Source organism: Botryllus schlosseri, chromosome 16 (assembly GCF_051294905.1).
Source record: "Botryllus schlosseri isolate E-star chromosome 16, Bs_hap1, whole genome shotgun sequence".
In the NCBI taxonomy this organism is placed as follows: domain Eukaryota; kingdom Metazoa; phylum Chordata; class Ascidiacea; order Stolidobranchia; family Styelidae; genus Botryllus; species Botryllus schlosseri.
The window spans coordinates 18,761,465-18,833,553 of record NC_137251.1 but is presented as its reverse complement, the minus strand read 5'-3'; the positions used below and the strand labels follow the sequence as shown (position 1 = coordinate 18,833,553).

The following is a 72,089-nucleotide window of genomic DNA, read 5'->3' as shown; positions in this document are numbered from 1 at the left end:
AATAAGCCGAACCTCTTCAATTATACAATTGTTCATAGCCTATAGGCTACTTATCAACTTGTTTAATTTGTTACAGCTAGTTTGCTTCTGCTCGACATGGTTACTAGCAAGCAACATTATTGAAAATTCTGTCGCAATATAGGATACCATTTTCATATTATCATGCAAAATATCCATATTTCTTCGTATAAGTTAACCACGTAGGCTACTTCTTTTTATATTTACAGCTATCTTCATTCTGATCGCTATGGTTACTTTTCATCGACAATATCGGAATTCGAACGAACTGGCATACAGTTATTTCATCGGTTGGAGTGCTTTCGCTGTATCTTCTTGCGTAGGATTTATGATTGGGGTGCGGAATGGCGCCAGGATCATCTATGCAGAAATATGTGAATGAAGATATATCTCTAATTGTTTCTAATAATTGAATCCCCGTGTTTGCTATAGTGTTCCCGAAGACATTATGTGTACAAATTATTCTGCAATACTATGAATAGGATTGAGGTCGGTTCGCAAGAGCTGGAATGCTCTTTCAATCAAACACCAACTCGGCCCACGCATCAATAAAATATACTAATATTTAAAGATGAGGCATACATTCTGAGTAAAAAGTAACAAAAGAAAAACTAAAGTAGGATGAGCAATGATATGAAGTGGGATGTGTTGGTTTAGTATCTTGTGACTGATTTGTCTAGAAGGAAGTATGTTATACTGAGCTTTGTTAGTTAAGATCTTTTTCCAACAGGCTGGTTCGATGGTGCTGACGTGAATTTTCGTTCATGTTTCGTCTTGAATAGGTCAACATTAAGAGCCTATGTCTTTGTCATTTCGAGTTATTCTAAATGCACAATTTCTAGTATCTGACAAAATTGTATAGAATTCTGTGAAGTCGTTCTGTGAAACGTTATGCCTTAGGAAACCTCAACTAATAAGTAGACCGATTTTGATGCTTAAAATGGTGACCCCAAAACTTGTTGCGCGGGAGTTTTTTGTGCCCGCGAAAGGAGCCGGCCTGTTTATGAAATATGGCAATCTGCTTCTACAATTAGAAAATGAGTGTGCAAGGTATTTGACGAGAAAACAGTGATGCCACAGAAAGCGCAGAATTATCAACAAAAAACTCAAATAATTCCGCTTCTACCTGTTAGAATTGAGTCAAATTTGTTTTGCATCGTTTTTGAAGGCCACTCGACAATTTGATGGGGTTGACAGAAAAATCTGATTTTTTTTTCAATTTTCTCAATGAATTATAAATTTAAATTGGGTCTGCGGCGGTTTATACTAGTTAGATTTGAACCAAATTTGGTGTGCAAGTTTTTGGGGTAACCTGACAATTTAATCAGTGAATTGCTTGAATCCGGAAAAAAGCTATTTTAACAACCCTAATGTTCACGGAGAGTTGAAAATAATGATCATAAATCGCTAATATTCCTGTTAAGTTAATATATTACAATATTATGAACTACAGCAGTACCGTATCCCAGCTTTGTAACCAAGTCACAAGGCTCCGGGTCACAGTCAATTTCACTTTTATAGTTTTGACTTGAGTCAAGTCGAGTAATTTTTAATTCATCTACGAGTCAAGTCAGAGTCGAAGTTAGCGAGTCGAGTCCGAGTCATGGTAAGTCATTGTGTTGACTGCTCAGTTTCCAGTTAAAGTCTTGTTTAACCCACTTATTAATACGCTGTTTGGTGATATCGAATGGTTCGCAGTCCTAATATACTCATTTTCCTCACTTTTAGCAGCTTCTGGTCGTAATTTCAAGTACCAGTACCAATAGACGAAATCCTAATAGTGTGGTTACTTTACTATTCTTCGAAATTACAATGAAATGTCGGTCTTAACCGTCTGAGTCTCGAGTCATATGACTTGGTTCGAGTCATGCGCAATGACTCAAGTTCAAGTCGAGTCAATACACAGATTGACTCGAGTCAAGTCGAGTCATTTCCGAATTTTGCGAAAATGATTCGAGTCAAGTCGAGTCATGACTTGAGTCATTACAACCCTGCCGTATACCTACCTACATACAATATACTTTGGTCCGATTCTCCGGATTCTCTTTGTAATGACACATGACATATAACTCCGGTTAAATATTAGCTTACTAGGTTTTTTCAACTACATGCTAAAAATTCTATATCAGAGAAGATTCAATCTGAACTATATTATGTACAATTGAATTGAACATTCATATTGAAATGATATAATGTTATTGATATTTGAAATATTCGTTCACTCATTTCGATATGAATGTACTTTATACTACTCAATTGCATGTTTCCTACCTCCAAGAAGCTCTTCAACTATAGTATAGATAGTATAAACATACAATTGTGAGATTTTGTTGCAAACTTGGGCACTCCCGTTCCGACGTCAATGAGCTGGTAAGCCATTATAAGTCTGTTAATCATTGCATTGTAAGTGGAACTATAAATTTATTTCACATTATGCCAATAAGAGATATTGATATTACAAATGGGTTTGCTTAAACATTATGGTGCACCGAAGGTATGCTATGACTTCAGGCATTTACCATCGACGAGTTCAGTCTTATATAGCAGTGGTTCTCGGTCCGCGACGACATTCCTGCCGGTCTGCGAGGTATATTACAATATTATACTTCAATTTCAAGATGTAATGTTGAAGGTTTGTCCATTGATAGAATAAATAAAACACCAAATTTTAAAATAATTCAGACGTTCGTGAGGTAACATTAGGGCGTGAAACATGTTCGATTTGACTTAAAGTTCAAGGCGTGTTATTTGACGAGCAGCAAGTATAGAACAGGTACGAGCCGACTAATCGTTAAACAGCGCAGTTCGCGCGATCATTCGTTTTTGATTCATTCATTTTGTGTCGGACCGTAACTGGGGAACCCAAAACCGACCGATTGGAGAAGGGTCGAGCTTGAAAAGTGCACAAAATTATTTCGCAAATGAACCTAAATCATAGCGTATTTTTCTGAAACTTTTTCCAATATTTTTCAATTTCTTTTCGCGCTTTGCGCGATTTAGTGTCACTTATTAGTTTATTAGCTTATTAGGACCCCTTCTCCGAGATATGCGCATGATTTATAGAAATAGGCATTTCGGCGTCAACCACACCCAGCCACGACGTACCAACCCCTAATGAGGTATAGGCTAACATGGAATTCCGAAGGGTGTACCAAAAATTCGGCAGCGAGAAAACCGATTCAGTCATGAATGATCGATAATATTCGGTGTTGCCGCGATTAAGCTACATAAACTTTCCGCTTACACCGAGTAGAATGAAAGTGCTCACAAGTAGCCTATACATTTGAAAACATCCACCGAACTGTAGGGTCTGGGGGTGATTACCCCGGAAGTTTGGCTTATCTCCCTGTGGGGAACCAACACCAATGTTTTTGGGAGTGGTCTAACGAAGTGCTTTTGTGGCCTGGATTTCCGGATGACGGGTATAGTTGCTGCAAGGTGTTTTCCTGCGGCACACATTGTATTCGTAGTTGCCAGAGTAGCGTATGCGTCTGTGGAAGTGGGCAATGAGCAAGGTAGCACGGCTAGGTGCGCGATTCGACTTGGTGCTTGGTTCGACCTGGTTCGAGTTAGCGTGGTCGGTTAAACCCACGGCCCTCGGCGCGAAAGACTGTAAACGACTCTCGGCGGTAGCACGTTTATCTGGATAAGTCAATTTTACCTCGAGTCAGCAGACTGACTACCATAAAATCACATGGATGCCATCATGAAGATATTACGATCAAAACCCGTTAAATGTCACTCTCTAGCACCATATATTTGAAAAAAACGGTTGCATACTTTACATTTTGGCTTCATTTGAATTACCGGTCCGAGAGGTGAAAAAGGTTGAGAACCACTGTTATATAGCCAATTAGACACGGATATCACATGCTCATCTGTGATTTTCTTGCACAATCTATAAAAAGTTGATCTATGAGTAGGAATGATCTCTGAATATGGAATGGATTCATCAATTGGCTGAAAACGTCATTTATGATATTCTCTATACGACGTGTCGTTGCGATCCAAATAGTTCACGTAGTCGATGAGTGCTTTTGGTGACTTGAAGTCTTCGGCGTGGACGAAAGAATGTACGGGCGCGATTTTTGCCACGTCTTCTTTCGTCGGACCCCATACTATCGGTACTGCGCCTGATCGCAGACCATTCCTCCAGAACTTTTCTGATACGTAATCTGGACAGTGGATGGAGTTTTCAAACGATATGTAAAATTTACGTCATTGGAGCTCTTTCACTAAATCCGAGCCTTTGAATCTGTTGTTGAAACAAGAACCATATTTAGTCACTTTTAGTCCGCTTTTATTCAATCGCCTTGCGTATTTCATTCTTTCCTATGCACCGTGGGTATTGTTACAATTGCTGACAGCCCAGATGGCCAGCCTATAATTTTACTCGACATCATTTTATCGTACCAGTTATTATGTCTCTGCTTTTCCCGAAAAAAAATTGTAATTCATTTCCGAAGTGGTCCACAATGTCCGAGTCCAGTCTGAAATTCATGGTTAAGTTGAATATGGAATCGAAACGACGGCCCTTCAAAACATCTCCAAAGTGGTAGGTTTTTGCGAGGGTTTCCCGCGACCAGAAAACGTAGAACTGATTCGGGTTTCTGAAAAGATATATTCATGTTCAAATTTATACGCACATGAATAGTTGATTATGATTATAATCAGGCATATTTATTAATTTTGTACGTTAATATTGCAAGCGTGTAAATCTGCCACAATGATTAAAATCCGCTACAGGTTCCAAAATCCCTACAAGATCCTGCATAACATTAAGTGGCAGTTGGTACCATGGAAAGGCTAGCAGTATTCGTAGTACAACCGTCTAGGGCAGTGGTTCGTAACCAGTTCATAGCCAACCAGTTCTCGCACCCCCATATATCACGATGTACCGGTATGCTGTAGGCCTATCTATACTAGGGTTACCATACGTTCTCTTTTAAGAGGATTTGTCCTCTTTTAAGTGTTGTCTTTTTAGATTTCCAAATTTTGGTAACAATAATAATCTATACCTATGTCATACATAAAGGACTATTGTTTTCCTTTATAATGCCTGTGTAAAGGAGACAGGATAATCCCGTTTCGCACATCGGTAATCACTGGAGTAGTCGCAGGCAACAGTGTAGCGATGGTCTATTTAGTTCAGTGGTGGCCAACCATTTTGGCCAAAGGCTCACATGCGGTTTTACAAACCCTTGCGCAGGCCATTTGAGTATTGATGACCTTTGGTTTGGAGAGCTGGACGAGGTATAGCGGTGAACGCAAGACTTATCTCACTATGCACCAAAATCGCAGACATTTATGTCATGATGAATCAATTTGCATTTATGATCCAGCCGCGCGAATCACGAAAATATTTTTAAGTGATAGAATAAATTTGCCTAATAATATCGGTACTTGAATATATTGTATGCATTGCCTGTCAAATTTGTTCCTATAGAGGCTCAGATTGCAATGACGGGAGTATTCGGGGCATGGACAGGTTTCGGCCAACACGCGTCGTTCATTTTGGGTCAAAATTTCATCGCCGACTTTTAATTTTTCGGCGTGGTTACTAAAAACAAGAAATCTAGATGCAAATATTCGTGCGAAGCGCGAAAAATAAATAAAGGTAAATCAATCTGCTGCGAAATACTCTACTTTATGTCAATTTACAGAGATTTAGGAATATGTGTGGGGTGTTCCCTTTCGCTGCCCCTGTAGCTACGCCAATACGCCGAGATGGTTACATTTTAGTCATCAACATTCCATAGTTTCCGGTCATGCTAATCAGAGTTATAGTTTATCTTACAAGGTCACAATTAGTGCAATCAGTGTAGGTGTAATCAGTGCACATAATTTTTGACTAGGTAATTAATTTCGAACATTATCACTCGGGCCACTGAAATTCTTCTCGTTGGCCACGGGTTGGCCACCCCTGGTTTCGTTAGTAATTAGTGTATAACTACAGAATATGTTTTAAACCAGGGTTAGCCAACCTTTTCGGCCGGAGGGCCATACTAGCTTTACGGAAAACTGCGAGGGCCACTTGAATGTTGATGACATTTTTAGTCGTCCCATAGGAGCGAACCGGATAAGGTCACGGTTAAAACAAAATTTATGTCACTAAGCATCAGCATCAACAACAACTATGTCATGAAAACTCGTAGCCGCGCTAGGCACGAAAGTTTTTCCAGGTTAATGAATTCGCTGAATCATATTGTTCCTTGTATAGCATATATTGCGCGTCGGATCTGTATATACCGCTGGGCTCATTTGGAAGGGGCAGGATTATTACGCGCTTCGACATATCAATATCGACGATTCCGGTGAACAAGCATCCATCATTTTGTGCCAAGGTTTCATCGCCGATTATCTTTCTGCAAGTGCCAAGTGAAGACGCGAAGTCGCATGTTGTACGACACGTTCATTTGTGTAAATTGGGCGCATTTTCAATTTTCAGGCGGAGATACCAATACTGAAAGCAAGAAATCGAGTGACAATAAATCGGGCGAAGTCAAATCAATCCAATACGAAATATTCTATTTTCTTTTCATATACGAAGATCTACGATTACTGTGGCTGGCCCCTGGTTAAGCCAATGCGTTGGAATCGATAGTTCAGTCATCAACATCCCTAATTTCGCGGTCAGGCTAATCAAATTTTTTGTTGGCCGTGGAAGTTCCCAATAAGTTTCCTGAGTATTTTTTTATGATATATCTAATTTCGAGAATTACCCCACGAGCCACTCAAAACCCATGGGTTGGCCGCCAATGTTTTAAACTAAGAATTCTGAGCCCTACTATATTGGCGAACACGGTGCTAGAGCTACACGCATCCGCACGATGTGTAGCAACTTTTTTCTGTAGGACTGTATGAGGCATACGGAACGTTGAATAATGAACATAGTCATCATTCAGTGTTCACCATTTCTGCGTGATTAGTCCTCAGCTACGAGCGTGAATATGATTTCACAAGCAACTCAGCTGTAAGTCTTGCAACGCAAGCATAATTAATGAATGCAAATGTTGTAAGAAACCAACGACCTATTGACCAGGGCCTCTAATTTTAGGTCATAATATTGATATCGACGAGCGGGTGTTTGATAATGCGTGATAATCAAGTCATTGTCTAATCCTCCCAATTGATCAGCCATCTCACACCCCCAAATTGTACGTCTCGTGTCCCCTTTGGGGTGCGAGCACCGTCCCATGTTCAAAGACGTTTATTTGCTGGCCGGAATTGATTATAATATCATTGTAATCTAGCCGGTTGCCCACATTGGAGAATGTGACATAATGAAAAACGAGAGCCTATAGCATGTCACACCTGAGCAGTGAGCATGCAACTTTATAATGCCAAACCTAACCTTGACCCCCAAATGAACTTTTACCCAAACTATGACGCCAGCACTAACTGTGACAGAACCCCAAACCTTACACTAACCCTCACCTCAACCCACATACCCACTGTTGCATTCCAAAGCGTCGCATATGTTATTGTATAGCATGCTCATTAGAGTTGATCAGATTTAAATTTGTCAGGACACTTGGGTATTACCATTCCAAATGGTGTTTTAGTACACAAAAATGCGTTTTCGTGCGGTCTTGACTATCGTCATTGGGATTTTACCTCCCTTGAATACCGCCATCAAAGACAAGGGCATATTCACATTATTGTTGGGTATTCCGCCAAATGTATATGATTGCTCAATGCTCATATGCCCACTGCCCAGGCCACTGACAGTTTGAGCCATTGCCTTCTTATTATACAATTCAAATTGGAGGGAAATTGATTTACACGTGCTAAACTTTCATGCTTGCTTTACACATGGTTATAACGTCATGGTGAATCATGTCGATTGCCGTAGATGAGCGAATCGCAATTATCGACTATTTATTCTCCAGTGGCAAACTTCTGCCGCTAATAGAATTTGCTGCTTTGTGATGATTAGACGAATCATGTCTGTGTGTATCATTTTGAGGATACTTGAGTGTAACGCTTAAGATTATCTTGCACTGTTTCAGTAACATGTCGATTACTTATTAGATCAATCACAAAACTCGCAATGATAATTTTCCTACGTGTCTCTGCGTGTGAGAACGTATCACCGACACTTTCTAACAACCAGTTATCGGGCGCCGCATAGTAGCCTATTAGTCTACATTCGAGTGCCCTTCAGAACCCCCAAAACCACTCTTACTTTGTCTGCCTAAAAATATGTGTTGATCAGTGTTATGAAGCATCAGCGACGTCTCCATCGCCAGCAGCAGCAATTTGATCGTGAAGCTGCCGACCGCAAGTTTCAGTTGCAGCTCGAAAAGCTCAAGCTGAAGCAGGCCCGAGATTGTGAAGAATCCGAAGAACTATTTACGATGAAGCTTGAAGAAATTCGCCAGAAGTCATTATGGAAGACTGACACAACTTGGGCGAATTCTTGAAAGACGTTGTCAAGAAGTACGACAACCATCCATCGGCAAACCATAGAGATCTATGTTTACCAGTGGTTATTCTGAAGAAATTCAGAGGCATGGATACCGAAGTGGTCGAGTCTTTGTAAGCGGTTGAAAATAAACATGAATATTCCACTTCCGTAGAAGAAATCAACGTCTTCATACCGGCCGGACAACGATCCTTTGAGAGCCGCCTTCAAATACGAGATTTTGTAAAACCGACTGACATTTGGATTCTTATGAACCAGCGGCTCGAACTATACTCCCAAAATGCAGGAAAGGTCAAAATTTCACCGCTGAATGTAGGCGGCAATATTCCCATTCCGTAGAAGAAATCAACGTGTTCATACAGTCGCCAGAAACAGCAATGATTGATCTCAAGATATTCGTGGACTCGGAAATAGACGAGCTTGACGATGGTGATTTAAAGACCGAAATCATTGATGGCATGAGAAGATCAAAAGAAATTTATATGATACACATTCCTCTTGCCAATTCCAGATCTTCATCACTCAAAGCGGCCGAGGAAGCTGACGAAGCCGCCGGTTCTCTCCCTAGTGGAATAGTGCCGCTTATTACATTCAGCGGTGACATTTCTACTTTTCCTGCATTTTTGGAGTCGTTCGAGCCGCTGGTTCATAAGAATCCAAAGGTCAGTCGGTTTAACAAAATCTCGCATTCGAGGGCGGCTCTCAAAGGATCGTCGTCCGGCCTTCTCAATGGGTTCCCCTCGACGGCAATGAGTTATGAGCCTGCCGTGGACGCTGTACTTAACAGGTACGGAAGGAAACAGTGCATAGTGAGAAATCACATCAAAGACTTACTGCAAGGTGAGAAAATCAAATTTAAGATCGACAAAGTTAGAACACTTCTCGATGCCGCTACTGCCAAAAAGGCTATTTTTTTGCCAGTATGACGTCTCTTGGGACCAACTGTTTACACAGGTACTAGAGTCCCAGTTGCCGGGCACGCTGCCTGCGCGTCGGGTCAGGAAAACTAGCCCCTTGATCGAAGCCGATAAGGTTCCTGATTCTGCTCTCTTGTTTGAATTTTTAACAACGGAGTTAGCGACGATGTAATCTCTATATACGTTGCGTGATGGACGTCGCTCTGCTGATACTTGTGATAAGTCGCAACGTAAAGAGGAACGGGTTAGTTGTGACACAGAGAAACCTGATAAATCATTTTCTGCCCAGTCTCTCGTCATTCAATCTGTCCCATTACCTTGTGCCTACTGCTCCAAACCTCATCTATTGAAAGATTGTTACAGGTTCTTGAGATTGACTTCAACCCAGCGATTGGCTAACATGGTTATGAAGCCTGAGAAAGTGTGTTTTAGATGTTTATTCCCGATTGACACAAAGGCCACCCGAAGCATTTTCATCAATGTAAGAACGTTGTACCGTCACTTGCTGTGCGACACCACACCACAAATTGTTGCACGTTTCTGTGGAACCGTTGATTGACGCTAAGTGTAAGACAGGGGTGTCAAACTCAACTGACTTCACGGGCCGGATTCAACACTTCAGGTCACTCACGGGCCGCACCGAAATTCCTCAATCTCAAAATACGTCAAAACCCATGCTCATATTTTTGATTACATAAGTATATTACATTATATTGCAGATCATAGGTGTTCTATTCTAGCTGCACCTTTATCCAAAAACAGTGGAATTGGCAATGATACGATTATTGGGCGGCTGAACACGCAGTTATAAACCGATAAAACAGTGACTCTGACGATGATATAAGTTGGCATATTTCTATGCTCCCTTCGTTTTATGGATATGTTGGCATCAAACCTGTGTATACGTTGTAATTTGATTCATATTATTATATCGCGATTCGGGTTTCTCTCGAGGCTGGAGACCTCGTATCACGGTTTCGAATTGACCTTTTCGCTTCTGTGAATAACTAGTTTTTAGTCAGTGACAGGAATTCGCACTTTCTTGCCTTCTCTTGATTGGGTCAATGTCTGCGACCTGCTCATAATGGTGACTAGAAACCACAACAGCGCATGTCTGTGTTATTATATATGGCCTATAAACATACTCGACATGTGCTATTTTGGAGGACTATTTAATGGAAGTGTTTCTTACTAAATATCTCAACATTTGTTAGAAATGTGCAGGATAATACACGCATTTTTCAATCTACTCAGAATTATTCGCGGGCCTGATGAAATCATCCAGCGGGCCGGATGCGCCCCGCGGGCCGCATGTTTGATACCCCTGGTGTATGGTATCAACCGTTGACGTTTCCACCGCTGCATTGCGAGATTCCGGTATAGACACATTATTACCTACTGCATTGAGACGGATCAAACACAATAGTGAAGTTAAACAGGTTAGAATCGCGTTTGACTCTTTTTCCAATAAGAGCTTAGTAACTCGTGATCTAGCTGATTCATTGAAGCTATCACCAATTAAAAGTGATTGTCTCGACATTAGCGGGTTCGTATACCTATCGTATAATGGATGTTGTAAAATTCATGCTATAGTCCCCTGATGGCCTCGAGAGCGTCGGCGGCCTCGAGAGCGTCAGCGGCCTTTAAGAAACATCGATTTACGTTCACATCAAATGTCTCACTTATAGATGGTCTGAATCTCGCCGATCCTCTTCCAAGGGAAAACGCGACCATTTATATTCTTCCTGGGGACGATATTATTTTTCCCTAATGAAAGGCGAGATAATTAGTCCGGCTGTCCCTGAGATGGGACCTTGTGCGATCCACACGATATTTGGCTGCGTAATAGCAGGTCCTTGCTGTAAACTGGAACAAGGTGCGAGCAACTCCTCTAGTTGCTTACTTCTCACAACTGCGCCAAAGGACGTTTCGTTGAGTTACAAGTTGGAAAGATTTGCTGATCTACATTGCATCGGCATTTGGGACAAGGTCATTCCAACTACAGTACGGAACATGCCCAATTTTCAATCCAATTATCGCGAGGCCTGTTCAAGATTGCTGTCGACCGACAAAACGCTGCGCAGAAAGCCGGAGAAGTTGAACCACGATCACAGATGTTAGGACCAAGTAGCTAAATTCTCTCGAATCTATATCAATACGTTCGTCTTTGGAATTTGGATAGATGATGGAAGAATCTGTTGACCGATCACAGTCGGTCAAGCGGGTATGTTTGTACGAGTCATGTTTTTAGTGAATGAGTTTGGATGTTTTAGTGAATCAGTTTACTTCAACTGTCCTTTAGTTGCATTTAGTTTTTCTCACCGACAACTGTTCTGTTTAATTTGATTGATCAGTTAATTTAATTGTTGCGCCGTCCGTTTTCGTTTACCAATATATATCAATCGTTACTGTTGTTTCATTTCTCTATTGGACTATTATCGGACTAGCAAGCAATCTTGCGAATCTCGCCATTACGTATCTTCTGACCAGAGTTGGATCAATTACAATAATTCAGTTCAATTACAATTACAATTACTCCCTTACATGTTTCAATTACATTACAATTAGAATTACTCAATGCTAAAAATATCAAATTACAATAACAATTACTTTTACTGTTAAGCATGTAAATGATTCGGTAGAGAGGTGTTCTTTGACAACCGTAGCGACGTAATTAGCAACTATCTCAAGCTATTCATGTATCGTTCACGATACGTAGAATACCCTCTAATTGAAAAAAGACTTGAACGTATTTGAACTATTCCTAATCATGAGTACTGAAAACTACAAACACAGAGAAATATTTCAAGCGACTGTTAGCAACCAAAAGTTTGAGCGACTAACAGCGATTAGGCTACATGACAGTCAATGAAATGTAATCAAACGATTAGGCTATACTCAGAGCTGAGTGAGGATAATGAAATGTAATTGGTAAGGCTTCAGCGATAAGGATGATGCCGATATGGTGTGAAAAATTAAAATAAATGAAAAAGCAAAGAAGCTCCTGATAACTACGAATTGGAGCATTTAGGTTCGCATTTACATTTTCACTTGCTCGGAAACTGTTAGATTGCATTTGATGAACATTAGGGTGCGAAAAGTTTCCGGCCCCAGTAAATTTGACCAAGGTTGGAGGTAAGATTGGGATGACACCTCTACAGATCCATTTTTGAAATATTAGATTTAGTTTAGCACACTGGTTCACTAACTTTTTTTAGACACGCAACCCTTTATGACAGTGAAATATTTCGTACCCCCGTATCGTCATATCACACAATGAAACTATAATGTTAGAAATCCTTACAGATAGTTTGATGGTATGAAAGGTTATGACTGTTGATGAGAGAATTCTCCAATATGAAATTCGGACTATATACATAGCAATCACTATGAAATGGAGGTGAATCGCGCCAAGCGCGAAAAAGAATTTCAGTTTACCCCCCCCCCTCCCCCTTCAGATGCTTTCACGCCGCCCAAGGGGGACATGCCCCCTGTTTGAGAGCGACTGGTTTAGCCTATATTGTCATTCACAAAGTTTTCGGTTGCTACTGAAGTATGGGAAACAGTTTAGCATGGCCGAATTATCTAGTTATGAGACACGCATAGAACACCGATGTAAATAGGCTAATAATTACAGGTGGCGACTGTGTACTAATGCCTTAAGGCCTTGCGACCCCTCGTCATCATCCATGTCTGTACCGGATTTTCACTGGTGTGGCGAATAAATGATTGATTGATTATTTTATGTTGTTACTGATCAATATTCCATAGCAATGTAATTGAAATTTTTATGGAGCAAAAATTTTATCATAATACAATTACAACTACAATTACACAAAATAGAAATGCTTCAATTACAATTACATGAAAAAATGTCATTAATTACATTCAGCTCAATTAAAAATTACAATTGATCCAACTCTGCTTCTGACCAAGCTAATATTGTTAGACTGCTTGTATTTGGGAATAGAAGAGAACTGATACGCAACGTTTGCCTAGTCCCCTCTGCCAGATTTGGTGCAGCAGAAAGTATTTGACACCAGCTAAATCGGTACTCATTGGTGTGCCGCGTCGAAACAACATGTGTCAGTACAAAGGTTGCCTGCTTCTGCCAACTAATAACGTTTCTACTGCAAGGAGTTTCTTAGAGCTTCGATAGAATGAAAAGGAAGTGCGTCACAGCATTACCAGGATTTCAATGAGTGTGTCTGGATGTTGATGTATTGGAGATGTCTTACTATAGATACCAACAGAACTATAACAGAATAATAACGTCGAGTACGATGCATGAGCGTGATGAGACTCGAGTCAGTTGCCAAGTATTTTGCTCTCACAATTATACCCTTAGGAAGTTAGATACACTGCATACATAAATATTGTTCGCTGGTGTGGAGTTTCTGCGACGGGGCGGTCTGAGATTATACGAAAACCAATGAAATCAAACTATATTGCATCCCATCCTAAAGATATAATGTTCGGCAGCGTTACGTATGGAGAGATTACAAGATTCTCAAGAACAAAACGTGCACTGTCGTTTTTTCAAAGGAAGTGTTTGATTAGGCAACGCAACTTTATACCTAATTTCAACAAAGTCACAAAATTAATCGAAATATTTCCACCTTGTACGTTTGCTGCAGGCTGACGAACATTTGCAAACGACCTTGAATAATGTTTCTGTGCGAATTCGAAACCTTATCCGAAACATTTCCCGGTAAAGTGATCATACGCATTCTTATCCTCCTTTTACCCGACTAAATATGTCAATTGAACTGATTTGATGCGTTAGTTTCGTGATCTAATTAAGAGATACAATGCATTGATGATTCTGCTACATGTTTCAAGCAAATTTTGCAGGCAGACAAAGCCTACTCTTTACGTAGCTACAGGCCTGAATAGCGCAGTTGTTGACCATGCAGCGAAGTCAGCTGAGGCATGCAAATCAATTTACGGAGATCGCATTAATTGATGTATCGGTATCGGCGACTTCTAACTATCACTCATGCAGTTATCGCATAAAGCAGAAGTCTCAAACTCAAATGTGCTCGCGTGCCGATTTACTAGCTTTTGATGACGCCGCTGGCCGCAGCATCAATAACAGGGATATTCAATGTATGATTTCCAAGTGGGCCTTATTTAACGGGACCTTGCAGACAGGCATTCCACAAACATCGTGGAAATATAATTTACTATTGTACTATTCACGCTTGACACGAAAGAAATCACATTTTCAAATATTTTGATAAAATAGTTTTTGTGCTGGGCATGCTTTTTTAATTAATAAGTTATAGACATCATGCGAGAGGATGCATCATGACATCGGAAAACTGTCGGGTTGTAATATTGCAGCTAGTGGGCATTTGACGTGCCACAATTTTATTACTGAAGATTGGTCTGATGTCAGAGCATTTGAGCGGTGTAGCCTTATCCTGGTTTTCATATAGTCGTTATAAGTATAGCATGGGCTATTGTTACTGTCATTGCCAAAGTCAAATTAAATCAGTGTTGGATTTAGCCTTCGATATTATTATTGGAACATATCGATAACAACGTAAATAGAATCATTATTGAGCCATAATCATGGGATTGCTTCTTAACCTTTTTAGCGATCGTACCCCTTGTGCTGTGCTTCCAATAAGTTTTTTGTTGCCCTTGTCCGTTTTCAACACATTTTCTGATGGTACCAATATTAAAATCAGAAAGCCCATTCGCATAAAATCGCGCGTAGTTCGGAGACTATTTTTCAGCTGAATAAATTGGCAAATAAAATATTCCTTACTCGCCACCGATGATAACATGGATAAAGTGAACATACAACACCCATCCAGTAGCATGTAACCAACTATACGTCACGTCAAGTCAATCGATTTTTGAAGGTGACTCGACTCAAGTCAAGTCACTCGATTTTTGGAGGTGACCCGAGTCGAGTCAAGTCAAGTCACGAGTCAAGTCCCATTTCAAGTCCAGTAGCCTTTTAGAAGTATGAGGCATGCCTACGCCATTGCATTTTGATGGCTGTCTGAAATACAGATTGACTGGTCATTGATTTTGAACCGATGAGCGAATATGACGTTAAATATACACGCAAGACGGCGCTGTATAGCTTACATTACGTATAATTGCATAGCCTCAGTTTAAAGTTATCAGCCAAAATAGAGAATAGAGAAACGAATTGATAAGATGCAATATATTACCCATTTACAAATGGATATGATACAATTCGAGCCTGCGCCAATGGTCGAGGACTATATAAACTATCTTCGAATTTAATTGCAATAAAGCAGGAGGCTTGGTTCAGGTACGGAGAACAGTAATAGACATTTTTCTATTAAAATACTTCACTAGACTAGTTTACGACAGCGTAAGCGTAAGCTTCGATCACTTCGTAAGCGGTCAATTTATTTGTGAGAGAACAATTGGGAGGATCAGTAAAACGCACGATCATTGAATGATTGGTCGCTCTCACGGGTTACACCAGCGTTTCGCGAACAATCCGATTGCAAGATACAGTGATTTTTATCGACATCGATTGCTTGATGACTTGAAATTTACTCGTGAATTTTGCTTCGAGTCACGAGTCAATCCACATTTCTGATACGCCGAGTCAAGTCAAGTCAAGTCATTTTAACAAAGTGACTCGAGGCAAGTCAAGTCATACGAAAAAGGTGACTCGAGTCATCCCAACACTGATGCCTGGAAGTACGACTCGCCACCCCCGCCCATAATAAACAATGGCGAATCACCAGCGATCAATACCATTACTCTCTGACTCGACTCCACAGCCCTGCTTTGAAATCAATAGTTTCAACAAGCATTATTTTCAACTACACCGAGTTGAAGCAGTTGTAAATATGTCGATTATATGTGACAGACCTGCTTCATTTGAATTGACTACGTGGTTTGCAGAATGGGTTGGAAGACGGCATGTTGTCTTCAAGGCGGAATGGGCTTGGTTACTCCGTTGGGCTTAGTTATCTTCGCGTTCGCAACCCCACGTTGGAAAAATACAAGCAGCGGATCCTATGGTCTTTTCACAGCAGGTACATCGTTGAAAAATTTCAATGTAAGAAATGGCCTATGTTGGTGAAATATAATATTTAGTAATAATAAATTTATAAGATATGATCTAAAATGAGTAACATTTAACCGTCCTGTTGTCACAGTTGTCATCCTTGGCCTCTTTCAAATAAAAAGAGCGCCAACCCTGGTTTAATGTTGATATTGACAGTTGACAAAGGCGGTGCGGAATATGTGGCGATCGTATTCATGTCACTTGCCATAGCCAGTCTGCTACTTGCTATCGTTTCCCTAACGTGTGACGAATGTGACGTCGAAAGAGTCGGGGGTGACGAGAAAATGCCTATACTTGGAGTGATATCGGCGATATTGGCTCGTAAGTGTCACCGGTGCTACGACAGATTATATAACTGAGCTGGATGAGTGGCCGTGGTGACTCACCTATGATCAAACAATTGAAGATATCCACCGACAACACGATCCATAATCATCAGCTATAGAGACCGGTACAACAAAGCGAGCTCTTGAATCCGAATTAAGGTTATATTTTCATGATTGGAGTCATCTAGCAAGGTAGCTTCGATGTTTTCAGTATAAAATTTAACTCTCATTGCCATTAATATAGGTATTGTATCAATGAGAATTATGCCTTCCTTCAAGATAGCTTAAAATCCTCGATAGTGTATTTGTTCGTGTCATATCTTTTAGAACATGTATCACATGGCTATATACCAGAGATGAGCTCGGATTTGCGTTTGGCCTTGAAAAGGCAGATTTGATGATTTTTGCCGGATTTGGATTAAATATGAATTACCATTATTTCTAAGACGGGTTTGGATTTGGATTTAGACTTGGATATAAAATTTCTGATCAATTTCCATGCGAATTTTGAACAAATCGCAGTCATTATAAATTTCCGCGATTCGCGCAACTAGGCAATCGAATTTTTCATATCATTGATAGTCGCGATTTCGGTGCTTGTAGTAAGCCAATATAAATAAACAGAGATGCCTCTGGTATTCACAGTTACCTGTTCCGGCGACCTCAAGAATGGAGTTGTCCAGTGATGATTCTTAACCATGGGTCCGCGAAACCTCTGAATTTGTAAAATGATTGATAACATAATTTGATTATAGGGAAAGCATGAGACTGTTTCACTTCATATTTGCTAAAACTTCAGGACTCACTTCATTGGAATGGTCGTCTGAGATTTAAAAAAATCCTACCGTGCTGTTTAGGGACGTTTTGTTGGGATCGTTTGAAATTGAATTTTCCGATATTTTCCCTAATCTCTCCCATTGAAGAGATTTAAACCTCGCCACTGAATCCATTTCTCCACACATAACAACTATTCCAACATAACTTCAAGATGAGATGCTACAACGAAATGACTATAGGCTGGATGTTATATGTTCATTAAAAAAGTGTTTCTGAATTTTGATGCCATACATCATACCTGGGGAAAGTGCGGCCCGCGGGCCAAATGCGGCCCGCTAAGCTATTCTGTGCGGCCCGCGAAAGGTTGCTTGGAATTCGAAACATAAAACTTGCTTTTTGAATGAATAAAGCCATAGGCTGCAACTACTGAACAGGAAATTCGTTTACTTTGAAGCCTGTTCATTAATATGCCACGATTACGCAGCCTACGTACCTCGCATGCGTAATCCAGATTCAAAATAAAGGCAATGTGGCCAAGAACGAGCAGCAATTATAGTCACAAGAAATCACTCTTTCTATATAGTTTAGTTCAAACATTCTTTGTTGCCATTGTCACATTACGCATTATAGGGTGTATGTTTCAAATTGTTACGTGATACGTTTCCAAATCCCTAATTTATAAAACAAGTCAATCAGTGCTCGCGGTTACTATATGACTCATCATATTCATCACCAATAAAGGATTATCGAGCATCCCAAAAATAAAATGCCTCAAACTGAAATTAAAAAAGGTTTAGAACGGGAGTCGGCAACCCCCGTCCTTTAAGTTTTTGTCGAGCATGTCGCCGAGATTAAGCATTTTAATTAAGCTTCGCTCAAACATCAAGGCTATAAGGTGCACACTGCTCGGAAGGCAGCGACCAAGAAAATAAGCTTTGTACTATTGCACATGTATTTCACTTTCAGTGCAGTGGTTCTCGAACTGCGGGACAGGAAAGCATCAGAAGGGGGCGCGAAGCAGACTTTAATGAATTTTTTTCGCGCGATCTACACACAGCTTATAGTTATTGGTCTGCGTATTGTCCGACTTTGATATTTCAGAATTCTTTCATCAACAGCCGTATCCTTCCATGCCATCAAACCATCCGTTGGGATTGCCAATATTCTGGTTGCACTTTTTAATATTTGTGATATCATGATGAGGACGGCGTGAATTTTTTCATAACGGGGGACGTGCTTAAAAAGTTTGATAACCAGTGTTTTAGAGTCTTAATAGAAGGAACTTAAGAAGAGTTAAATTGGTTTTATGTTTAGCATTATTTCGAATCATCACGGCAAATAGATATTTTCTTAATTAACTGTCACTTTCTCATTGCCTAACATCAACACATTCACTGAGCAGAATTTATTACCATTGTAATTTAGAAATATAATTAAATACTCTGGAGAATATAGCTAAAAATTTTCACTCGGCCCGCCAACGTATTTTCTACTTCTCATTTGGCCCGCGGAGTAAAATAATTGCCCACCCCTGCTATATATGATGCGATCACACGAAAAAGTGTCGTCGGGAGCATTACGCGTTGATATTACATTTGTCAGCACCTGTCCTTGTGTACATATTGTCGGCACTCGTTCACATCAAATCGAGGACGTGGATTTTCAAGACGATAAGACAACTGCGAAATTCGCTTCGAAATGACAAAAGTCTGACCAATTTCTACGTATGGTATGATGTTATTGTCACGAAAAATCATTTTTGGCTGTGTCGCACAAGCCTACAGTTAATATGTGCACACGACTGGTGGCGTTTGCACGATAGTTGAGATAATTTAAACTTGGGGGTTCACGAGGGTCCGTGACGGTTCAAAAGGGGCCCGCAAAGACAAAAAAGTTGAGAACCACTGGCCTAGTCTATACTTGGCTCGTTACGGATATAGTATGTGTGAGTTTTTGGGAATGGTATGCATAAAGAGGATTGTTGAAATCCCGTGGCTTAGACATTTTGTTGATCAACCTATGAGGGCCTAAGACCAACGTTTTTTAGGGGGCGTCAGATAGATTGTCACAGCCTTGCTAGCGTAACGTCGTATTGACAGACACTGTGTTCATACTTCCTTTTGGACACCGCTAGCGGGTAATAATGATAATTGTCAGATTACATTTTCATCTGAACAAGACACACACAATGTAAAATGCGATAAGACACAATGCGGGTACTAAGTAGGGTTACCATACGTCCTTTTTCAAGAGGATTTGCCCTCTTTTTTAAACTTTTTTGAAAGTGTCGTCGGAGGACGCCCGAATGTCCTCTTTTTCGAAATTTTATCCTCCTTTTTAGGCTTTTGGTTAAATATAGGGTATTGTTTGTTTGTTTGTTTTATTAACTCATCATTGGCGCTTATCGCTATTACAGTCATTTGCGTCCAGTATATGATTTTCATTAATGTCAGATGTCTTTTTTGGTGTTTGCTCCTTCAACGTGATCTTTAGCTGCCATCTTTCTCTTCCTTTGGTGAAGGCACTGTATTTACAGCGGGATCGGCGATGAGGAGCCCAGATAAACCTCCGACACATAGAAACATGGCAGAGCCGAGACTCGAACCAGCAACCATTGGCGTCGTGACTGCAGTGTTTTACCAACTGCGCCACCCGCTTCCCAAAATGTAGGGTATAATTCGACTGAGGTACAGTTAATCAGCACTGAGGTAACGCTCCGGCGACTATCAGGGAAGTTGTATCGGAAAGTTTACCTTCTTTTATTTTTAGTCCAACCACGTAGAATTCAACAATTTCTGGAGCGGAGTCGCTTTAGTTTCAAACCAGCAACTTTCTTCAAAACTCTGTGGAATGTTGGAATAGTATATATGGTCGCCGGGGACCTGGCGGGAGCTCTTATGGGCCTCACGGTGCCTCGAAACTCGTGTTGGAACAGTGACCCTTTTAGACCCCCCGATCTCTCGCACGGTCCCATATGTTCTTATGGGCGGAGTGATGATGATGATGATGCCACCTTTTCAGGTATAGGTTGTGGTGATGATGTGTCGTGAAAGCCGGGGTGGCGATTCGTGCTTTAAGGTATAGGCGGCGATCATGAGGTGGTGTCTCAGCTACAGACATCTTTGACATGGTGACCCAGTCACGTGTAGTCATCGTCGACATGGTGTTGTTGTATATTTATCGATGTATGTTATAATAGCGAACACAGTCACGTGGTATGTCCTTACCTAACGTATATATTCCAGATTATTATTTATGACTGATTCGAGTCAATCCTAACATTTACGATGAGTGTGACACCAATATCTTTATTCTTATGGGTGCGGTCGCATGCTAAGGTTTTCAGGTGTAGGCGCGTTTGCGAACTAGCGCTCATTCAAATAGGTGAGAAATAGTTTGCAAATCACACGGTTGCTGACAAGATAGTGCCTCAGACATAGCGATCTTTCATGACTTGGTGTTACAGACATACCGATCGCTCACAAGGTAATATTTTGGTAATTAGTTTGTCTCAGAACCGCTTTCACTAGCGAGATATAATGAGAATAAGTATTATTAGCAAAGAATAACAGAACCGGACTGACGGTGACTTGAATACCAAAAAAATGTCACTGTCTGTTCGAACTCTAATCTTTTTTTTAGAGTCTAATCCTTTTTGAAACTGAATATTACCTTACTTGACCAACTTTTTGATCCGTTTTCGGATTATTCGCGTGAACCCTATATGTTTTCACACTTCCAGAATAGTGGTTGACTTTAGTTGTTTCATAAGAATCATGAGAATATTCAATCAATGTGGTAATTCACCAACTTGAAATCAAAGTCGCGGTACAAGTGAAGTTGAATCGTATCCGAATGTGTTAATTTGTCACCTTCAAATCAAGATTCGAAAACCAACAACTTTACACTTTCTGTTCTAACTCTAATCCTTTGCGATCAAACCCACTACACAACTGAAGTTGGATAGTAGTCGAATGCGTTCATTCGTCATCTTGACATCAAGGTAATATTATTCAAAGTCTGTATACATGTTAATGTGTTATAGACAGGGCCGTAACTGCCGCACCCCAAACCCCCAATTGGGGGGGGCGAGCTCGAAGGGACCCCAAAATTATTTCGTGAATTAGCATAAATGATAGAGTATTTTTTGAAAATTTATGTAACTTATTCAAAAAAATTTTGCGCTAGGCGCGATTTCAAGTTGTCAAATATCTTGATAATTGGGTGCTCTTTCCTCCAAGAAAAAATACGTAAGATTTATAGAAATGGGCATATCGGCGTTGGTCATTAGCGCGCCACGACGCACCAACACATATAAAGTTGACAAGGACTGCCCTTATGCTGGTCGAAAACATAGTTATATATACAAAATACATATAGGTTTAATTGTCGATAGGCGCCTAAATGACGGGCGCCGAATGTTTCTGCCTTGGCAATCTGAGCCTCACAAGACAAATACCATCCGGCATTGAAAAATTATATGCCATTGAAGAAATACCAATCTGAAACCGTGTGATCTTTTAGTTTAGTACAGGGGTGTCAACCATACGGCCCGCGGGCCGCATCCGGCCCGCCAGATGATTTCCTCCGGCCCGTGAAACAATTCTGAGTAGATTGAAAAATTCTTTTATATTTTCCAACACATTTGCAGGAAATACTTCCATGTTTATAGGCCCCAATATGACCAGCCGACTACGGCGCTGTGGTTTAACTCTAGTTACCATTAGTAACAAGTCGGTGAAATTGACATCCAATTTCCAGAGGGCAAAAAGTGCACACTAAGTTCAGAGTTTTATACAAATATGTACAAAGAAGTAGTAGTTCACAGAAGCGAAAACGCAGTTTACATGGTAAATATATTAGTTGCACAAATACATAGTAGCTGTGTCACTTTTGACCCAATTGATCTCCAGACGTGAGAGAAACCGGACTAGGCGCTTAATAATAATAAACCAAATTTCAACGTCCGCGTTTCCAGTTAAATATCTCGTATTCCTCACAACGCATATGGCGTGCTAACGCCGGATTACGACTTATTCGAAGGGATCATCCAATATGCTAACTTATATCGTCGTTTACGCCACTGTTTTAGCGATTCTTAACTGTATTCAACCAAGCAATCATCGTATTTTTGCCAATTCCATTGTTCGCGAATAAGTCTGTTGCGACTTGCTACTTTAAAAACTCCATGATCCGTGTATTATCTATATCTGTTTTAAAGGTATTCAAATGAAAAGCAAGAGCACGAGATAATATTTTGGAATCAGTTGGCTGATCCGGCCCGCGGGCGATTTGAAGGCTTGAATCCAGCCCGCGACTCAATTTGAGTTTGACACCCTTGGTTTAGTACGTTAGGGCGATTCTATATTTTTTGATATAGCAGACAGGAGGTCACGAAATAACATCATGTAACGAAGTCATACCAAAGGGTCCGCCCGCCCGAAGATGTTCAATTATTATTTACGGGATCTACAATTTTAAAGACACCAAACTCAGCTCTGCCGGTAAATCTAATTACGTTAGCAGAGAGGACAAAAAATCGATAGCAATATATATATGCAATTCCCGATCTTATCCACCGATTTTATCATGAATTATCGAAAATTTTCGCGCTTCGCGCTGGCTCGCTAGACAACACAGTTATCATTTCGTGGCAAAAGCCAACAACTTGATGGGGGGTCAGTTTATCAACCTATGGGAGCCCAAGACTCAAGATATTTATTTTTTATTTCGGGGGGGGGGGGCTTGACGAAGTGCTATTTCGTCCCTGCCAACGGGTAAACACCCATAGATGTTTAATTATTATTGAGGGGTCCTACCTTTTCAAGCACACCTCACTCAGCTCTCCCGGTAAATCAAATTTCGTGAGCAGAGAGAGGATCAAAATTGATAGCAATATATATGCAATTGACGATCATATTGACCGATTCAGTCATGAGCTATAGAATTTTCTCGCGCTTCGCGCGTTTAGGCGAGAAAAGTTAACTCACTATACGGACACCCAATTTAGATGAAAAGTAGCGGTAAATAGCGTGTATAGCCTGAGTGGGGGGCTGGGGGGCGAAGTCCCCCACAAGTTCGGCTTATCACCATATGGGGGGCGCTAGACCAGGGGTGGGCAATTATTTTTCTACGCGGGCCAAATGAGAAGCTGAAAACTTGTTGGCGGGCCGAGTCAAAAATTGTAGCTGTATTCTCCAGCGTATTGATTTTATTTCTAAATTGAAAGCAGTGAATTTCACTAAATGGGGATAAGTGGATGCGTTGATATTGGGGAATAAGAAAGTGACGGTTAATTAGCAAAAAAATATTTATTTCCCGTCATGCTTCGAAATAATGTTAAACATCATACATTTTGAACTCTCTTTTAACCCCTCTCCGCGTTTCTCTATCAATACATTAAAATGTATTTGGAACAGCCGAAACAGCAATTCGGCAGCCCTCAAAACGTTGGTCTTGGGCCCACATAAAGTTATAAACCAAACTTGTGGGGGGGCTTCGTCCCCAGACCAAACTCCCATCGGGATGCACGAGATTAACACTACTTCTGAGCGAGCTTTCTTGTATACACTAATTGGCAACGCTTTATGTCCTAATCGCGCGAAGTGCGGCATTTTTCCATGATTCATGATTCAATCTGTCAATAATATTGGTAATTGCATATATATTGCTATATCATCTTAACTTCTCTCAGCCCACGTACTCAGTTCTACCGCAAGAGCTGAGAGAGGTTTTGTCTTATTGGATATATCCGTGAGGGCCCGTTGGTATAATTACTTCGTTAAATGTTGTTATTTTGTTAGCTCCCGTCTACTATGTGAAAATATATTGAAATCGCCAAAGCGTACTTAACTAAAAGACGCACACGATTCCAAATTGGTATTTCTTCATTGCCTAATATTGCCTATGGACAATTGGACATCGTGGTTTTCTGTCAACATAAGGGCAGTTCTTTTCGGCCAAGGTTTTCTCGCTATCGAACTTTTTTCCCGTCACTTAGTTCAGTGGTTCCCAACCTTTCTCGACTCATCGCCCTCTTTTCAAGCCCCACACCGATCATCGCCCCCCAAGTTTTGTGAACCGAATAATGAGCATACAAACTGTAATCACCGGCTGGTTGACTAAAAATAAAAAATAGAAAAAGGGTCAACTTATCGGCTCGATGTCGTACTTTTACACTATTGAAGCTAAAAAAAATTATCCGACTTGACTCCAATGTAGCCGTTTTAACGCGCCGTCGCCCCCATATCGCCCCCTTCGTCATTTTCGCCCCCTAGACCGCCAAATCGTCCCCTGGGGGGCGATATCGCCGACGTTGGGAACCACTGACTTAGTTGATTTGATCAGCAATTGCAATTTCAGTGCCTTCTTGGAGTACCGTGCTGTTCGCCCAAACTTCATATGTCTTGGTGCGCCGTGGAGCGGTAATGGCTGACGCAGAAATGGCCAATATAACCCATAGCTCTCTAAATCGCACGCAACTCGAGAAAACTTTGAAAGAAGTTGCTTAAATCTTAAAAAAAAAAATCTTTAATTTATGTTCATTCACGAAAAAATTTTGGACCCCCTTCGAGTTCGCCCCTCCCCAATTATTGGTTTAGGGTGCGGCACGTACGGTCCTGGTGATACTATAAAGCTTATTTTCTTTGTGTGTACAGCTTGGCAAAATGGCCTTGTTTTTGAGCCAAGCTTGCAGTTCTTTCGTAATTCGCCGTCTCTTCACCGAGTATATGTCTTCGTGTTTTTGTCATAGAACCCACTTAAAATATGCTCCCTAAACACAGTGACGTGTTTGGCACTAACTAATAAAATGACAGGGTTACCCCAAACTCTAGTAAGCAAATATTTATTTCTCCGAACCTTCTTTGAATTTCAACTTTCGGCTTTTTTGACATCCTTTATAGGTGATGATGACTCATAGAAATCACGGGCATTGATTGACTTGTTTTGCGAATTAGGGATTTGGAAACGCATCACGTAACAATTTAAAACACGGACCGTGTAATGCATAATGTGACAATGGCAACAAAGAAGGTTTGGCGACTTCTTATGACTTTCTACAGCTACATTGACTATATTGCTACATTGATTTTATTTTGAATATGGATTACACATGTGAAGTAGCCTATTACGTATAGGCTGCGTATTCGCAGCATGTTAATGAACAGGCTTAATAGTAAACGAATTTCCGGTTCAGTTTATACATCATAGGGCTTTAGTCCACGCAGCAACATTAAGAAGTTGGTTTTAAATTTTGAATTTCGTGCAACCTTTCGCGGGCCGCACAGAATTGCTTCGCGGGCCGCATCTGGCCCGCGGGCCGCTCTTTGCCCAGGTCTGCCACAGTGTATTAAACTTGCTAGAGTTGTCAATGTAAAATTACGCATGAGTTCGAATTTCGTCATGAAATATTCTTAATTGGGCATTAATCCATTACTTGCCCCTGTATTTATTTATTACAGAATGGTATAATGTGCTTACCAACTAATATTTTACAAATCTATCAGTTCTAATTACCAAGGTTAAATGAAAAGCAGCAATATCGTTAATGTTGAATTCACAGAGCAAAACAAAACATAATTTAATCCTTTTCGTTAGGAAGTCGTTATTGATACATTTACCAAGCGGTTCAATACTTTATGATAGAGTCTGTGGTGAGAATTGAAACACTTACGCGCATTATCCGGTGTCAAGATATCGCACTATGTGAATTGACATACCGCCGCTTGATTAATGCTTAATCCGTTCGCACCATTTCACAAACACTTTGATCATCAAAAAATCAATTTCGAAAATGTTTGCTACGGTTATCTTAGTCGGGTAGATTTGAGTTATTTGTAGAACACACAGTACCAAATAAATCAGAAACACAAAATACATTGAAATATGGTAAATGCGTTTGTTTATTAACACTGTCATATAAATTTCTCCATTTTCATTCACTAAAAAAATTTTCACCACGAAACTAAAAGATCTTACTTGGATGTGGTTGAATTCTAGACTACATCAGTCCTGACTTATCAGATACAATACCCCAAGAGTATCACTGAGTTGTCAACATAGCATATATACTATTCATGGCATACCGTTTTTATATTATCATGCAAAATATCCATTAATTGCTCGTATAAGTTACACCACGTGCTTTTTTTGTTTACAGCTATCTTCATTCTGATCGCTATGGTCACTTACTACAACAATGATTGGAAATATCTTGATCATTTCGCTCCTTTCGGATACAGTTTTTACTGCGGTTGGCTTGCTTTCGGTGTCTCTTTCTTCGGAGGAGTTGTTATTGCAGTGCGAAAACTCTTCAGGGTAATCTGTGCATAAATATGTGACTGAAAATCTACCACTACTTATTTCTTTGTTCTCATTGAATTTGGATTGAATCTTCGTTTACGGACGTAGCCCAAACGCTTCTTGTGATTATATAACGAAAGCTGATGCCAGTAGCCCACACGAAGACTTTCTGTGTACAAATGATTCTGCAATATTATGTATGGAATCCGGACCGGCTTGCAAGAGTCGAAAGGTCTTACAATCAAACGCCCGCGTCGGCCTACGGATCAAAATATGCGAATATTCAAAGATGAGTTACACATACTGAGAAAAGAGTAACAGCAGATAAACATGAGTATGATGAACAATAAGATGAAGTCGGTCGGCGAAATCAACATGCCGGTTCCTGACCGGTAATCTCGATCGGAGGTTCGCATACACTTCCAGCATTTTCCGACTGAAGGAAGTATGCAACAAAAAGCTATACTGAGCTTTGTTAGTTAGGATGTTTTTCTAACAGCCCGTGGTCCGATAGTGCTGACGTGAATTTTTGCTCACGTTTTCTCTTGAATTGGTCTATTTAAAGAGCTATGTCGTTGCCATTTCGAATCATACTAAATGCGCAAGTTTTACTACCCGATGAAATTGCACAGAATTCTATAAAGTCGACATTATCTGAAACGAGACCTCTCGACGACGAGAACTCTAACTAATATAAGGAGACGGATTATGATGCTCAAAAATAGTGACGTCAAAAGTTGTCGCGCGGGAGTTTTTTATGCCTGAGAAAGGAGGCTCTCTGTTTATGAGATGGGGTAATTTTGTTCTACAATTAGAAAAGTTATGCGCAAGTTATATTTGGCGTGGAAACAGCGATGGCACAGAAAGAACATGGGGGCTGTGCGCGATGGTAAGTCCCCCAGTAGCCCAACAGTAATAGGATATTTGAAGTCCATGTGTTCCATTGCGACTGTGCGCCGGAATGCGCCATATGCGCTATCGAAGTAGACTAATCGAAAACGGCGGAAAATAGCGAAACGTCTGAACACCCCTGGTGTAGTACAGCGACCACACGTCATTGTATGATCGGAGAAGGTCTATTAAAGAACTTCTTAACGCGGCTTTAATGGTGTTTTCAACCTTTTGTCGGCCGTGGTCCAATTTGCAGTTTGAAAATGTTCTGCGGTCCACTCCTTCGAGTCCTATCGAGTCTTAGTTCTGCTAAAATAGGACCGGAATACTCAATTTGTAATGTAGGCTAATAGTCGCAAGCTATCGTGCTTCTAAAGATCACCAGCAAACTTGGAAGAGAATATATTGGCACGAACGGTTCTCATGTGGACCTGACTATATGGTTTACTAGGTTTGTCCTATTTAAATACACAGCAAACAAATCCTGTATAGCGCTATTTGATAATGATCGATTTATCAGCAATCCGGAGGGGAGGTTTTGGAACCGGACTCTTAATTCCTATTGCATGCCGGACGAATGGTACAGTCCAGCTTGTGCATGTAACGGTATACTTTGATACCAATGTAAGTAGGTAAAAACACGTGAATCTCTCTCGTGTCATTCCCGTGCGTGCCTGCAATCTGCATTAGTAATTTCTAAGATATCATCCATGTATTTCGCATAGACCTGCTACTCGCGTGTGGCCTCCCGCTGTTCGAGTCACGAAGCACCCCAATCTAATCCCTGCATCCACGGAATCTGTCATTACCGAGATTTTAGGTCCACTATGATGGGGAATAAGCAAAAGCATAACTGTGATTGCGAAACAGGCCAGCTTCTATCGATTTCAACGCGATGTCAGTGAATGAGAGAAAAAATGGGATTCGGGACACAGGAGCGTTGTTTGCAAGCTGTGGAATTATGCATGTATTGTAATTACTGATGTTGCTCTGCCATAGTGTGGGGCATGGACCGGAGCCGGAATTTTTTCAAATTTGGCCGGAGCCGGATCAGTACTTTTCTGATACGGTCGGAGCCGGATTGGGGCGGATCAGAACTTTTTTGATACGGCTAGAATCGTAATTAATAAGCCTGACTTTTGTAACTGAATAACTACCAACCACACTTCAGTAATCGCCAAGCAAGTGCGAAAATAAATGAGCCACATTTATGAATTCACGGAACCACCGTACTGTGGTAGGGCGGAACATGGACCGGAGCCAGATTGGATGTCCGACCGGTCTTTTTCGTTTTTAATCGGAGCCGGATCAGTACTTTTTCCGATACGTCCGTGGAACCGGACCAGAGAATTGAAAACAGGATCGGAGTCGGACCAGAGAATTCGTCGATCCGCTCCGCACCATGCCAGAACATCCAATCCAATGATACAATCGATTCGGCTCTCGCATTTATGTACAATTGTTTCGAATTAATGATATCAAGGGGGGACATTTTAGATCGACTCCACGGATTATTGCGCTGCGGTATTTCCACGATTTCTTGCGATGGTGTCGAATGTTCACGGAAAGTTGAAAATAATTATTGATCATAAATTTCGATTATGCCTGTTCATATATTACAATAATATGAACTACTGCAGTACCTTATAGCCTACCTATCCAATATCCTTTAGTCCGACTTATCGGATACTCTTTTTAATGACACTTGACATATGACTCTGGGGAAATATTAGCTTACAAGGTTTGTTCAAGTTCAACTATATACTAAAAATTCTATATCAGAAAAAATTCAATCTCAACTATAATATATTATATATATAATTGAATAGTACATTCATATTGAAATAATATTAATGATATTATTGATAAATGAATTATTCGTTCGGACTCATTTCGATATGAATATACTATTAACTATTCAATTGTATACTGAAGTTTTGTTTCTCCAGGAAGCTCTTTAACTGCTGTAGACTTGGGCACTCCCGTTCCGAGGTAAAGGATATGGTAAGCCATCATTAGTCTATCAATCATTGCATTGTAAGTGGAACTATAACTTTATTTCACATTATGCCAAAAGGAGATATCGATATTATAAATGGGTTGCATAAACAATATGGTGCACCGAAGGTATGCTATGACTTCAGGCATTTATCATCGACTATTCCGGTCTTATATAGCCAATTATAGACGGATGGTATAGCCTTGCGTGTCACATGCTCATCAGTGATTTTCTTGCACAATCTACAAAAAGTTGATCTGTGAGTAGGAATGATCTGAGCGTATGGAATGGCTTCATCAATTGGCTGAAAGCGCCATCTATGATATTCTCTGTAGGCCGTGTCGTTGCGATCCAGGTAGTTCACATAGTCAACGAGTGCTTTTGGTGACTTGAAGTCTTCTGCGTGAATGAAGGAATGTATGGGTGCGATTTTAGCCACATCTTCTTTCGTCGGACCCCATACTATCGGGACTGCGCCTGATCGCAGACCATTTCTCCAGAACTTCTCTGATACGTAATCGGGACAGTGGATGGAGTTTTCAAACGATATGTAAAATTTATGTCGTTGGAGCTCTTTCACTAACTCCGAGCCTTTGAATCTGTTGTTGAAACAAGTACCGTATGTAGTGACTTTTAGTCCGCTTTTAATCAATCTCATGGCGTATTTCATTCTTTCCGATGCACCGTGGGTATTGTTACAATTGCTGACGGCCCAGATGGCCAGCCCACTTTTCCTCGACATCATTTTATCGTACCAGTTATTATGTCTCTGCTTTTCCTGGAAAAAATGTAGTTCATATTGGACATTTCCGAAGTAGTCCACAATGTCCGAGTCCAGTCGGAAATTCATGGTCAAGTTGAATATGGAATCGAAACGAGGGTCCTTCAAAACATCTCCGAAGTGGTAGGTTTTTGCAGGGGTTTCTCGCGACCAGAAAACGTAGAACTGATTCGGGTTTCTGAAAAGATAAATTAATGTTCACATTTATGCGCAGATGAATGGTTGATTTTGATTATAATCAGGCATATTACATCATTTTGTACGTTGATATTACAAACGTATAAATCTGCCACAATGATTAAAATCCGCTACATGTTCCAAAATCCCCTACATGATCCCGCATAACACTAAGTGGCATTTGGTACCATGAATATGAATAGGTTAGTAGTATTCGTAGTAATGGAAGTTAAGGAATCGTGCAGCTGTCTACGTCAGTGGTTCGTAACCAGTGCATAACCAACCAGTTCTCGCACCCCCTATACCACGAGGTACTGGTATGCTGTAGGCCTACCCAGGGCCGTAACAGCACTTCGTCAGCCCCCCCCCCAAAACATTGGTCTTGGGCCCCCCATAGGGTTATAGACCGAACGTCTGGGGGGCTTCGCCCCCCAGACCCCCCTCCGGCGATACACTCTTTACCACTATTCATGATATTCATTCGGAGTTTCTTTAGTGAATCAGCTTTTGCTCCCTAAGCGCGCGAAGCGCGCAAAATTTCTGGAGTTCATGATTTCATCGGTCAGTATGATCGGGAATTGCATACATTGTTATCAATTTTTTTCTTCTCTCTACTCACGTAATCAGATTTGCAGGTAGAGCTGAGTGAGGTCTGTTTGAAAAGGTAGGACCACTCAATAATAATTAAACATCTTCGGGCGTATACCCGTTGGCAGGAACAAAACAGCACCTCGTCAGGCCCCCAAAAACGTTGGTCTTGGGCTCCCATAGGGTGATAAAACGACCCCCCCCCATCACGTTGTTCGCGTTTGTCACGAAATTACCCGTACTGTATTGTGAGCCAGCGCGAAGCGCGAACATTTTCGATAATTTATGATAAAATCGGTCAATCAGATCGGCGACTGCATATATAATATGCTATCAATTTATTGTCCTCGCTACTCACGTAATCAGATTTGCCGGTAGAGCTGAGTGAGGTCTGTTTGAAAAGTTAGGACCACTCAATAATAATTAAACATCTTCGGGCGTATACCCGTTGGCAGGAACAAAACAGCACCTCGTCAGGCCCCCAAAAACGTGGGTCTTGGGCTCCCATAGGGTGATAAAACGACCCCCCCCCCCCCCCATCACGTTGTTCGCGTTTGTCACGAAATTACCAGTACTGTATTGTGAGCCAGCGCGAAGCGCGAACATTTTCGATAATTTATGATAAAATCGGTCAATCAGATCGGTGACTGCATATATAATATGCTATCAATTTATTGTCCTCGCTACTCACGTAATCAGATTTGCCGGTAGAGCTGAGTGAGGTCTGTTTGAAAAGGTAGGACCACTCAATAATAATTAAACATCTTCGGGCGTATACCCGTTGGGAGGAACGAAACAGCACCTCGTCAGGCCCCCAAAAACGTGGGTCTTGGGCTCCCATAGGGTGATAAAACGACCCCCCATCACGTTGTTCGCGTTTGTCACGAAATTACCCGTAGTGTATTGTGAGCCAGCGCGAAGCGCGAAAATTTTCGATAATTTATGATAAAATCGGTCAATCAGATCGGCGACTGCATATATAATATGCTGTCAATTTATTGTCCTCGCTACTCACGTAATTAGATTTACCGTTAGAGCTGAGTGAAGTGTCTTGAAAACGGGAGGGCCCGTAAAAATGATTAAACATCTTCGGGCGGGCGGAACCGTTGATATGACTTCGTTACATGATGTTATTTCGTGACATCCAGTCTGCCATATCAAAAAATATAGAGCCGCCCAAACGTAGGCTTCTAAACTAAGAGAAGCACACGATTTCAAATTGGTATTTCTTCACTGGCATAAAATTTTTCCCAGCGGGATGGTATTTGTCTTGTGAGGTTCAGATTGCAAAGACAGGAACATTCGGCGCCAGTCATTTAGGTGCCTATGGACAATTAAACCTATATGTATTTTGTATATATTGCGAAGTCTTTGATCTGCATAAGGGCATAGACCTTTTCGGCCAAGCTTTTCTCGCTGCCAATCGATCTGGCACACTTCTTGGAGTCGCATGTTATATGGCCTAAAACTTGATTGTATGCCTTGGTGGGTCGTGGCGCGGTAATGGCCCAATACCCAATAATAAAGAAAAATGGCTACTTGAATTCGCGCGCAGCGCGCAAAAATTTTGAAAAAATTGCATAAATTTTCAAAAAATACTCTATGATTTATGCTAATTCACGAAATAATTTTGGGCCCCCTTCGAGCTCGGGCCCCCCCCCCAATTGGGGGGTTTGGGGTGCGGCAGTTACGGTGCTGGGCCTACCTATACCTATGTCCTGTATTAGGGACTATTGTTTTCTTTCATTCGGTCTATATCAGTGCTGGTTCCCAACCTTTTTCGACTCATCGCCCCCTTTTGAAGCTCCACACCGATCATCGCCCCCCAAATATTGGGAACCCAAAAGGTCAACTTTTCGGCTCGACCTCGAAATTACACTTTAACAGCTAAATTTTCGTTGGAGAGCCTATGGACAATTAAACATATATGTATAATTGTATATATATCGAAGTTTTCGGTCAGCACAAGGGCATTCCATTTCGGGCAAGGTCTTCTCGCTGAGATCGTTCTAGCATACTTCTCGGAGTCGTATGTTACATGGACTATAACTTCATATATCTTGGAGCGTCGTGGCACTGTAATGACAGTCGCCGAAGTCTCCATTTCCATAAATCACACGTATTGTTGAAGGGGGGAGGGTACCCCAAAATCAATATATATTACAATATGAAATCGCGCACAGCGCGAAAATTTTTTGAAAAAGTTGGGAGAATTTCTAAAAAAATTACTCTATAACTTATGATAATTCACAAAATAATTTTGGGCCCCTTCGAGTTCGCCCCCCAAATTGGGGGTTTGGGGTGCGGCAGTTACTATCCTGACTCCATGTAGTCGTTTTAACGCGCCATCGCCCCCTCCGTTGTTTTCGCCCCCTATCGCCCCCTTCGTCCGTTTTCGTCCCCCTATCGCCCCCTTCGGTATTTTCGCCCCCTAGACCGCCAAATCGCCCCCTGGGGGGCGATATCGCCCACGATGGGAACCACTGGTTTATATGAAGGAGACATGATAATCCTCTTTCGCACACAGGCACTACAAAACGTCGCATGTTATTGTGTCGCATGCTCATTAGAGTTGTTCAGATTTAAAATTGTCGCGACGCTTGGTTGTTACCCTTCCAAATGGTGGCTTTAGTGCATAAAAACTGGTTTACATGCGGTCTTGGTCGTCTTCATTGAGATTTTACCTTCCTTGAATACCGCCATCAAAAACCAGGGCCAGGGCCAATTCACATTATTGTTGGGTATTCCGCCAAATGTATATGATTGCTCAAAGCTCATATGCCCAGACCACTGACAGTTTGAGTCTTATTTTTATACAATTCAAATTAGGGGAAAAGGCTTTGTCCGTGCTAAATTTTGATGCTTGCTTGACCCATGATTTTGACCTCACGGTGAATCATGTGGAGTGCCGGTGTTGAGTGAATCGCAATTATGGACTATATACTCCAGTGACTAACTTTTGTCTCTAATAGGATTTGCTGCTTTATGGCGATTAAGACAAATCATGTCTACATGTATAATTTTGGGAATGCTTGAGTGTAAAGCTTCAGATTATCTTTCGCTGTTTCAGTAACATGTCGATTACTTATTAGATCAATCACAGAACTCGCAATGATATTTTCCCACGTGTCTCTACGTGTGAGAACTTATTACCGACACTTTCTAACAACCAGTTATCGGCGGGTCGTCTTGTGCCGCAGTTGATAATTACGCACGCCATGTCGTGGACGGGCAATTAGGTTGTTTCCTCTGCGTTTGCAGTCGGAATCGGCAGCCAGAACAAACCGTGCATGTCCTTTTGATTTACACGGATGGACACTTGTCGTAAAATTGTCGCTTATAAATGGCGGCAAATACCACAATCACATTTCGACATGTAGCTCAAAGTACCGATTTTGTCACAAATATAAATAACTCGACAATATGATGGCAATATCAATTACATGTCGAAATTTACGTTCCGTCTTCGCTCGACCGACGGATTTCAATATTGTGACAGCATAACATCCAGGGTTGCATTTAAAATAGGAAGTGTTTTATAACACTTTGTTTTAGCCGTCTTTTAAACAATGTTCGAAATAAATTCCATTTCAAAAAATGAAACTATTTAGGTTAACTGTTTAGGTTATAATTGCCTACATATTTTCGAAAAACATACAGCGTGAATCTTCGGACGACATGCACTAGAAATACTCGACGCATACGAAATGGAATGATTGGAACCCTCGACATCATCGTTGATCAAGCTGTCATAACACGTAGTTGTATATCACTTGCACAAAATGGGTGTTCTGGTGAGGATTGATGATAACCGCAAGCCGTAGAAGCGCAGAAGGTCGTGCAATCACCCAGGGTTACCAATTACCATACGTCATCGCCATCCGCATGCGGTCCGCGAAGGCTTTTTTGAAATTTCAAGTATTCGACAATATATTGAAGCGTCATATATCTCTTTTAGATTTAAGTACTTGAACTTCAATATAAAACTACCACAAAAACCTGAAATCTCAACAAAGCTCCCATCACATCACTTTTGAAATCTACCATGCGGTAGAAGATAAGCTATTACGGCACATGACCCGTTGATGATTTGTGACTGAAAATTGTGATTTTGTTTGGTCCGTCAAATTACTCGATTTTGGATAGACTGGGTGATAAACAAAAAATGACTCGAGTTGAGTCGGATGAAACGTTGAAATCAGAGAAGGACTTCTCGGTATAGTGACTTGGTAATCCTACGCACGCAACAATCTATGAAACTGTCTTGGGGAATAGTAATATATCATAAGGCCGTAGCTTGCGTTGCGCAGGGTATATAGATATCTAATCACGTCAGTATGGAAACCATTGACATTCTGTGACCCCCCGTGACGTATATTTGGTTAAATCCTAATTATTGTTTGTTCTCTTTATCCATGTTATTATCGGTGACAAGTAAGGTAGTGGTACGCTCCACACCTGTAACACCAATGGAATTTTCAGCGATTAGAAATTTCTATTCCGGGGGTTCTTAACCAGGGGTCCGTAGCCCCTTCGTGGTACGAAGCACCACACCAGGGGGTACGAGATGCATTGTGGAAATAGGCCTATATGCTGTGGAATATTTTCTGGGCCAATTTATTCAACTGGAAAATATTCTTCGCGCTACGCGCGCTTTATGTGAACGGGCTTTCTAGTTTTTATATAGGTACGCTACCATCAGAATTCGTGTTGAATATAGACTGGGGCACGGGAAATGTTATTGAAAGCACAGGAGGTACGATAGCTAAAAAGGTCAAGACACAATGCTATTACTATGGCACAATATTAATTATATTTAAGTGGTTATTGATTTGTTGCAATATTAATCGAAGAAAATCTAATGCTGGTTTAATCTGATTTTGGCAATGACAGTAACAATAGCCCACTTATCACGAATATATCAGAAACCCGTATTAGGCTACACCGCTCACATGCTCTAATATCAGATCAATCTATGCTAAACTTTAAAATATTCTACATAAGATTGTGGCACGTCAAGGTTACACTAGCGTCCTCCCGCATGATGTCAATAACTCATTGTTTTAACTAATTATGTCCGGCACAAAAACTATTTTATTCAAATATTTTAAAATGTGATTTTTCTTGTGTCAGGCGTGAATTCACAATAGTAAATCCCATTGTCACATCGTGGGTGGAATGCCATTCTGCAAGGTCCCGTCATCAGAAATTAGGAAATTGGCACACAAGAACATTTGAGTTTGAGACCTCTGCTTTAGGAGGATTTGTCATTATTTTTCAAGAAATCAAAAATTTCCTCCGTGGAGGCCCAAGTGTGCTCCTTTTTGGCAATTCGTCCTCTTTTATAGGTTTTAGCTTTGACAGCCGGGCGATTGTACAGTCATAACTGAGAAACGCCATAAATGACGCAATATCGGGACTTCGACGTCAGTGATGACAAGGATAACTGAAGAATAATTTTGGTGCGGGTCATCCGGGAATTTTTTTTTCCTAGTCAACACAACAGTGTTTCCAGTCAAAATTTTAAAATTGCTCGTAATCGTGTCCGATTTTATAAGTTTTGCGGTTTGTAAAATGTGCCCTCTTTTCCGGATATCAAAATATGGTAACTGTAAATTACCAAAATTGCCATATAACAACACCGATAAAAAGTGACGTCACACATGAAAAATTCTTGACGTCATGGCGGCACAAAATCGAATCATTGTGTGTACCATATGTTCCGCGTTAAAAACTGATAAAACTTAACATCTTCCGCATACATAGTGGGAATCCGAGGTGTCGCGGCGCAACTAGTAAATAGCGTGCCAGGAGTATCAAAAATTCACTTGCTGCTATAAATACTCAACATCTCAAAATTCACTGCTTTTGATGTGGTGCTACAGTAAGTAATTCCTGTTTTGACGAACGAGTTGAATCGGACCGTCAAAAGTACTAATAATGATTACTAAATAAGTTCGTGACATTGGTTTCTGGCAAGCTAGTGAGTGTTAGCTTTAATCCTACAAATTATGTCGAACGGGTTTAAGGTGAATCACAACGACATCTGCCAGCTACCCGACTGCTAGTTAGCCGCAATATAGCATGCACATCTCAATTACAATAAAATAAAAGGTATATTTGATTTCACGGAATCGCCTCATAATTAGAACCCACTTGCGTGTCTCCCCACTACGTTTCTACATGCATAGCATGTGTATTGTGCAGTGCACGCAGAATTTGAATTAAAATGGTGCACTAGATTTATACCGCGTTAGAAGTCTGAGGTAGGCTCTGGCTTCGTATGCCATGCGTGTTTTGTCATTTGCGGAACGACATTAATTTCAGTAATTTCAGTGCTTTGACTTTGTAATGTTTCGGACGACTTTCATTCTCGCTCTCTTCCATCATCGGTCACGCTCGTTTTTCATGCGCAATTCTTGTACTTTGCTGCCACTTTTGGCTCGGCTTACCTTCACTCAGGCCTTGAAAAAACTGCTACTGCAGTGAGATCAGCGACCAGAATAATCTCCGGCACATAGTATTTGGTACGAACTGGGATTCGAACCACTGCCATCTGTGTCGCGACGCTGGCGCTTAACCAACTGTGCCACTCGCTTCCCCATGCCATGGGTTATATTCACATCCTTATATCAGGGGTGGTACACGGGTGCAAATAGACACCCTATATTCGCTAGTATTCGAGTACAGTGCACGTACAACCTATATAGAACGTACATTCAGCAGTCACTGCGATAGCTATTTTCCGTAGTGCTTCTGATGATTTCACAAATAAATTTGATGCAAATTCATCTCAAAACTGCTCTCTACTTTTCAACATCGAATATCTAAAATAACTATGGAGTAGACGCGGAGTACTTTAAAAACATCTACTCGAGTATAAGTACCGCAAGTATTTCAAAGGTAGGTCTCATTCAAAAAAGTACTTCGTTATCAACCACCTCTGTATACGGCCTGTAGTGGAACGATAGAAACACTGTAATTTTTCAAACCTCGTTTTCGGATCTGGCAAATCCATAAACTTCCGTAGATCGGGAGAGTTGAAATGCACCAGCGCCGCGCATTTTCGTACAAGCTTCCGGTCCGTCGTAACTTTACAACCACCGCATTCAGCGGGAACTATAAATTCGAGATTCTCCTTGTAGTGTTTCATTTGGTATTCCATCGCTTTCCAAATCAAGATAATGGGCTCGTCGCCTGCGGCCCGCTCCGCTGATATTCCAAGTTTTGGCCGTAAGTTACGGCCTTCGCTTTCAATAGGATCTGCCTCGGCTAGTTTCAGTTTTTTCTTGTCCTGTTTAAGGACTTTGCGATTAAACGGGTCGTCATCTTCATCTTGTCGCTGTTTCTTTCTCCGAATTTGGTGTGCTTCAAAATTGCGTGAACTTTTATCATCTTTGATGCTATTAGAATCAACGGAGTCTTTCCGATAATGCGTCTTGTACACACCTTTATTTACGTAGTCTTCGTGTGGTAGTTTTTGAATATTCGAATTATCTTCAAAATGTTCAACATCGGCGTCGTAGTCAAGTTCGTGAAGTGACCTAGTGACTTCGTTCGCCGTGCGAGCTCTCTTCCAAAGAACGAAATACCATAACAGTCCGACCATGGATAAGATCAGTAAATAATTGCTTCTGCTGGATTTGGAGCGCGGCCGTAACTGCCGTACGAGTAGATTGACCTGGAATATAATGAAAGTCTCATGATCGGCTATAACTGCTCGGCCGCGTTCAATATTTTGCTAATAATGGATATTTTGCAATAGTAAATGGTGTATGTATTGCTTTGCGGTCTCATAATGTAAGGCGCGGCCCCACTGTGCAATGTGCATGGAACACCTATTACTCTGCTGCGGCAAGCAATTGTGAATGTTCTTTATTCTATTTTGCTTAGATCATTGGTTCTCAAACTGAGAGGGGGCGTGGAAGCATATGAAGGGGACTCTCCGCGCGATTCACCTCTGGTTCATAGTTATTGCTCTGTGTATAGTCCAAATTTCATACATAAGAATTCCCTCATCAACAGCCATAAGAATTCATACCATCAAACTTTCCGTTGGAATTGCTAGCATTCTAGTTGCGCTTTGTGATATGACGTTAATAGGCGCGAATTTTTTCACTATCATGTACGGGAGCGTGTCTGAAACAGTTTAGAAACCACTGGCTTGGATGATTACTTGGTTATCGGGTAACGGACTAGCAGCGGTTATGCTTAGTTGCGTCATAAATGACCTTTTGTATCGCGGTCTGGGAGTATCGGGAATTGAGTGATATATAGGGCCTTGACGTTGATTGGTTTTGTTCGAGTCTCCGTGAGTCAACAAACCTATTCGACCATGAATATTGGCATGAAGAAGCCGCAAACAGATCTTCACGTGCAGTCTTGCTTTTACCGACGGTTTGTTCGCGTGGGTTCAAAATCTGGTTTCGAGTAGCAGGGTTCACAGAACTAATTGAGGCCCTTGAGTGACCGCAAGTTTGAAACTCAATTGAGGGTCTCTTGACGTTCGCTACACTTTAATGACTTCGTCAAGTTTTGTTTCTATACATTCCCAACTTTATTCATGCAAGAAATACGACCGATACCATGTTGTGTGGATAAAGACGCGGCTTTTGTAACGATTCCGGAGACACCCGCGAGACACTGCAGTTACAGTCATCAGGCCCGCGGGCTTAAGAAGTTATCCACCCAGGACCGTGACTGCCGCACCCCAAACCCCCCAATTGGGGATCGACCTCAAAGAGGCCCCAAATTATTCCGTGAATGAACATAAATTATAGAGTTTTTTTTTTTGAAAATTTAAGCAACTTTGTTCAAATTGTTTTCGTGCTTTATGCCTGATTGTTGCCATATATCATGATTATTGGGTATACCCTTACACCAAGAAAATATATACGCATGATTTATAGAAATGGGCATTTAGGCGTCGACCATGATTACGTGGTCAGAGAGAGGGAAAAAAATTATGGCAATATTTATCCACTTCCCGATACTATAGACCGATTTAATCATGGTTATATAAAATTTTCGCGCTTCGCGCGATTAGACGCTGCAGGCGTCTCGCTAATTAGCATAATCAGTCTCGCTCGAAAGAAGCGGTACAAAGCGTATAACCCGGTGGGGTGGTTTGACACCCTATGGGGCCCCAAGACCGACGTTTTGGGGGCTGACGAAGTGCTGTTTCGGCCCTGTGTCCACCCCATTGTGCATCTGCACACACATTATGTAGGCTATTGCCTCGGAGGGTTACGCAACACGGCGAGTAAATGGTGGATTGGCAAGGACCGTGTTTATATGATACATTGCCTCGAAGCAATGCATAGCACGATTTTGCATTGTGATTTTTTTCCTGTATAAAACATCCACCAACATTGTGTTGCATACGTAAAGCTTCAACAGTCAACACCTATATGTGAGCGGTAGGCTGTAGGTCAGCGGTCGGGAACCTTTAATGACCGAAAAGCCATATTGACCCAATATTTTCAAATGTAAGTCTCAAAGAGCCATAAATGTCAATCAACTGTTACGTCACTATTGAAAATTCGTGACGTATTGGCAGCACCAATACATGGAATTCACAGTGTGTGCCATATGTTTTCTCTGCTCACATGCGTAGGTGGAGCCAAACATAGTCACTACAGCAGTACATAGCCTGCAATGAAATCTTCAATGATTATTGGCATTTTCTATCGATGTTTACGAATGGTTAGATTTTGAACATTTCTACTCCCAGAATCAAGCAATTTTCCAATTTATAGTTCGAAAATATAGCGCAAGAGGACTGCTTATGTATGCACATTAGGGCTCTTCAAAAATGACTTTTTTTCTCAAATCGTACTGGCTACTTGATAAAATTGTTAGGTTACCAAATTTAAGCCTACACACAAAATTTGGTTCAATTCCAGCCAGTAACCGCTTTGCTACAGGAGAAGTAAGTTTCTATTTATTATATAAAAATAAATACTCAAAAATTTGAAAATTTTCTGTTCACCCCATTAAAGTGTTAGGCTGTCTATAGAAACGATGCTCACCAAATTTGGTTCAATTCCAACCAGTGGAAGCGGAGTTATTGCCCTCGAAAAATTTGGATTTGAAGAAAATAGTATTTACGGTGAGCACAACTATAATAAATAAACAAAGAATCGGTCACCGTAAATACTATTTTATTCAAATCCAAATTTTTTCGACGGCAATAATTCCGCTTCCACTGGTTGGAATTGAACCAAATTTGGTGAGCATCGTTTCTATAGACAGCCTAACACTTTCATGGGGTAAACAGAAAATTTTCAAATTTTTGAGTATTTATTTTTATATAATAAATAGAAACTTTCTTCTCCTGTAGCAAAGCGGTTACTGGCTGGAATTGAACCAAATTTTGTATGTAGGCTTAAATTAGGTAACTTAACAATATTATCAAGTAGCCAGTACGATTTGAGAAAAAAAAGTCATTTTTGAAGAGCCCTAATGCACATTGCACAGCTTAGGCACAGACGAGCCAAGCCTCACCCGTGATACCGCAACTCATCGTAAATAGCTGAGAATTTATAATCACTGATATTAATCTAATTTTATTGTCGCACTGATTCCAAATATCTGAATATTGATCGTCTTCTCCAGTATTCGGCTAACAAAACATTGCGTTACACACCTACATTTTGAAGCTATTTACCATTCAAGAACATGGATGCATATGGGGTTGTTTTAAATTTTAATTTCTAATTTGGAATGTCACTTCCAAGTCAGTTCATTTCTAGGCGTGGATCAGGGAGAAAAGGTGTATTTGAAAACTGCAAGCGTCGCCATGTCTTCTGTTCTCTTCGATCAATCAAGGTATCGTGCAATCCAAAAGTTGGAGACGCGATGTCGGGTAGATCGAATTCGCGAATGATGTTAGTGGCCGGCGCGACAGCAAATTTGAGGATTTTGAAAAGGGGGATACGAGACCCTAATCCTGGATACTCCACTGTCTTTACCTCTCAAAGACATGTTTAGGCTGCCACGAGAATAATCATTCTGGACGTAATAAAAATTTACAAACATATGTTGCTGCAATAATGATAAATTTATTACAAAATTTACATTTGCTAAAGAGCCATTTCTTATACCCAAAAGAGCCATATAGGGTTCGCGAGCCATAGGTTCGCGACCACTGCTATAGGTGATGGTCATCACTCATGTGCTCTAAACTTCGACCCCTTGGGAAAATGAAGTGATGAGAATCACAGATACTCTGTAAATTACTGATTCACGTCTCTTACCCATCATAATTTTCGAAAATTGACTTATGGCAAATACCAAGGAGGGGAATATTGAACACTGAGCATCTTCAAAACAAAGTTACCATACTTGCAGGGCGGTTCCCTTATTTACTCGATTCTTTCTAGAAACAACATGCTAAATATGTAAGTAGTATATATTACATGAAGACAGGGCAATAAGTCCTCAATTTGCAATGCAAGAAATTATGACCGTGGAATTTACTTCCAAAACGATGACCTGAGCAGCCAACATGCTTCCAATGCAGCAGAGCTGATTTGACAATCAAACGCAGCAGTACACGCTGTCATCGTCAGGCAAAAGGTAATCGTGGTTGTAATCGTAATCGATTACGACGATTACAGCATTCCCAAGCAACCGTAATTGCCATCGTCATCGTAATCGATTATGTCACATATCTAATCGATTTCTCTGTACAATAACGATCACTTTTTATCTGCATAAGGACTATGATAAAAGGGAACATTCGTAAACAAGGAATAGTGCGATATTGTATCAGGTTGCTGATAGCAGAAACGTCAGATTTTCAAACTCCACTGCGCACTTATACATCACGAGTATATTAGCTTTGCTATAGTCATTGCATAACGAATTTTATCAACACGCAAGGCCGTAACGGCACTTCGTCAGTCCCCTTCAAAAAAACGCATTGGTCTTGCCACCCCTCTTATAGTGATAAACCGAACTTCTGTGGGCCGTTTAATGAGCTAGCCTTTGACGCCTAACCGCGCGCGAAGCGCGAAAAAATTCTATAATTCTTGATTGAATCGGTCAATATGATCGAGATTTGCATATATATTGATATCAATTTTATCCTTTCTCTGCTCACGTAATCAGATTTACCGGTAGAGCTGAGTGAGGTGAGTTTGAAAAAGGTAGGACCCCTCAATATTAATTAAACATCTTCGGGCGTATACCCGTTGGCAGGAACGAGACACCACCTCGTCAGGCCCCAAAAAACTTGGGTCTTGGGCTCCCATACCTATATGTATTTTGTATATATAACGAGGTTTTCGGTCAGCATAAGGGCAGTCCTTTTCGGCCAAGGTTTTCACGCTGCCTATCGTTCTGGCATACATGTTGGAGTCGCATGTTACATGGCCTAAAACTTTATATGTCTTGGTGCGTTGTGGCGCAGTAATGGCCAACGCCGACATGCCCATTTCAATAAATATTGCATATTTTTTCTTGGGGGAAGAGTACCCAAAAATCAAGACAACTGCAAACTTGAAATCGCGCGAAGCGCGAAACTTTTTTGAAAAAGATTCATAAATTAAAAAAAAAACACTCTATAATTTATGCTAATTCACGAAATAATTTCGGGCCCCCATCGAGCTCGCCCCCCCTAATTGGGGGGTTTGGGTGTGGCAGTTACGGTCCCGTCAACACGTAGTAAATAGATATTCGATGTAGTAGTAGTTAGTAGTAGTAGTAGTAGTAGTAGTATGATTGAAAGTACTGCCGACTTACCGTATATTCATAGGTTATCAATACACACCAGAAACCACTATCTCGAACAGAGGAGAAAAATAATCACCATCACTCGTATATGTGGTGTCTTATAAACAAAGCCTGGAAGTGATGAGCCGTACCACAAGTCAGTAAACACGAAATCGAAAATAAATAATATCGGCCTGGTGTAACATGGCCAATATAATCGAAACACCTGAATATCAAACAAACAAACCACGCTACCTACAGTTTCAAATAGTAACGCAATTATTGATGTTTGGTTGCGCTTAGTTAAGCGTAATTGGAATGTTACAAGGAGTATATACACCAGACAAAAATATAAAATTTTGTACGGCGACGATTTGGCGGGTGCCAACCATTCTCTATCGTATACGTAGACTATTTCTGGTGTAAGTCGTCCGTAGGCTCACACTACATGTTTTTCCGAAAGCATTTAAAAAAACAATTATGATATAATTATACAACTTTTGAAATGACATATGTTCAAAACATAGATTTAAATGCAACCCTACGAATATTCAACTACGAGAAACATCATTCGTTATGGAAGAATTTTATGCTCACTTGATCTTATTCTCAAAGGGCCTTCCTTGAAACGGACACCAATCGGTAATCTGCAACTCTTTGCTCAACATTTGAATTTGCCGTCATAACCATCCGATTATACAACATGTTAGTGTGGGTTGTAGTTAGAATGCAAACGATTGGGGCGACAAATCGTCAGCTATAAATTTGGCCAATGCATGTAATGTGACGTAGCAAGCAAAAAATTGTTCTCTCATGAGGCCTTCTAATTGCAATCGTTAGATTGTATTTCAATATGTGTTGAAGGCTCAAGTTTCAAGAAGCAAATGAATGTAATCGTGAGTAATCGTGAGTAATCGTGATTACTTTTCCATGTAATCGTAATCGCTATCGACTACTTAGATATGTTGCCGCAATCGTAATCGTAATCGTAGTGGCATGATTCAGAAGTAATCGTAATAGTCGCAATCGATTATATCTGATGTGAATCGTCCGTAGGCTCATACTACATGTTTTGGAAAGCATTTACACAATTATGGCATAATTATATAACTTCAAAAACACAATTTTTAAAGGTCTTAGTTTGAAATGCAACCCTGCGTACAGGCGTTGTATTTCCAACAAGTGATTATTTTAAAAGATTTGTAGCTTAAAAGGATGCTGGGGCATTTGGGGGAGCTTTTGCGCCAACACTTCAAAGAGAGTCGGGCTGCTGACGATTACGTTTACCAGTTTTAGCGCCAGTGACACATGCCACAGCCGCAGTAGTTACCAAATTAGTCGGACAGAAGTTTTGATGCATTTATTACATGCGATTGAATTATCCGCGTCTGAAAGCGTCCTCTCGTCAATAACACGCATTCCCCTTACCCTCATATTTGCAGTATTTCTCTTCTTGGATTTTTCATCAACACCTGAGGTACGATTCTTCTTTTGTTTCATGGGTCTTGCGAAACTCTTGTTGACGCAGAACAACACATCAGGAAATGTAATGCTATCTGAAATGATTGTGATTTTTGAATACATCATCGGAAAGCCTGAACGTATACAAATCATAGAGTACATATATAAAACCTATGTTTATAAAACATTGAGGATATGCTTCGTATTGTATAGATCAGTGTTGAACACTCTTCCTGCAATTCACTATTCAGGACATGAATGTTCCGATAAGTATTAGCAGACGTAATTACCGTTGAGCTATAGCGTCAATTCGCCCGAAATAACTGAGATATTTTTAATACCAAACGTCACGAAAGTTCCTATGGAGTCACGACAATGAGAATGAATTGGTGTTGTTCATTATTTTGCAGCATTAACTGCGTATTTCTATCCTAGTTTCTTCTTGTCCTGCTCCTTGGGAACCATATGCAAGTCTACTAACCAACCTTTTCGTACCATCCACTATACTTCACGGTCATAAACATGAATATACATTTGGCAGGATTCAGTTAATTGCAAATCTGTTGCTCCGTAATGCTGGTCGGCTCATGTTATACAGCAGTCTATTGTTTCGCTATAAATAACATCTGCGAATTGCTTCATGTACTCGAACTCACTCAATCTATATTCTATGTACCCCACAGCATCTTTCGAAGAGCTGTGCTATTCTCAAATGCCCTTGACTAGACGGATTACTCGAACATGAATTCGATAGCAATATTATCTGAAATAGCCTACGGCATATATCCGAGCAACAGCGAATGATCAGTTCCGCGCTTAAATTAATTTTCGATATACGTGAGTAGTAATTAGCGATCGCCAATTCCAACGAACCAAGCGAGCAACACCCGATAACAGAATATTGCTTTTACTGCATACTCCGACATACTGCATAAGCAGAATTCACAGATAAGCATTTCATGACTAGTATTTTCTTTTATCTCTGAACGACTCTATGCACTCTACAGCAGTGATTCCTTTTTGATCATGCGGCGACCTGTCAAAGAAATTAATAGTTTGCATCTCCCTGACAATGATATTATGACGGAGGTTAGTGGTTACCATGTGTACCGTGATAGTTTTGTGGTTGTCACGCGCATATTACATTTCATCTCTTGTTAAGTATAACGAGCACTACCGTGATCGTTTTCCAATTGTAAAATCTTATAACAAATCTCAATTTTGCAATATCTCACTGCAGAAACTGATGAGTGTGATGCATACAAAATCAAGTACCTGAGTGTCGTGTGACGTAGTCAAATATCACTCATTACGACATCACAGTGTCTCATATTGTGTCGACACAGGCAAATCACACGCCTCAGTGAAATTGTATCACGTCACAATTTCCATTTGGCTACAGGCAATTTGACGGTCATTTTTGACCGGCTTGCCGAGCATTAAATTTGATAAAACGGGTATCAATCGAAAGCTGACTCAGCACTGATTACGAAAATATAAATTTCATTCCGCTCGTGGCCCTGGAACTCCCACAATCAGCCTCGAAATTTTCATGTAATGTTAACATTCGATAATGACATCATAAAAGTATTGATGATATGAACATTGAACACTGGGCAGCTCAAATGTAGGCTTCCATTTATGCAACCACAAAGAAAACAATGTCATTTTACACCTCAGTAATATAAGTTGGTATATTTATAAGACCATAAATACCTATTTCAGTATGTCATTGGACTTTGCGGTCATGTTGTGAGTTGATCACGGCCTTCAAAAAATGTTTTTTTTTTACTTAACCTTTGTAGCTGTGTGCTGCCTTCCACGATGGTAAAAAGCATTGAAACTAAAATTCTCGTTGATAAATTAAACTTTTTGCAGAAAGGGCGTATAATTTCAGTACTCGGAAAATCGCATCACGATACCCGACTATAGAATCTTTAAAATTAATACTGGATTTGGATTGGAGTGTGCCCCAGAGATGAGCGGATTTGAAATTTCTATGTCCTAATCCAATCCATATCCGAACCTTTAAATCAAAATCAAAATCCTAATCCATAACTTCTTCATATTCAAGTCCATGTCCAATCCTAATCCGATTCCAACTGAAAATTCAGAAAAAAAACTAATTTATTCAAGGGAGGGATTCGAAAATTTTCTTTCACAACCAACGATTCACTTGATTCAAGATAACCTAGTAACCATAAGTACATTAATAACTGATCTGAATAAAGTTTGTCGCTACTCGCCACACGATATTTCAATCTCCCAGAAAATAGGTGAATCCAATCCAAATCCTAATCCGTTCAGAAAAAAATGTCTAATCCAAATCCAATCCAAATCCGACAAAATTTCACAAATCCTGTTTTTTCAAAACCTAATCCTAATCCATGCTCATCTCTGGTGTGCCCATATGGAGCTCTACTCGTTGTCATTCTTGGACGTTATTGTCTTAAAACGAGGTAAATACCTTTATTGTACCTCGGTTTTTCTGAAACCTACGTTTACCGAACAAGTTTTCGTACGGGAAATTATCGTTCAGTCTTAAACGAAGGACACTGATGGTGGCACATTGATACACACACACATCACTGATGGTTTGTTCGAATATCAAATTACAATTTGAATTGGAATACATTCTGAAAATTTTCATCAATAACTAACACACCGAATTAATCGTCAAGAACTTTGTGGAAAGAAAACTGAAAAATTATCTAAATATTTGGGAACGAACACACGATCTGTAGAAATGTGTATTGTGCAATACATTACAGCAGGGACGGGCCGGCCAGCGACGTGATTTTGAGCGGCCCGCAGACAGTTTCCGGTAGTACATGATGATATGGCCCGCGGTCACAGTCTGCTGCAATCTCTCACTACGTGTTTACTACGTCATATTTTAGTGACTGTAGGTTATACTTTAGCGTGCGAGTGTGTATAGCGTGCGAGAGTGGATCTTATGCATACGTTCGTCAACGCGTGAAAGTTTGCATTGCCGGTATTCACGTGTGAACTCAACCCGAATCAATTGATATCTTGACAAATTAAAAAGATCCAAACCCCTCGTTCATATACAATTCATATTTTACCAGAGGTGCGCAACACAGGCTACGGTCCGCGAAGGGATTTTGAGCGGCCCGCAGATAGTTTTCAAACTGTTCACAACTTTGATCGACCACAGATGTCTCACTGACTTGAACAGCTATTAAAGTAAGTTACGTTAATAAATTCATTGAATACTGTTTTGGTCTCTATGCTTCAAAGTTTACATTAAATACGATTAATCCTATTGAGGTGGATCAATACACGCTTGATGTATCGATTTAGGAATCCGGCCCGCGAAATACTTCATTTTCCCATGTCCGACCCGGCGACTGCAGAAGTTGCCCGCCCCTGCATTACAGGGATATCTAAAACTCCCTGAATAGCCTACGTCTAGATATCCCTGAATACGGTAGTGCGGGCAATCCATGGACTGGATATCCACCGGATATGTTCTTTCTATCCGGATCCGGGTATAATCCGGATACAGGCTTTTGCTGATAAAACCGGACTTGAATCGGAGACGAATTCATGATAATTCATTTTTAATTTCATGTTTGTTTTGCTGCAATATTCTATACTAATTCTACAGCAAAATATATGTTCTTGCGGTTTACTAACGTCCCCTCTAATTTTTCACGAGTCTGCGCAAACACGTCAACTCACTGCGCAGGCCCTTGGACAATAGTGCGCAACCAGCCCCCCACATAAGGTGATAAACCCTATCGGGCTCTGCGCTTTTTGCCGATATTTATCATCTACATCGAGGCCGGTTTGGTGGCTGTCTCGCCTTTTATAGGATTCATGATTGAATCGGTCAATATGATCGGGAATTGCATAAATGCATATTTCTATTGCTATCCATTTATCCTCTCTCTGCTCACATAATCAGATTTACCGGTAACGCTGATCGAGTGAGGTGTGTTAGAAAAGGTAGGTCCTCTAAATATTAATTAAACACGCGCGCACCCGTTGGTATAATGACTTCGTTACATGATGCTATTTCGTGACCTCTTATCGGCTATGTCAAAAGACATTGGAATCGCTCAAACGTACTAAACTAAAACACGAACACGATTTAAAATTGGTATTTCTCTACTATCAAATAATGTTCCCTCGACATGGCATTTGTCTTGTTGTGGGACTCGGATCGCCAGCACATGAACATTCAGCGCCAGCCATTTACGCGCCTATGAACAACTAAACTTATATTATATGAATCGAAGTTTTCGGTCAGCATATAGGGCAGTCCTTTTCGGCCAAGGTTTTCTCGCTGATGATCGTTTTGGCGCACTTCTCGGAGTCGCATGTCACATAGCCTATAACTTCATATGTCTTGGTGCGTCGTGGCAAGGTAATGGCCGACGCCCAAGTGCCCTTTTCTCTTAATCACGCGTATTTTTGTTGTGGGAAGGGTATACCCAATAATCAAGATATTTGACAATATATTATTATTCGCGCGCAGCGCGAAAAATATTTTGAAAAATTCCCAAAAAATACACCATGATTTATGTTAATTCACGAAATAATTTTGGGCTCCCTTTGATCTCGGCCCCCTAATTGAGGGTTTGGGTGCGGCAGTTACGGTCCTGAGGAAATGTTACGCAATGTTCATATCACGCAGGGAAGACTATGCGCTAGTTTCTCGCAGATTAACTTCGAGCTAGCCCATTGTTACTTATAACTTTGTTAAACCATGTTATTTCGCCATTCCCAGAAAATAATGCGCTATTGAAATGATATCAGTATCGCTCACGCGTACGAGACCATACTAAAAGAAAAGATTTTTCGTTAGGCGCTCGTGATTACAAAGTCTCATTTCTTCACGGAGCGCAATATTTACCTTTGCGGGCCGCACTTGTACCTCGGTGTAAGACTTCAGCGATAACGCTATTTGCCCCTGGCAATGCTCCCTCTAATTTTTCAAGAGTTTGCGCGCCTGCGTGGTCCCTTGGACAACAGTGCGCAACGACTTTAAAAAAAACATCACTTCGGATTTTTGTGCGCAACTTAGATTTTCTGTGCGTAGAGACCGCTTCAGCACTGCGCATTTGCGCACGTGCGCAGCTTAGAGGGAACATTGCTGTTTACCATAGGTCAGGGTTGTAACCAAGTCACATGGTTCCGAGTCACGAGTCAGTCTTACTTTTGTGGTTTTGACTCGAGTCAAGTCGAGTCATTTTCAATTTATCACCGACTCGAGTCCGAGTCCAAGTCAACGTTTAAAGGGTCAAGTCCGAGTCATAGTGTTATGACTCGAGTCCGAGTCCAAGTCACAGCATTGAAAGCATGTTTAACTTATATGTTCTCAATCTTACTAGGGCGATATCGAATTCCTTTCTTGCCAAACATGCTTATTTTGTCCCTACCAGAGTCTTGGCACAAGTATATTTAGGCAGATAACAGACAGTTCCTGGCCTGATTTACCGATGCTACAGATAGACGAGACAGGCCGCTAATATGATAAGTTAACTAATCGTAGAACTTAATCAAATATCTATCCGTCTTGTCGTCAGTCTGATACATCACAAATACAAGCATTCAGTTTTTATTACGAGCATATCGAAGACATCTCACAAATAGCTTATAGATAACCAAAGAATTCACGTGTGGATATCAGCAGATAGAGAATCAACATATGCATGTTTATGTGGATGTAGAGGCACAGTTTTTCTTTCACATTATCAGGTAGTTGACTTAAAAAAGGTCAACTTTCCTGCTCAGCTCACGAAATAGCCGCCGGAGAGTTACTTCAGTGCTGATTTACTGTATGTTAGTCGAATTTGCCCTACATTTATCAAAAATTCTCAAAAAAGAGGACAAAATCTTAAAAAGGACGCTCCTAAAATAACTTAAATTTGGCTCAATCCCAACCAGTAGAAAGCAATGCTACGAGAGAAAATTTTGGATTAAGTACAAATAGAGATTTTCGAATTTTACCGGCTACCTAGCGATATGGTTAGATTGTGTAAAAATATGATTCATAGCAAATTTGACTCAATTCCAACTAGAAGAAGCGAAGTTATTAGGGTTTGTTTGTTTGTTTTGGGCTATTCATGGTGTTTGTCGACTACTATGGTCATTTACACCAGGCCGGTTTTCTTTAACTGCCTTAACTGTGTGTTTTCACAGACAGCAGATCAAATCAATTAGTTACACTTCAAAAATACTAAAGTGAAAGGGAGATCCTCAGATATGTTAAAGCGGCATGGACTTATAATAAATCCACATCTACTGAATACGTGTTCCACTGGTGCACTAGATGCAGGAATTGACCAGCATTTTTGAACCACACGGAAGAGCATTGGATACTCATTCTTTCTAGTCCCCAAAAAATGCAAAGAATCATCGCCTTCAAATCCGCACATGAGCTTATCAGTCTCTTGCAAGTACTTGACCATATGAGTCATTTCATTGGCTCTAATTGAACTTTGTTTCGATTGTTTGATTGTATAGTCTTGAGTACTTTGATTGCGGAGGATCTACTACCTCTTCATCACTGGATGATTTTGTGCAATGCATTGCTCCTATGTACCATTGTCTGTTGCTTTTACGGCGGCATATCTTATATCAGACGAGTGCAATGAAAGCAGTGGTGACAAATAGCGGTGTCGGTAGAATTCGTCAGATGCGTTGATCTAACCATTACGATTCGCAAATTTCTTCATCTTCAAGTCATATAAAATAAGCCGAGTCAATGACTTGGGTCGAGTCATGCGTAATGACTCGAGTACAAGTCGAGTCAATCCAAATATTGACTCGAGTCGAGTCGAGTCATTTTCCAATTTCAAGAAAATGACTCGAGTCAAGTCGAGTCACAAAAAAATCGTGACTCGAGTCTGACTCGAGTCATTACAACCCTGCCATAGGTACTTGTAAATGATTATTCAGAGCTTTTCGCATCGGATTCTGCTCATTTCCAGAACCCGTCCTCGGAGTCGGATTCCATTTCATATAAACAGGATTAGAGTCGGACTATAGAGAATTTATCAGACCGTGACTTTCTTTTGGTCCCATCTATTTTCGCTTTCAGAAATTATTGGTTTCCGCGCCAATTCGGTGTTTTGACAATGTTCAAACTATGATGCTGTGTTTACTACCACGGAATTATACTTTACAACGCGCAAGGATGTTCTTCCCAGTTCGGCTGAAGCAATCAATTCAAGTAACATTGGGATTACAAAGAATCCTGTGCTTGCAGAAACGCAGCAAGCTATATGTTCCAAGAGCTATTCGATCGCGCACAGTACATTTACGAGAAAATAAAATGCATCCTTGGCATATTCACGGAGACTGAAATATGATTACTCGAGAATGACACTTGTGCTAGAAAAATTATAGTGACGAGATATTTTTCATATTGGGGAGAAGCCGAACTGTCTGCACTTACATTGAGCTCACATTTATTAAATCATACCAACTTCTCTTGAGTAAGTAGAAAGAATTCTCATTAATGCCGAATATTCGCCCCCAGCTGTGCTCTCGGTTTGTCTGCATTTTATGATGCACACACTGTCTATTTTGTCTATAAATTTCGAAGTGCAATCTCCGTATTTACTGACTGCTGCTCCCGATCAGCGTCAGTTGAGAAGCTTAGAGTGAACAAATTGCGAAGACGAATGTGATGTTCGTTGAAATATGAAAAAACTAGAAGTATGAAAATTTATAATTCATTAGGGCACTTCGAGTGTTTAAAAGTCTTTGAAGTGCCTCGTCAACAAAAATAATTTGTGAGCAACTGTTTCGTGTGGTATCAGTATCTGAAATATATATTATACATACCTTTATGAAATTATAACGCAAGCGCCGCATCGATCCTGACACCCGTGTAAACTTTAGGCGAATTTACTGATAATATTGTTTATAACAACATTTTACCCTGCGTTTTAAAACAAAGGCTCGGCGCGGTAGGCCATGTCCAATTACACTGTTAGCGGCTTCCAGAATATGCGACTCATCTTCAAAGGTTAAAGGCGATACTTGAAACTTTTGATTAACAGAGCCGGATAAACCAGTATCGACACTTTGGCAGTGTTCTGGTCAGTCATAAAATCTAGGCTATCAGTTACAGAGAAGCACGACTTCTTTATACAATGATCTGTTCTGGCTGCAAAAACACAGGATTTCAATTATTTACATTCGAATTTATCCGTTTGTTTATTCATTTCATCATTTGTAAACATCTTTGATGGCGAAGATACAGCACATAGTAGATTGCTATCAATGTGAACTAGCAACTAGGTTCCGCATTTTTTTCGGTTACTGAGCCCAGAGGAAGACCCAATGAATGACGGAAACAATAATGAATCGAATAAAAAAAATACCAGGGGAGTGCTGTCCAAGAAACAACACATAGGCTACTCAGAAAGATCAAGGTCGAAATCAATGTTGCATCGGACATTAGGCGGAGGTGAATACCAGATTGAACGTACGCAACTTGTCGTTTCGGCATCCTCATAGCAGTTCATTACATCGCATTGCGTATTGTGTATTGTATAGCGTACAGGGTTGTAATGACTCGATCACATATGCAGTCAAATGACGCGTGACTGGGACGGCCAAAGCGGACATTTCATTGTAACTTCGAAGGATAGTAAAGTCGCCGCATTATTTGGTAATTGGTCTATCAGTACTGATACTTGGAAAATAGGGCCAGAAACTGTTAAGACCGAGGAAAATTATGACATTATGAATGTGAGCCATTCTTTATCAATCGAGCAGAGTTGGAAAAAGTGGGTTGAACCTGATTCAATTCACAACTGAACGGTGAACACAATGACCTGGACTCGGATCGGACTCGATTCACAACACTATGACTCGAACTCGACCCTCTGCTGACTGGCTTGGACTCGAACTTGACTCGGTGGTGAATTGAAAATGACTCGACTTGACTCGAGTCAAAACTATAAAAGTGAGATTGGCTTGTAACTCGGAACCTTGTGACTTGATTACAGCCCTAATATCGTATTCTACATTGTGTGTTACTTGATCGAATAAAATATATATAATCTGACGGTTATTAGGATTATTACGAACCTCATCCGACAACTTTAAATATGATCCTTATGCTCATTATCATGATTAGGCTTTGTTATTATCATTATGTTAATTATGATCCTTGTACAAAATTATTACTCCTCTCATGTAAATAGACCTTCTGTTTGCGAATAAAAGTGTTGCTAGAAATTATAGACCGTATGACCTATACCCCTTGTTCCCAAAACTGTGGTACGTAGGGGCATTTCAATAAGTGGTAGGCCTACTCGAGTCACTTCTGCATATAGCTATGAATTTCTGTATTGAAAATAATATAAGTAGATCACGACGTCTTATTTTCTTTGTATCCAAGTCGCGATGTGCGTACTAAAATTAGATTGTTCAAATGACGCAGGGAAGCTTCATGTATCCGTCCCTGAGAATATTCAATGTAGGCCTAGTAATGACCTAGCTAGTGGCACAAACAATTTATGGTATGTTCGCGATTGCTCGCGGCTCAATTACGGCCCGTGATTGAAATTAATCAGACGTGCAACCGCGCGAAAAGCCGAGAGCGATCCTTGTACTCCCCGAAGCTCGTAAAGCTTATTTTTTAAACAAATATATCAAATCCATGAAAACATTTCCTACGCTTTGCGCGATTTGTTGTCACGGAGATTTTCTAATTTTATCAGGTCTTCCATCAAAATATTTCGAACAATCGTAACAAATTTTGCCTTCGAAGCAAAATTGTTTGTGCCCAACTCATCTCTGTACTATTAACTTGTGATCAAGCAAAAACAGTGGCCTTCAGCGATTTCGAGCTAATTACCTCTGTTCCGGTCGCTATAATGAGATGGTACGTGAGCTCAGTGAAAATGCTCGAAATGGTGCTCGCACACTCATAGTTTTGTCAAGCAGAGGGCTCCTATATTATGAATAAATTGAGAAATAAACTGACACCCGGCGCACGCGAACGAAACATATTTCGCGAAGGGTATAATTTTGGGTCACGACAACATCAGAGCTATATCTAATATGTATGTAATATTTGTTGAATTTCTTCCAACACAAAATTTCTTCGGGCGAGTTCCTGTGGACAGGACAGTTGGTTAATGTTCGAGGTCACTGCGTTGGGTGCATAGCCAATAAGTGAGACAGGCATAGGAAATTTGTTACTAGAATATGGCTTGATCGTAGAAATGCGCAGAGGTGGTCAATGGTCAGTAACGAAGTTCTTCTACTTTTTCGAAGTACTCAAGTAGTTTTCCTCTACTTCTGGTACTTACTCAAGTGGATAGCGTTTTCGCTACTTCTACTTCTACTTCGTAATATTTTGTGATGTACTTACTTACTTTTCGCTATTTTAAGTTTGTCAAGTAGAAGTAGTGCAACCCGCCAATTAGAAAGAGAAAATGTGGAATTCTCGGGCTGTTTTCACGGAGTTCTAACTTTCAGTTTTTAGAAGTAGATATGGAGTTTTCACGAAACTGAATATTAATTAGGTAGCAGGTTGCGCGGTTCCCTTCGCACCGCATTGTCGCCCATATGACATATTCCATCAGAGTAAATATGGCGCTTCATAACGTTTGAAACTGCCGCTTAACAATCTAGCATTTACCCATCCGTAATCTAACAGTCCATGGCGTGTTTAAATTTGGAAAAGTGGGCTTCAATTTTTTTGAGCGTTAGACCTGTTTTAGCAGAACGTCGTTAAAATTGTCTCGACAAAAGTCATGAAATACGTTTGTTTCGACGCGACACTCCAATGTCAATGAGTGCCGATTCTTCAAGCGTCGAATCCTGTCTGGTCAGCTGAATCTGCTTTTGGACTCTGCAAACCTTGCGTATCAGCCTTGTATTCAATCAAAATCAAGCAACCAAAACCGAATAATAGATAATGTTAACTTAGGTTTTCATTCTACTCGTACTTGAGTAGGTTTTTACGTCGCTACTTCTACTTGAGTAGCTTTCTTGGCTAGTTTGACCACATCTGGAAATGCGTCTACCTTTGTTTTACGCAAATCGGTTTGAATTCATGATAAGATTTGTCTGTCATTGGATACTCTGGAAAACGCCGTCGGAGATCGTTGGGATGCTTTATTGTATAAGTGTGTAACGATCGGGTGTAGGACTATGAGACACAGGTATTTCGAGAGCAACCTGCCTTCAATACCGGAACACATATAGACGTGAAGTTTTGGCCTACATACAAATGTGCAAACTGCGGTGCCAACAAGATCTGCGACGATAGACCTTGGTCAAAGATGTACGTGGCTGGTTGGCCAAATCCTTCCGATATTTATATGTCGCCGAAACTCGTACACCCCTGACCATGACGGCATATTACACCGATTCCGTAGTAAACCTAAACCAACCTTGTTGCTGAACTGTACACGGTCGCATTTCGATTACATATATAGCATACGGTCGCATCCCAGCGGATGGTCGCCATGGCGCATCTCGACGACCAAAGCTCATTGCTCATGTTAACTTGACCATATAGGAACTTTGCACCGCGGATAACCCTCGTGGCGTTCGGTGCTATCACCGATTTCTTGATCACCTTGCGTATAAAAGTTTATAATTGTAGAAGCAGAACGTCCCCGCAGGCTTCCTATGCACTAAAATCGCGAGTATGAATGTTAATATAAAATTAGAATCCGGTTCTTGGAATCCAGTGTCTAGTTGAGAAAATGTTTTCAACATCTTGAATGAATTGCGTAGATAATATTGGTAGTTTCACATGCTGTCTAAATGATCGATTATCACCCCACGTGATCAGATTAGCTGGTATAACTATGGTGGAGGGGTGTCTCCAAACAATGATTTGACCACAAAATTAATCAAAGGAACTATATCTTCTCTATATTTTCAATTGTCAATGTCAATCCACCATGACGTCACAATTGAATATTCGTGAAGTCAAGGCTTAAAAAACAATAAAAAGCATGTTTTAAACAAGGGTCTTGTTTTAAACATCTTTGTTTTAAATTGATTTTTGTTTTAAATGCAACCCGATGTATAATAGACAATACAAAAGAAGCCCTTCATATCATGGCAATAAACCAAAAGAAAAACAGTTCAGAAACAGCTTTCCTCAATTCCGATCAAATGTGACAGTATATGGAAACTGGAGAAGAAGAATTAGCACGATAAGTACAGGTGGAGATTAATGATGATAAATTATTTCAAGTTATCAAGATAAGCGCTTTTTTTCTTTGGAAAAGCAGACATCCTGTTTCTTTACTGTTTCAAGACAAGACTAAAGGGCCACATATTCGGGTCATGTACCAGAGTGAACAACTGCTGTATCCATACATACAAACATTTATGGGTCGAAAAGAGGTCCTGATCGAAATACGATAGAGAACCACTGGATTCAAGTTCACCGAAAACTCAGTTATTCTGTTCTACAAGAACCTAGATTTCATCATTATAGATGATCTCGATAACAATATTTGATCTGTTGCTGTTGTACGCTGACCATGATGTCACCAACGAAAGCCGAAATTTGATTCATTTATGAAAATGAGAAAAATAGATACCGAAAAAATCTGACATGTTAGAGAAATTCTGACGACAGAATCGGATTCAACAACCTAAAATTAGCCTATATCCATCAATAAAATTTTTGTGGCATTTTTTTTTTCGAAATTTCTACACCAGTGTAATTTTATGGGTCGAAAAGAACTTCTGATTGAACGAAGATAGAGAATTACTCGATTAAAGTTCATCGAAAGCTCACTCATGCGGTACTACAACAACCCAGGTTTCACGACAGATGATTTGAATAACAATATTTTATCTGTTGCTGTTGTATGCTTACCGTGATATCACTAACGAAAGCCGAAATTTGATTAATTTATGAAAATGAGAAAAATTCATACGGAAAAAATCTGACGTGATGTAGGGATGATGTGAACCTCTGAAAGGTTCAGGTTCGTGTGAACGCGAACCTTTTCGAAAGGTTCTGTGTGAACACGAACGTGAACCTCATGACGTCACGTGACGTTATATTGGTAATTTCAACCCTACATTTCAGTGACGTGATATCTTAATGTACAATACGATATCTAGTGACGACTCGGGCGTTATTATGCCACAATGCTGAAGTACATACTGACTTTTTAAAGGTCGCCAAAGATATCAACTGGAGCAATCAAATGATATAATTATCCCATAAAATCAATATCTTCCGTCGCTTTGCCAACAATTTCGACGAAGACTTGCAAGGGAATATAAGCTTACGCCTTAAACGGTCTATAGGCCAGACCGGAATATGTATTCGGCGTCTTAGTACTGCTACATTGATATTGAATAGAATGTAAAAAGGGTTTCTATACTTGCTACCTATATCATCCCATAACCAGTTAGCCTATACAGGAGTGTCAAGCACCCCAATCACGCCGATTTTTTATATTATTTTTCATGATACAATATACATATCAAATCAAGATGGTCTCCGCACGCCTGCTAGATTTTTTACATTTGACAACGATGTATTCTGATATGAATTTCATTGATTGGTTGAATAAGCATCATTCGCTGACTATAATACCCTACATGTAGCGTATTTCGCTCTTGATATTGTGTGATTGTGGGTCAAGCTCACAGCAGAGAGTCACTAAATATTTAAAAACGAAAAACTAGATGTTTCGAGCAAAGTTTTTGCGATTGTCAATGTTGCATGCTCGGTTAGTGTTGATTTTTTATGCTTTCAGTGTCATGCATAGAGTGGCCCGCAGTTGAAATGCAATGAATTTTAACCAATAACGTGGAAATTGCAATATATGAAAAAGGTTCACAGTGCAGAACCTACCAAGGTTCGTTTGTGAACGTGAACCTCTAAATTTCTGAGGTTCACACACAGAACGCGAACGTGAACTTCGCGTTCACACCATCTCTAACGTGATGGAAAACTTCTGAGCACAGAATCGGCTTCATCAACCTTAAATTAGCCTAAATCAATCATTAAAATATTTGGTGCGAAATTTTTTTCGAAAGTTGTAGACCAGTGAGGGAAGCGAGTGGCGCAGTTAGTTAAACACTGCAAACACGACACTAATGGTTGCTGGTTCGAGTCTGCCATGTTTCTATGTTTCGGAGGTTAATCCGGGCTCCTCATCGCCGATTCCGCTGTAAATACAGCGCCGTGTAATTGTAAACCCCAGAGGAAGAGAGCCGAACTCTAGACGCCCTATATTTCTTGTCGCTTCCTTTTTCTATACTATCTTCTTTACTTTCATTCAGTGTGCATGCCTCCTCTTTACATCGCCTAGGCCAAGGTGGGTGTCCGATTCCATAGACAACTCCTAGTCGCTTCGACATCTTCCTTTCTTTTCATTGTATCGCATTTTTTGTGGTGTATTGAACTGCTAAAATTGCTAATAAACCAATGATGATGATGGCAGCAAAAGACCAGAAAAAGGACGCAAGAAAAGCGAAAATTACGAAAATTACTGCGCAAATGTCCCAAGTGTTTATAAGTGCCGATTGTGTCAATAAAACAAACAAACAAACAAATATATACATGCATCAGATGGTGTTACGAAGATCCTACATCAAATAGTGTCGAGTCACCGTCACTGACGCACCCCAAATCCCCCAATTTGGGGGGTCGAGCTCGAAGGAGGCCCAAAATTATTTTGGTAATGGGTACCCCAACCCCAAGAAGAAATGAAAATATCGGCGTCGGCCAGTAGGCGACCGCGCCACGACGCACCAAGAGATATGAAGTTTTAGGCCATGTAACAATGCGACTCCGAGAATAAGTGTGCCAGAACGATTGGCAGCGAGAAAATCTTGATCGAAAAGGACTGCCCTTATGCTGAACGAAAACTTCGATACATATGTTCGATATCTACATGTCTACATATCTGTTTTATTGTCCATATAAGCGCCTAACTGGCTGGCGCCAAAGTTGTTATCCTGGAAATCTGAGGCCCACAAGACAATACATGCCATTCCTCGGAGAAAAATTATTTGCCAGTGAAAAAATACGAATTTGAAATCGTGTGCGTCTTTAAGTTTAGCACGTTTGGGCGATTTCAATATCTTTTGGCATAGCAGAGAGGAAATCACGAAATAACATCATCAGACGAAGTCACTATACCAGGGGTTCTCAGCCATTTGTTGGCTGTGGCCCATTTTCCGGTTTGAAAATGTTCTGTGGCCCACCTCTTATAAATTCATAGTTCATTTCAATGTGTGGTAGGCTAATCGCCGCCGATATGGTTATTAGGGATGGTGTGAACGTGAGGTTCACGTTCGCGTTCTGTGTGTGAACCTCGGAAATTTAGAGGTTCGCGTTCACAACAGAACCTTGGTAGGTTCTGCACTGTGAACCTTTTTCATATATTACAATTTTCACTTCATTATAACATCTTTGGTTCAAATTTATTGCATTTCGACTGCGGACCACTTTATGCAACGCGGTGGCAGCATAAAAAAAATCAACAATAAACGAGCATGCACCTTGGCAATCTCAAAAATTTTACTTGCTTTGTTACAGAAGTTTGCTCGAAATATCTAGCTTTCCGTTTGTGATTGCAAACGGAAAACTAGATATGACTCTCTGCTGTGAGCTTGACCCGCAATCCCACCACATCACGAGCGAAATACACTACATGTAGTCAGTGAATGATGCTTATTCAATCAATCAATGAGATTGATATCGTTTTGTGATGTAAAAAATCAAGCAGGCGTACGGGGTCAATCTTGACTTCATATGGTAATGTATCATTAAAACCAAATCCGTGCGATTGAGGTGTTGGCTACTGCCGTATAACTTGTTAATGGGGTAATATCGGGGGCAAGTATAGAAACCTGTTTTACACTCTGCTCAATATAAATGTAACAATACTCAGACGCCGACTACATTGCACGGTCTGGCCCAGACCGTTAAGGCGTAAGCTTATATTCCCTGGCAAGTCCTCGTCGCAATTGTCGGCAAAGCGACAGAAGATATTGATTTTATGGAATTATTATATCATTTGATTGCCTCAGTTTATACATTTGGCGACATTTAAAACGCCAATATGTACTTCAGCATTGTGGCATTATGTGGCCCGAGTCGTCGCTAGGTATCGTGTACAATTGAACATTAATATAGGCTAATACTTCATTGAAAGATAGGGTTGGAATTAGCAATATGACGTCACGTGACGTCATGAGGTTCACGTTCGCGTTCACACAGAACCTTTCAAAAAGGTTCGCGTTCACACGAACCTGAACCTTTCAGAGGTTCACACCATCCCTAATGGTTATTTCTTTTATTACTGTTCATAGTGTTCATATTTAAATGTCGATCAGAGGGAACATGAAATCGTGTGGAGCGCGACGAAAAATTTCAAGGTAAATAAATCTCCAACAGACAACCAACGAAATAGTTATTAACAACTTGAAGCTCTCCCAATTGTAGGTTACAGGTGCGAAATCTACGGCCCTGCAATATCGTATATAACTCTTGTGAACATCCTCTGTTCCACTCAAGTCGCGAAACCCAATGATGCAATGCCCGCATTCACTGTGTGATTGGGGGGTTCAATTCCACTCTGGTGGGGAATACTATATCCATTCTGGGCCCGCTTCAAACAATTCATTGATGAATGGGATACTACAGAGAAGTGGAGAATTTTTTTTAATATGCTATATAATACAATGTAGGCCTACCTAGTATATGTCTTGTAGCCTACCTTTTGAAGTTGCGATGTAATAACATTAAATCCAATGATACCACCAATTCATGTGACTCTTACATTATGTGCAATGATTTCAAGGCCGGACATTTTTAGACCGACTCCGACGATTGATGTGCTGTGCCAACTCCTCAATCCATTATGACTTTGCCGGGATACTTGGACATTTCAGCGTTAACTTTCAGTTATTATATAATCGAAATTATTTTCGTTGCTGTTGGCCGGAGGTTGTCATAGCTGAGGGGGGACAAAAGCCGCCGTATCTCCTCCCATTTCGACTAGAACATTCGTGACTCCATACGTGCCACTAAGTCTCATCAGATTCGGATGAAGAGCTTTACGTAGCATACATATAATTCGGATAACATCAATATATTTTTTTAATATATGAACAAAAAAATGCAACCAAACTTTCACAAATTCTACAATTTTCCAAGTAGCTCTGTGGCCCACCCAAATTACTCCTGTGGCCCACTAGTGGGCCATGGCCCACCCTTTGAGAATCCCTGCACTATACCAAAGGGTCCGCCCAAATATGTTTATTATTATTATTTACAGGCGCTACATTTTTCAAAACACCTCATTCAGCTCTGCCGGTAAATATGATTACGTGAGCAAAGAGAGGATAAAAAATTGATAGCAATATATATGCAATTCCCGATCATATCGACCGATTCAATCATGAATTAAATAGAGAACTTTCGCGCGGTTTAGGTAAGATAAGCTGACTCACTAAACAGTACAAGAAATGTCGCTGATAAGTAGCGGTAAAAACATACAGCGTGCTGGGGATCTGGGAGGGGAAGCCTCCCAGAAGTTTGGTATATCACGCCACGTGGGCCCAATACCAACTTTTGGGCAGAGGCGGTCAAAGTAGTCAAGAAAGCTACTCAAGTAGAAGTAGAAGTGGCAACGCAAAAATCTACTCAAGTACGAGTAGAAGCAATCTATTTAAAAGTGGGCTAAAACCACTTGAAGTAGAATTGACTGACTTTAGATCTACTCAAGTAAGTAGTTGTGAAAACGATCGTAATTCGATTGCATACTGTCAAAAGCTGCAAATTGTGCGATGCGAAAAGTACAGAGCTTGATTCATATTGATGCATCCCAGGAGGTATAAATTTTCAACTGCATAAGCATTCGTCCACATTATGGGATGAAAATGATAGCATTGATGTGGGAATGTGATACTAATCATCTGTTTATTCGAACACCCGGATTTAGAAAATATGATGGTTTGGCGCCCATGGGCTGCTAGATTACGATATGATAGGTAAATGCTGGATTGCGAAAAGGTAGTTTCAAATGCTATGATGGACCATATTTACTGTGATGAAATATTTCATACTGGCGACAATGCGGTGTGAACGGAACCACGCAATCCGCTACCTAAATTATATTCACCGATACGTTCGTGAGATATATATTAGTCTACTGTGCGCGAAGCGCGACGAAAATTCTGGGCTTAATACCAACTTCTATGAAAATTAAATGCTGATACTCCGTGAAAACAGCCCCAAAATTCCTCAGGCTATCTTTCTGATTGGAGGATTAAAATACTTCTACTTGACAAAGTAAGCGAGAAGTAGCAAAAAGTAAATAACAAGTAAGTACCAAGAGTAAGTACCGCAGTAGCGGAAAACTACTTGAATACTTCAAAAAAGTAGAAGTAGGCTACTTCGTTACTGACCACCTCTGCTTTTTTGGAGGGAAGCTGACGAAGTGCTCTTTCGGTCATGGTAGGGTTACCATACCATGACTCGTTTTTAAGGAAATTGAAAATGTACTTCGAGGACGCCTAAATGTCCTCGTTATTGGCAATTCGTCCTCCTTTACAGCTTCTATAGCTTGGATAATGGTCCGAGTTAACTGAAAATCATCATTAATGACGTGAAATAGGTAATACGGTCGTTCGAGCGGGTCATTCAGGAGTTGAATGAAAGTGCCGGTGATATTATTTATAGTCAGCACCATGCAGAGTTGGATCAATTACAATAATTCAGTTCAATTACAATTACAATTACTTCATTGCATGCTTCAATTACATTACAATTACAATTACTCATTGCTAAAAACATTAAATTGCAATTACAATTACAATTACTGTTAAACATGTAATTGACTCGGATTTAGAGGTGTTCTTTGACAACCGTAGCGTTGTAACTAGCAACAATCTCAAGCTATTCATGTTTCATTCATGACAAGTACAATACCCTTAAATTAAAAAAAAACTCGAACGTATTCGAACTATTCCTAATCATGTCTACTGAAAACTACAAACACAGAAAAATGTTTCAAGCGACTGTTAACAACCAAAGGTTTGAGCGATTAACAGCGAATAGGCGGCACTTCTTCGGTGGCAGTCAGAGATCGAAAAGTGTTCACCATGATCACCTATCAAGGCTTCCCATGAACACGAATAAAAATTTATAAACGTCAAAATATATTTTTTTGTGCATTTGGAGAGACAGCTATTAGGGTTGGGGTGGGGGAAAGGGGGATATTAGGGTTGGGGGAGGAGATATTAGTGTTAGGATTGGTGGATGGGAATATTAGGGTCGAGGGAGGCGGAGATAGCGTAGTGATAACGATAAGCGCCCACCAATCTGGCGGACCTAATTCGATTCCAGTCGGAGGTTTATGTGGGCTCCTCTTTCCCCGCCGTTGCCGCTCTTACGGCGACTTAGTGGTAATGATAAGCGCCCACCAATCTGGTGGACTCAGTTCGATTCCAGTCGGAGTTTTATGTGGGCTCCTATCCCCAGCCGTTGCCGCTCTAACGGCGACATAAAAAGCCCAGAAAATACCCGATGAAAGAAAGTACTCACAAGGAATCGAAAGAACTAGTAGAAAGGGCCGCGGCTTCAACATGATAAAGATGGAAAAGAACTGCGAGCTCGAAGGGGGCCCAAAATTATTTCGTGAATTAGCATAAATCATAGAGTCTTTTTTGAAAATTTATGCAATTTTTTCGCGCTGAGCGCGAATTCAAGTAGCCATTTATTTTTAGTATTGGGTATTGGGCCATTACCGCGCCACGACCCACCAAGACATACAATCAAGTTTTTCGCCATATAACATGCAACTCCAAGAAGTGTGCCAGAACGATCGGCAGCGAGAAAAGCTTGGCCGAAAATGTCTATGCCCTTATGCAGACCGAAGACTTCGTTATATATACAAAATACATATGGGTTTAATTGTCCGTAGGCGTCTAAATGACTGGCGCCGAATGTTCCTGTCTTTGCAGTCTGAACCTCAAAAGACAAATATCATCCCGCTGGGAAAAATTTTATGCCAGTGAAGAAATACCAATTTGAAACCGTGTGCGTCTCTTAGTTTAGAAGCCTACGTTTGGGCGATTCTATATTTTTTGATATAGCAGACTGGAATTCACAAAATAACATCATGTAACGAAGTCATATCATCGGGTCCGCCCGCCGGAGATGTTTAATCATTATTTACGAGCCCTCTCGTTTTCAAGACACTTCACTCAGTTCTACCGGTAACTCTAATTATGTAAGTAGAGAGGACAATAAATTGATAGCATAATATATATGTAATCACCGATCTAATTGACCGATTTTATCATCAATTATCGAAAATTTTCGCGCTTCGCGCTGGCTCACAATACAGTACCGATAATTTCGTGACAAACGCGAACAACGTGATTGGGGTCGTTTTATTACCCTATGGGAGCCCAAGACCCACGCTTTTGGGGGCTTGACGAGGTGCTGTTTCGTTCCTATGCCAACGGGTATACGCCCGAAGATGTTTAATTATTATTGAGTGGTCCTACGTTTTCAAACACAGCTCACTCTGCTCAACCGGTCAATCTGAATACGTGAGCAGAGAGAAGATAAATATTGTTAACAATATATGCAATTCTCGATCATACTTACCGATGAAATCATGAATTCTAGAAATTTTCCGCGCTTCGCGCGCTTAGGCGACAAAAGCTGATTCACTAAACAAACTCCCAATGAATATGATGAATAGCGGTAAAGAGTGTATCACCGGAGGGGGGTCTGGGGGGGGGGCCAGAAGTTCTGTCTATAACCCTATGGGGGCCCAAGACCAAATTATTTTTGGGGGGGCTGACGAAATGCTGTTACGGCCCTGGCCATAAGACAGTATAAAAGAGGCACTGACTTCGTAATATAGCGCTTTGCAATATGAACTTGAACATTGCAGGATGGACAGTTGGACACTGAATAAAAAGTAACAGAAGTGAAGGGAAGACATCTCTGAAAGCGTCGAATGCCATCCCGACAGTCGTCAAGAACCTCCACATTCAAATCTCAATTTGCTATATCGACCAATCATTCCGAAACATGCCACTTCATTAGGCTATCATCCCTTCACTTCTGTTACTTTTTATTCAGTGTCCACTGTCCATCCTGCAATGGTCAAGTTCATATTGCAAAGCGCTATATTACGAAGTAAGTGCCTCGTTACACTGTCTTATGGCTATAACAAGGGGGTGTCCGACTGTCCGGTTTCAACGACTACTAAATATCGTTTCAATACCTTCCTATATTTTTCGTTCAATCGCAATCTTTTCGTGTATTCGAAAGGATGAAAAATCAACATACTGATTATCATCAGTTCGCTACAGCATCACCTATCGCAAAGTATGTCCTAGCGACACGAGCCTGCAGCCTTGAATTCACCCGCTCATGTTTTTCCATCGTTTGTAATGATGATTCAGCGTGAATTGACGTAACATTGATTCAATGGGCTTAATTTTCATCACTCGATCATATTTGGATCAGTCTTGTAATGAACTATAGAACCCCTCATCCCCCGTGCGCGAATGAAATATTCGATACTTTCTGTCCTGGCAATTGGAAATGATGTATCTTTTAAACAGATGGTAAAGGGTGCTGAATGTAATGAATGAACCCTAATATTCCTCACCTCAACCCTAATAATAATAATATAACAAGTCACACACAATGCGATAAGACAAAATGCGATGTAATGAACAGATAGCATGTCGAACGACACGCATGCAGTTGCGATCCTTTTAATCAAACATCCACCTCGGTCTAGAGTGCCCAATGTCGCAGTTCTTTTCGATGTTCATCTTGTTGAAGCCGCGGCCCTTTCTAATAGTTCTTTCCATTCCTTGTGAGTGCTTTCTTTCATCGGGTATTTTCTGGGCTTTTTATGTCGCCGTTAGAGCGGCAACGGCTGGGGATAGGAGCCCACATAAACCTCCGACTGGAATCGAACTGGATCCGCCAGATTGGTGGGCGCTTATCGTTACCACTAAGTCGCCGTAAGAGCGGCAACGGCGGGGAAAGAGGAGCCCACATAAACCTCCGACTGGAATCGAATTAGGTCCGCCAGATTGGTGGGCGCTTATCGTTACTAGGGCTGGGCAAAATCGAGTACCTGAGTGATTCGATTCTGAATCACGCATTATGCTTCGAGTCGAGTCGAGTATTCGAGTATCACTCATTGTGACGTCATAACAGAATGTAATATGTCAAAGTTAAAATATGTACCCTTTATGCCACCACAAATGATAAAATGCCTGTTATCCGTCACATTAAAGATACTTTGGTATTTTTTCGACCATACCGATTTCATTGCACGTCTTGACAATGTTGTGGGATGATCACGACTTCGAAAATATGCTATTCCAGTAACGTTCGTAGCTTTGTACTATGTCTCGTATGCTGCGACACGGTTAATCAAGGTTTCAAGGCTTTCTCAGTGAAAAATAGTATAAAAAGTATAATTCTCGTTGATTCTTTAACTTTCAGCTGCGAGAAGCGTATAATTTCAGTACTCGAAAAAATCGTCTTTTACTACTCGACTCGAATCATGGAAATTAATACTCGATTCAGATTCGAGTACTCGAATCATTGTGCCCAGCCGTAATCGTTACCACTACGCTATCTCCCCCTCCCCGACCCTAATATTCCCATCCACCAATCCTAACACTAATATCCCCTCCCCAACCCTAATATCCCCCTTTCCCCCACCCTAATACCCCCCACCCCAACCGTAATAGCCGTCTCTCAAAATGCACAAAAAAATATTTTGACGTTTATATATTTTTATTCGTGTTCATGGAAAACATGGATAGGTGATCACGGTGAGCACTTTTCGATCTCTGACTGCCATCGAAGAAGTGCCGAATATTCAACACCAACTTCACTTTTCACCGTATGGTTATGCTTCACCACTGTGATTCTGCCAGAAAATGCTTACGTCATATTTCCGAAATCGCCGAGTCATTGTTGTCGCAATGATTCACTTGTGCTAAAATCAAATATTATAACCGGAAAAACAATTTCGCGACAGATTTGGAGTGCAAACGAACTGAAACACACGAGTTTTATCAATAAATGGCGCAAACGGTATGATCAATACAATATGTCATCGAAACTTGGAAGGAGTGCTTCATTTAACAACCGCCAGGTAGTAGTTATGGCATCCAAATTTTCAGCCGTTACGTAATCTACGCAGGCGGACCGATTTCGATTCTCGCCTGTAGCCGAAGCATTAGAGGTTAATTTGTGTTCCTTCCCCCATGTTTGACTATTTCTTACGGCGTCAAGACGCCCGAAGAAAGACTCCACAAAAGATTATACGTGATGTCGAGCAGAAAAAAAAACAAATAATAACGTTTAACGAAGACAGCCTATCCCACACTGTTACATCGGCCAATTGGCTTTAGTCGTTGTTTGATTAAAATACCATAATAGGTAAATGCAACATCTTCTTGCCGGTTAACTACATCGCATTGCACACTATGTGTCTTGAGCACATCAGAATATAAATGATTACGATTATTGCGATTAACGTCATGTTCGTGTTTGGTATAGGTCGACTGTAATGCCGCAATTTATAAGTTATTCAATAAACAATAAAAACAAAAAAATGCAATAGCGTTGCTTCTGCTTCGGACATTTTATATATTCGCAAAACTATTTCATCGTATGGTTTTACGTAGCCTACTTATTGAAGATCAAAACGCACGATTTTGCGTCAAATACGACTTTTCGTCAAATTCGATTTTCGGTCTATTTCAATCAACGATTAGGACACCCTAAATGTAACGGCGTGCTATCTGCTTCGGATATATTATATATTCGGATAAGTATTAAATCATGATATTAATGACAATATCAAAAAGTTGAGAAATTGCGTACTTTTTGAGGATCAAAACGCATGATTTTGCGTCAAATACTACTTTTCGTCAAATTCGATTTTCGGTCAGTTTCAATCGACAATTAGGACACCCTAAATGTAACGGCGTACTCTCTGCTTCGGATAAGTCATATATTGGGATAAGTATTAAATCATGATATTAATGATAATATCAAAAAGTTGAGAAATTGCGTACTTTTTTAAGACCAAAATGCACGATTATGCGTCAAATACGACTTTTCGTCAAATTCGATTTTCGTTCAGATTCAATCGACAATTAGGACACCCAAAATGTAACGGCGTGCTCTCTGCCTCGGATATGTTATACATTGGGATAAGTATTACATCATGATATTAAAGATAATATCAAAAAGTTGAGAAATTGCGTACTTTTTGAGGATCAAAATGCACGATTTTGCGTCAAATACCACTTTTCGTCCAATTCGATTTTCGTTCATATTCAATCGACAATTAGAACACCCAAAATTTAACGGCGTGCCCTCTGCTTCGGATATATTATATATTTGAATAAGTATTAAATCATGATATTAACGATAATATCAAAAAGTTGAGAAATTGCGTACTTTTTTAAGATCAAAATGCATGATTTTGCGTCAAATACGAATTTTCGTCCAATTCGATTTTCGGTCAGTTTCAATCAACGATTAGGACACCCTAAATGTAACGGCGTTCTCTCTGCTTCGGATATGTCATATATTGGGATAAGTATTAAATAATGATATTAATGACAATATCAAAAAGTTGAGAAATTGTGTACTTTTTGAGGATCAAAACGCATGATTTTGCGTCAAATACCACTTTTCGTCAAATTTGATTTTCAGTCAGTTTCAATCGACAATTAGGACACCCTAAATGTAACGGCGTGATCTCTGCTTCGGATATCTTATACATTGGGATAAGTATTACATCATCATATTAACGATAATATCAAAAACTTGAGAAATTGCGTACTTTTTCAAGATCAAAATGCACGATTTTGCGTCAAATACGACTTTTCGTCCAATTCGATTTTCGGTCTATTTCAATCAACGATTAGGACACCCTAAATGTAACGGCGTGCTCTCTGCTTCGGATATATTATACATCGGGATAAGTATTACATCATGATATTAACGATAATATCAAAAAATTGAGAAATCGCGTACTTTTTCAAGATCAAAATGCACGATTTTGCGTCAAATACGACTTATCATCCAATTCGATTTTCGGTCTATTTCAATCAACGATTAGGACACCCTAAATGTAACGGCGTGCTCTCTGCTTCAGATATGTTATACATCGGGATAAGTATTACATCATGATATTAACGATAATATCAAAAAGTTGAGAAATTGCGTACTTTTTGAGGATCAAAACGCATGATTTTGCGTCAAATACCATGGTGTTTGTCAACTACTATGGCCATTTACACAAGGCCATTTTTTCATTTTACTCCGTAGCTGCCGACTTGTAGCACGGTCCGAATAGGATTTTTATAGAGCACCGATTACACTGATGAGATAGCGAGGAGGGGCCTTGATAAACATCCAACACTAAGGTAGGAGTTCTTGAGTCATCCTCGGTAGCTAACGACTATATTGGCTGTCACTTGAATTCACGATCAATAATTGGTATTTTGCGGCGTAGACACGAAGATTATTAAGGGCCCCCGCGCCACAATTACGTTAGTTGATGAACCAGCTCGTCATGTCATTTGAACTTGTGAACTATATGAAGAAGAAGTGTTGTCACTTGGCAAAACCAATACGGTGCAGTGTTAAGAATTGTATGTTGCAAGCGTTGTTCTATCAAGAGTCATGGGTCGGGCTTCTACCCGTACCAATAAGCATTCAAGTACCCATCAGTCAAGTACCCATCAGTCAAGTACCCATCAGCCAAGTACCAAGCAGTCAACTACCAAGCAGTCAACTACCAAGCAGTCAACTACCAAGCAGTCAAGTATCAAGCAGTCAGGTATCAAGCAGCTAATTACCAAAAAGAAATATCTAGTGAGGACTATAGCTAATTTTCTGCATCGTAATGGAGTAGAATCACTAAGAACTGATAAACTCCTAAATCATTTTCTGGATAGCTGCAGTTAATGTAAAGGGAAAAGCACGACGCAGCGCAAAACACTTCTGCGTAGTTTCTGTAAACTTCAAGACGTGGAGATAAAGAATGCTCTCAAAGAAATGTCTCGTTTCGAAACAGATGATGTGGCAACCAGTGATGACGTCGATGTCCGCTGTATTGTTGAAAAACACAACTCCAAACAAGTTAATGAGTTGACAAATTTTGCTGGTCAGAGGTACTGTGTGTGTCGCAAAGAGTGGCGCGGGGAGGAGCTAGTTCAATGTGACACGTGTGAGTCGTGGTTTCATGATATCTGTATTTTCAAAGGCACTGATCTGCGTAAATTTGTAAAGGGAAAGTGGGAAAAAGTACCATTACTGTGCCAACACGCCACTGTAGCCGTACATACCAAATCAGGATCAGGAATATTCCACCGTGTTGATGGAAATATACCATCAAAGATTCTCCAAGATGCCGGTACCTGTACTTCGTCGGTGGAGCTATTGACAAAAGGGACTCAAACCGATAGCCTTCATGATGTACAAGAGATTCCGTCGTGTAATGATGGCATTGCGCAGATCCACAAATCATTGTCTGATGAACTGTCGGATAACGAAGCGGAAACCGGACTTGGCTCATTAATGACCAGCAATAAACTCGACCTTATTACATCTAAAACAATTGA

At 40.5% G+C, this 72,089-nt stretch overlaps 3 protein-coding genes and 1 pseudogene across 4 annotated transcripts in view; 2 read left to right on the top strand and 2 right to left on the bottom strand.

The window, feature by feature from the left end:
• The window catches only part of LOC145458330 (uncharacterized), a 12,014-nt gene extending 11,591 nt beyond the window's left edge, over positions 1-423 (top strand). The window contains exon 3 of the mRNA XM_080336665.1: positions 228-423. Coding sequence (XP_080192791.1) covers positions 228-400 — 173 coding nt within the window. The 3' untranslated portion in view covers positions 401-423. The remainder of the gene's footprint in view (positions 1-227) is intronic.
• A 2,933-nt stretch (positions 424-3,356) lies between these two features.
• On the bottom strand, positions 3,357-6,022 carry LOC145458759 (4-galactosyl-N-acetylglucosaminide 3-alpha-L-fucosyltransferase FUT6-like; annotated as a pseudogene).
• Positions 6,023-16,137: 10,115 nt separating this feature from the next.
• LOC145458602 (uncharacterized) lies at positions 16,138-27,447 on the top strand. The gene is made up of 3 exons (XM_080337018.1): positions 16,138-16,400; positions 16,589-16,753; positions 26,696-27,447. Exons 1-3 carry the CDS (start codon positions 16,268-16,270, stop codon positions 26,866-26,868), a joined length of 471 nt encoding a protein of 156 aa, XP_080193144.1. The 5' UTR covers positions 16,138-16,267; the 3' UTR covers positions 26,869-27,447.
• Positions 27,448-29,764: 2,317 nt separating this feature from the next.
• LOC145458600 (4-galactosyl-N-acetylglucosaminide 3-alpha-L-fucosyltransferase FUT6-like) lies at positions 29,765-46,125 on the bottom strand. 2 transcript variants are annotated; one of them, XM_080337017.1, is made up of 4 exons: positions 45,420-46,125; positions 38,724-38,955; positions 38,267-38,642; positions 29,765-30,687 (listed from the first exon to the last, which is right to left on the bottom strand). In XM_080337017.1, the coding sequence occupies exons 1-4, from the start codon at positions 45,612-45,614 to the stop codon at positions 29,862-29,864; spliced, it is 1,629 nt and encodes a 542-aa protein (XP_080193143.1). In that variant the 5' UTR covers positions 45,615-46,125; the 3' UTR covers positions 29,765-29,861. The 2 variants fall into 2 exon arrangements, with proteins under 2 accessions (XP_080193143.1, XP_080193142.1); XM_080337016.1 differs by having other exon boundaries at positions 38,267-38,955.
• Between the last annotated feature and the right edge of the window lie 25,964 nt (positions 46,126-72,089).

Bases quoted from the DNA above. Each gene is read 5' to 3' on its own strand.
- LOC145458602 (XM_080337018.1), top strand. From the start codon at position 16,268: ATGGGTTGGAAGACGGCATGTTGTCTTCAAGGCGGAATGGGCTTGGTT. The intron at 16,401-16,588 runs GTACATCGTTGA...TGATATTGACAG, and splicing joins CTATGGTCTTTTCACAGCAG to TTGACAAAGGCGGTGCGGAA. The intron at 16,754-26,695 runs GTAAGTGTCACC...TTTTGTTTACAG, and splicing joins GATATCGGCGATATTGGCTC to CTATCTTCATTCTGATCGCT.
- LOC145458600 (XM_080337016.1), bottom strand. From the start codon at position 45,614: ATGTACTCTATGATTTGTATACGTTCAGGCTTTCCGATGATGTATTCA. The intron at 38,956-45,419 runs GTAAGGGGAATG...ATTATATTCCAG, and splicing joins GAAATACTGCAAATATGAGG to GTCAATCTACTCGTACGGCA. The intron at 30,688-38,266 runs GTTTGAAAAATT...TTATCTTTTCAG, and splicing joins TTGCCAGATCCGAAAACGAG to AAACCCGAATCAGTTCTACG.